Source organism: Mercenaria mercenaria, chromosome 2, assembly GCF_021730395.1.
Source record: "Mercenaria mercenaria strain notata chromosome 2, MADL_Memer_1, whole genome shotgun sequence".
Lineage (NCBI taxonomy): Eukaryota > Metazoa > Mollusca > Bivalvia > Venerida > Veneridae > Mercenaria > Mercenaria mercenaria.
In genome coordinates this window covers 32,705,905-32,775,441 of record NC_069362.1, presented here as the reverse complement: position 1 = coordinate 32,775,441, position 69,537 = coordinate 32,705,905, and the positions used below count along the sequence as shown (strand labels likewise).

Below are 69,537 nucleotides of genomic sequence, written 5' to 3'. Positions count from 1 at the left end.
TAATGTCATTTTTTTACGAACTACTGGTATACCGGTATTGTTGGAACGTGTCTTCATAAGAATGATCAGTGACAAGTTTAGGTGCACATATATTAGTATTTTCCGTCACAGAGTGATGGCTTTTTTTTTTAATATATAAAGTATACGTGGACATTATATGCGAGTGGCGCTTGCTGGATTCCTGTACAACTTTACAGGAATTAAATATAATAAGGCTAAGTTGTGAATATTTTGGGTTATATGTTTCGGATTCGTGCTTCTCTTAAATGAAATGTAATTTTGAAAAAAATATATTAAGCTCATAGGCATGATCAGTAGGTAAGCCGAGTTACGCACATGTAGATTGTTTTTTCATATGATATGAACGTTTTTTTACACTAAGTTATGACTTTTATCGTTACACTAAGTCCATGTATAGATTTTAACCATATGTCATCTCTAAAGCCGCTTGCCTGGTTTCAGTGGAACTTCAAAGGTATGATTGGTATTTTGCGTAGATGAGCATATTGTTGGGATGTATCTCTAAAATTATTTTTAGAACTTTGCTTGTCCGGAGCATAATATTGAAAGCCTTCGTCACCGTATTTATATATTCTAACTATTGCATAATTTCTTAATTTATGCTCTCGGACAGACAGATGGACAGATGAACGTTTTGGTCTTAAACCATTACACTACTGTAGGACTGTGCACGGAGAATCCACTGATAGTGTCAAACACAAGCGTATCGATAACCAGTTAAAAACGTCAAAAAAAGTCTTTCTGAACTAGCTTGGTTTATTGAGTTTTACAAATGCATGCGAATTCAGTATGTATAATATGGGCGAAATGTGTAACGTGTCGTATAATGCATTTATACATTTTACATAAACAGAGCGTTAAAACTGGTTATAAATCATAACGATTTAAACCTAAACGCATAGACCTACGTGTAAGAAAATATCATTATATCGATATAAAATCGCGTTCAAATTCAAGTAAGTTATCGAACAGTCTTCTACATTTCTTGTGAAATTAATGGAATAATCGAAATATAATATTACTAAATCACCGCGTCAACGCTACATTTAACTTTTGTATGTAATGGTGAAATTCTGATCGGATACATTTATAAATTCCCTTTTCTTGATGTTTTCAGATGTGTCGAATAAACAGTTCGGATAATGACGAAGAACATGGCGAGACTGAGACAACATTGTGTTCTAAACGATGGATGCTATTCTGTATGGGTGTCTGGTTTGGAGTGATGGCGTATATGTTAAACTCCAACATGAGTGTCGCAATAGTTTCTATGAACAGACAACAATCTATCCAAGTGGAAGACTATCAGCATCAAGCATCTACGTTAGCTAGTTTTACTATTCTATCTTCAAGGTCATTATCATATAGTAATGCCAGTACAGATGGATATCCGGCACCTAACCCGAACATTGAAAATGAGCCAGTACATTACAAATGGAACGGATCGACTCCGTCATATAAGGACCTTGACAAGAGGAATAGTGACAAATGCAGGAAGCATGTGCGAAACAATTTTCCATATAAGGTATATCTGATTTCGTGTTATTGTAAATTAGCCGTCCGTCTCCAGTTAGTTTACTACCCATGTGCCCGTGTATAAGCTAATGAGCGGACTGGCATCATCTGGGGTCCGTTTCACGAAACCTACTTATGACAAAGTTTGAACTTACTTAGGAGTAAACTGTGCTATCAGCTGTTTCCTGAAACTTGTTTTAACTAAGTTCAAACTTAATACAAGGTGATGTCCGACCATTACATAGGATGGAACTAAATGTGGTGTCCGACTATGTGCTATACTTGTATGAGTACGAGTAGAGAACCTCTGAATGTAATAATTATTGTAATATGCAAACAATTGTCCGAAAAGAACATCGAGTTATTTAATGAGAATTTGAAACTGTCAGTAAATATACCTTGATAACACAGTTTTGTAAAAACTGTTTGGTAATTTGTACCTATTGAAACATGAAACATCGCATTGGATAATTTTAGCTGTATATAATCATGTTTTGTAATACATAACAAATTTGTTACAATCTGATAGTTAAACCAGTATATCATAATTAATTTGAAAAAAAAAACAAACTGATAATTGAAATTATATACATCTGGATATGAATTATTTTATTTAACGTTTTTGTTGGCGTGGACTATGGGTTCGAGTAGGCGATTGTTTTGGAAAGGGATTTACGTTTGAAATTATTCGTCAACTACTCTGGTGGGGAATTTAACAAAATGTTAGTAGTGATACAGAATTGTTAGATAAACCATTAATCATTACTTTATAGAAAATACTGTTGAAAAACGGCGTTAAACTGGTTTAAGAGTGTGCTCTAGATGTGTGTGTGTGTGTGTGTGTGCGTGGGGGGTGGGGGGGGGGGGGGGGGGGGGCAAAGATACTGAAAGGCGATACGGTATCGGACGCAAGCGAATGATTTTGATTTTCAATACAAAAGCCTGAACTCTTGAATATCATATGTACAAAGGCCATTTCAAAATATTATGCATATTGAGTTCAAGGACGTAAATATAAAATAATTGATATCGCGTCTCAAGGACGAAAATATATAAGTTCAAAATTATAAACCACAGAGAGGAAATGTGATAAACCATGGTGAGACAGTATGTGCGGTATATATACGAAATCGTGGTTTAAAGTGCACTGTACATATTGCAAATCCAAGTTATATTTTATAACTGGAGTGTGCAGTAGTTATACATACACTTAAGTGAAAGTGAATCTATCATAAGTAACCCTAATAGCCACCAAAACATTTGGAAAATGTCCAGTCTCCTCAAGTTAGTATGAAAAATTCAAATAACTATGTACTGTTTTATTTTACCGTTTTTCTAAATAACAGGCTATACCATTTATATATACATGTACATCAAAAACCTAAATGCTGATGATAAGAGGATATCGAACCGTAAACAATATTTCCTTTTGAAAACGTTTAAGCTGTTTTTTGCTATAAAAGTAATCAAATGTTAAACTTGACTCCACCTTTTCCTTCAAAACACAATATTATGTTTCATGTACAAAATGTGTAAACCTTCAAAAAACAATATTTTTTGTGATTGACATAGAAATTACATTATGTTGATACAGCTAATAATATTGATATTTAACAATGTCCGAAACCTATAGAACGACTTAAAGATAACATTTTGGGAAGAATTCTATGGAAAACGTTTTTCTGGAATTAATTTACCGAACAGTAGGATCTGTTGTTTTGGTTCTACTTGTTATTAATGACACAAATTCTCTAATAAAAAAGGATAAAATCTGCAGTTCGTTTCAGTGATGTGTTCTTCCTGCGTACAAAGTATTGCATTACAATTTGCTGAAAATAAATTAGTAGATATTTTAGGATGTCACGTTCCTACAGACGCTCAAATTAAAGTAATGATATTTCATCGTATACTTTATATATATGAAACAGTGAAGGTTATAACTTGAGACACTCGTAATAAGCTCGAGTCTTACTCAACATTTACAGGTAACAGATCGCTAAAAGTCCTTAATGTACTTGTAAAGTGTTTTGAAACCTCCCCTTGGGTTATTTTTTAAACGTTAACGGCTTTTGTTTTCATAAAACTTATACCAAACTATTCAGAACAAGTAGAAGAGGCTTTCAAGACTGGTTTTACTGTTTGGAATTTGCCTAACGTATGCTTGGAAACAACTTTTAGATATTGTATATATTGATATTTTTTCGTCAACAGACTTATCTTGCACATATGCGGGTCTCATTTCTAACGCATCATTGGTTGCTGTAACCGATATGTTGATAATATTTCTAACTTGTCATAAGTTTACAGTTCCAGTGTTTTCACTACAACGGTAGCCCAGAGGAATATTGCAAATAGTTTTGATGTTGCTGTTGTTAATGTTCCAATGTGTCTTATAAGATTATTATGTATTGAAACCTGTATTCCTGCCTGTCTCGACGAGTCGGTATTGTCGTAGGGTTTTTGTTTAAGACAACGAAAAAGACCAAACCTTTCGAATCCGATGGAGGTTATCTTTCTTTCTGTGTGAGCAACTGCAAATGCATTATAAAGCTGAGCTGAGAACCAGATATTGCAATGTCTAAACCCAAAGAGACACTCTCTACATGAAAGCGGTTTCCGTTTTGCTTAATTTGGCGATTGTATACTAGTAGATCTATATGTAACATACATGTAATCATAGATCTTTCAGTCTCAGTTATGTTGAACTTTAGCATCATAAACGGGCTTCTGATTAACTTTTACAAAACGATAACATTTTTACAATTTCTTTTAACGGTAACATGTCTAGATATGATTATATTCTTCTCATATATTCTGATTATTTATTAATGTTCATTTCTTTAATTGTATTATTGTTATAATTATTTTACTGAAAATAAAGTAATTAATTAATCAATCAATCAATCAATAAAAAATAAATATCAAACTTCTTTTCTCAAAAAGAGATTTTGTTATTATGTCTATAATTAGTGTGCGCTTTGTAAAATGTATATTATAGCTGTTCTGAACAGTTTAGTAAAGATATAAGTGGTAATGGTATATGAGGTATAAATATCCAAATTAAAATTCAGCTGATTGGGATCTGAAAACATTCATACAATCCTTCACTAACAAACCAAAGAAACATTTGACCTTAATTATTATGGTTATGTATTTTTCCCCAAGCCTATTACAGAAATATACTGTTGATCTTTGTGAAGTATAAATCATACGGATTTTACTTATTTACCTGTTCTAATAGATAACACTCATTAAACAAATTATGTTACTCTATGTGTTTCATTCATTTGTTGGGACAGCCACGAAAGGCGAGTCGTGTTCTTGAGCCGTATCGTTCAGACATGCAGTTTCGAACTATCTATTTCAGCTTGGTGAATTCACATGGACCAAACGCACACAATCATTCGTGTTGTCCGGCTATTACTATGGTTACATGATGTCGCAGATTCCGGGTGGATGGTTGTCGGAAAGATTTGGCGGGAAACATGTGATTGGTACATGTATAGGCATCACATCAACTCTCACTCTGCTTATACCTGCGATGGCTAGAACAAGTGCGTACATGGTAGTTGTTGCGAGAGTACTAATGGGTTTATCAACGGTAAAATAGTACACATACATTTCAACTGCATCTTCACTTTCATGTTGCCGCTTTTATAAAAGTTCTTTTTTATGCCCCCGAAGGGAGGCATATAGTTTTTGAACCGTCTGTCGGTCTGTCAGTCTGTCTGTCGGTCTGTCAGTCTGTCGGTCTGTCAGTCTGTCCGCAATTTTCGTGTCCGGTCCATATCTTTGTCATCGATGGATGGATTTTCAAATACCTTGGCATGAATATGTACCACAGTAAGACGACGTGTCGCGCGCAAGACCCAGGTCCGTAGCTCAAAGGTCAAGGTCACACTTAGACGTTAAAGGTCATTTTTCATGATAGTGCATTCGTGTCCGGTCCATATCTTTGTCATCCATGGATGGATTTTCAAATAACTTGGCATGAATGTGTACCACAGTAAGACGACGTGTCGCGCGCAAGACCCAGGTCCGTAGCTCAAAGGTCAAGGTCACACTTAGATGTTAAAGGTCATTTTTCATGATAGTGCATTCGTGTCCGGTCCATATCTTTGTCATCCATGGATGGATTTTCAAATAACTTGGCATGAATGTGTACCACAGTAAGACGACGTGTCGCGCGCAAGAACCAGGTCCGTAGCTCAAAGGTCAAGGTCACACTTAGACGTTAAAGGTCATATTTCATGATAGTGCATTGATGGGCGTGTCCGGTCCATATCTTTGTCATTCATGCATGGATTTTAAAATTATTGGGCATGAATGTGTACCACAGTAAGACGACGTGTCGCGCGCAAGACCCAGGTCCGTAGGTCAAAGGTCCTAAACTCTAACATCGGCCATAACTATTCATTCAAAGTGCCATCGGGGACATGTGTCATCCTATGGAGACAGCTCTTGTTTCTGTTGAAATTTGAGTTTTATTATATTTCACGTGAGTAGAAATAAAATCAACACTCTTTCGATTTATATGAATGTACCAGAGTGTGTGTTTTGTCATTTTGTCCATGTGTTTTAATTTATAAAACATACAATTCCATTCTTTATAAGGGTGCAAGTACTCCAGGGTGGTATATGTTGACGGGTGTCTGGGCATTGCCCCATGAACGGAGTAGATTTTCTGGAGCTATCTGGTTTGGTAAGTGTTTACCTTAATCTAATGTTGCATCCTCAATATTGCAGGTCTGGTCCTGCAAAAGAATGATTAGCTACGGTTTAATTAAAGTGAAGAATATGTTATATGATAGCTAAAAGCGCCGTTTGTGAAGTTTATATAAAGCCGTGAAAAATATCACTTTCATGCTGAAGCAAATATTAGAATTTTGGTAAAAGCATTTCAAATACCTAATCACATATTGAATGTTTGTTTGGTTTTAAGAAGCACATACAGAACGGATAGGATTTTTCCAGCTTTAATTGTGCGGCACCTCGGTTAAAGCACACATCTTCATATCTTTCTCACAGGAAAGAATTCGACTTTCCGTAAGAAACTTCGAACACACTGCCATGACTGGCTGGACATTTGAAGTCCGCTTCCTTACACTGAATTAGCTCCATCTAGTTTTCACTATGTTACTATGTAGGAAGCAAAGGCTATGTTAAAATGTTTTTTCATTGTTCCAGGAAGCGTGTTTGGCATCGTACTCGGGTATTCCTCTGCGGGTTTCCTCTGTGCACATGGGTTTGACAATGGATGGGCATCAGTATTCTACGTACATGGTAATTGCGTTTTAATGATTACAGTATAGTCAACTACTGATCAAACACAAGGGAGTGGAGTGGGGTCCATTCAATGTTTAAAATACGGAATTTCGTTAGACATTTTGTTACCTTGAATGAACTTTTCCTTCTTCCAGTGGGTGTTCTTACAAATTTAATTCATCAAAATTCATTATGGAATATTTTTTTTATAAAAAATCATGACTTTTGTATAACAATTATATGAGAGCGGGGTAATTGTGGTGAAATGTATTTAATCACTGTTTTGGTTTCACTTCGTTTTATAAGTTTAGAATAATAGAAAACTTTTTTAAAACATACCACTTAGCTATATTAGTTACAGGTGCGGTTTTGAAAATCGGTATAAGTTTACTTACCCGTATTTTGAGTGACTAATCATGATACAGGTCTGATTGGATATTTGTTCGTGGCTTGCTGGTTATACATAGTTTACAGTTCGCCTAAGCAGCATCCGAGGATCTCAGAAGCTGAAAGAAAACTTCTAGAAGGGAATATCCATATACCGATTGAAAAGCAAGCTGTAAGTGATCAATGAAAGACAGTAGAATTTTTTACATACAATAAATGACATTGCTTTAGAGCAAACATACTGACACAGTACCAGAGAAATGTTTGAGTAAATGCAGTTGTACGTAATGCAGAAAAAATATGATAGATCGGTAAATATTTACTTTTTTCATATGGTTTTAATTCAGTTGTGAAGTTCAGTTGGAGTATGACTGCATTGGATATCTAGTTAGTATACAGTTTTGGAATAGCTAATATGCCAATCAATAATTAAACTACATACAAGCCATTCATTAAGTTATTAAAATGAATTCACTTTTCCCTCTCATTTCTTCAGTAGCCAGGCAAACCTGTTTTTAACTATAGACCAGTCAATAGCACAACGTATCGAGCGATGGTTTGTATATGGGATGAAGAGAGATCACAATTAGTATAACGCTCACCGGAGATTTTTATATATGGTGTCATATTATAATTTATTATATACCTACATAAATTCTGTAAAAAATCGGCTTGTATTTCACAATTAAATATGAACAGACAGAAAAAAATTCCGTATTGTACCTTTTAAATTCCGTATTGTACCTTCCGTATTGTATGCTGCTGGACTATTTTTAGCTCATCTGATTTTTTGAAAAAAAATGATGAGTTATTGTCATCACTTGAGCGGGCGTCGGCGTCGGCGTCTGCGTCGGCGTTGCCTGGTTAAGTTTTATGTTTAGGTCAGCTTTTCTCTTAAACTATCAAAGCTATTGCTTTGAAACTTGGAATACTTGTTCACCATCATAAGCTGACCCTGTATAGCAAGAAACATAACTCCATCTTGCTTTTTGCAAGATTTATGGCCCCTTTTGTACTTAGAAAATATCAGATTTCTTGGTTAAGTTTTATGTTTAGGTCAACTTTTCTCCTAAACTATCAAAGCTATTGCTTTGAAACTTGGAATACTTGTTCACCATCATAAGCAGACCCTGTACATCAAGAAACATAACTCCATCTTGCTTTTTGCAAGATTTATTGCCCCTTTTGGACTTAGAAAATCAGTTTTCTTGGTTAAGTTTTATGTTTAGGTCAGCTTTTATCCTAAACTATCAAAGCTATTGCTTTAAAACTTGCAACACTTGTTCAACATCATAAGTTGACCCTGCACAGCAAGAAACATAACTCCATCCTGCTTTTTGCAAGATTTATGGCCCCTTTTGGACTTAGAAAATATCAAATGTCTTGGTTAAGTTTTATGTTTAGGTCAATTTTTTCTCTTAAACTATCAAAGCTATTGCTTTGAAACTTGCAACACTTGTTGACCATCATAAGCTGACCCTGTACAGCAAGCAACATAACTCCATCTTGCTTTTTGCAATAATTATTGCCCCTTTTGGACTTAGAAAATCATTTTCTTGCTTGAGTATTATGTTTAAGTCAACTTTTCTCATAAACTATCAAAGCTATTGCTTTAAAACTTGCAACAGTTTTTCACCATTATAAGTGGACACTGAACATCAAGAAACATAACTCTATCCTGCTTTTTGCAAGAATGATGGCCCTTTTTAGACTTAGAAAATTATGGGTAGGACAATATTTCTATTACACAAAAAAAAATCAGATGAGCGTCAGCACCCGCAAGGCGGTGCTCTTGTTATAAATATGCATGACCCGACACATTTCTATAAATAGCGCAAATAAAAACTTCACTAAGTTCCATTTAATATCGATAAACATTGAAGATTTCGTTCAAGAACAAAACGAGAATCAAACTGGTAAAGGTATATAATAAAAGGGTCATTATAACAGTAGCTAGATCTGGGACTTTGTATTAGGCTCTCGTGGATTTTGCAAGCCGGTCGGATCACACTTGGCGCTTGCGCGCTTCGTGTGATCCGATCCTGCAAAATCCACTCGAGCCGAATACTGCATCCCAGATCAGTCTACTGTTATAATAACCCTATTATATTATACCGACAGAATCAAAGGCCATGCGTGTAATTGATTAATGTTTTAGTTTTATCGTTGCATTTCTGCAGTCGTAGGTTTTTTTTATAGCGGTACAAACTAAAATCAGATAAAATAATTTTTGCTTTTGTAGGTCAAGTCTAAGGTACCGTGGAAGAAAATTCTTACTTACGGACCAGTTTGGGTTATTTTTATCACACATGCCTCGGACAACTGGATATATTACTTGTGTATAACATGCTTACCTCTATATATGAAAGAAGTATTAAAATTCGACATCCAAAGCGTATGTTCAGTTTATACCTTATTTTCTTGTTAAGTTTTACTAAGTTATCCTACTCAAACGTGTTTTATTCCAAGCTGAAAAACATAAATGTCTCCATGTTCAGCTATCGATGTAGCATTAAACTGGAACTTTGTGTCGTTTATAGAAAGTTATTTATATGGCTGTTCTTATGAAGTTATAACTAATTTTTGATAGGAATCTACTATATTTTTGTTGTTTCTATGATACTTTTAAATTGTTTATATTTGTAGTAAATAGCTTGGGCGGGTACCTTTTGATTTTTACCAACCGTTCAAGCTGGAATGTCGCCTTTTGATCTATATTGTGTCGATTGTGTAACTGAAAACTAAATGTCGAGAAAGAAACGTGAATTAAACAAAAAGTTTTTTTTTCCATTTTATGATACGGATATTTTAAAACAAAGGAAAATCTGTTAATGATTACTTTCAAGTCATGACAAGTAGACAGAAACTAGAGTGGCTTCAAGGTCTACGTGATTTATTTCCTTACTTCTTCGAATTTAAGCGGTACTTTCTCATATTGAAATCCTGTTTACAGAGAAACGACGCATTTGTCTCGTTCATCATTTTTGATTGCGGGTTTATCCAGCTATCAAAGTTACAAGTGTATTTCTGACAATCATATAGCTTCTTTATTTGATTCCAATTCACATCCAAAGATGTCATGTGCTACACAAAGTAGTCCCATTCATGAATAATGCGGACGAATTATCAATGATCATGTAGTTCTTACTCAACCTGTATCCATTCACACTGACCATTTAGATTATACGCATTTGTATTTGTTTCTCATACATGTATATTTATAGATTGGCATGTAAACAGAAAATAGTTATATATATAAATCTAGCAAAACTCGCAACCACCAGACATCTCAAGGCTTTGATTACAGTATGTTAGTGCAGATGTTACAAGACATATGATCACTATACGATTAATACAATAACATTTACGAATAGACTGAATCACTAGTTATTTCAGCATCAGTGAACGGCCTTCTCGACTCTGTGTCCATTAAGAATTCCATTCGATATATTTGAACAACAAGACCGTTGTAACAGAATCGTCATGCCTTTTTTTATTTTCAGAATGGGATATATTCTTCCTTACCTTTTTTAACAATGATGGTTGCGATTACTTTAGCTGCAACATTAGCGGATTTGATACGATCAAAACAATTTTTAAAGGTCACAACGATACGAAAGTTGTTTCAAGTGACAGGTAAAGTTCTGTAACTGAATATTACATCATTATATATATTTTTATATAAAATGCATAAAACCTGTTCTTTTATAAAAGAATTTAATTAAGTGATCAATACTTTAGAAAGGTTTTGAAAGATAGTCTACCATACGGCCAGTCAATCCTTAAACTGTCTTCGAAAATTTGCAAGAGAAAAGAGAGGGCAATCGTAAGCTCAAATAGCTTTCTGTTTATTTCGCGAATTATTAATTTGTAAATGTTTCATGAATTGCTGGAATAAAATACGTTTAACCTAAACATATAATATTTTTTCAAAGATATAAAGATATTGCAGAACGAATCTACGTTGCTACGTGTATGGTTTGTAGTATTTTTTATCTCTTTGCCCGAAAGAGATACTAGGAGTTTACCATATTGCTGAAAATCTTTCTAGGCTTTCATCTACCTGCATACTACGAGGGCTGTTAAAAAATAACGTAGCCTTTTGACGTCAAATGTCGCATATTATGCAAATAGCAATGTGCAATATATCGTTGTAATTCGCAATCTTTCTGTAAATTGGTCATACTTTTTTTGTAACATTTTTGCTGATAGGCGAAGCGCGTCGAACGTTTTTATTACCATAGCTACGGATAACCGGCGCAGTCGCTTTTTCATCTGTCGTGATTTGAATTCGATCGCTAATGTTCGCACTAATAGTATACTTTTTTGCCCAAAAATACGTCAAAGTGCAGCAACACGTCAGGATGACATGCACCTAGAGTATGGCGTCATTCCGACGTGGGAGGCGGAAGAAAACAACGTTTAAACTATGTGAGAATTACTGTTTATAATGCATGTAATGTCGTCATCGACTCGCATAGATAATAAGACAGTTGCTTAGTTATGGAGAAATTTTGGCGAACAGCAACTGAAATTCATAAACTAATGAAGCAGACGCCACAACAATTTTCAGTCATCTGTGTCTTTATCTTCAAGTGATACAAACGATTCTCAAATGGTCCAGAATTGCTTAAAGATAGCGAAGATGGAGGGAGAAAACGGAAAATCTGCGAATGGACGTTAACGCCAATGTATGACGCCGTAGATAAAGACCAAGTACTCACGTTGAGTACCCTGTCCGAGATATGTGGCATAAATGTTCATAACTTTTTAGTATTCTAAACAAACAACTAAGTATTGCTCATGAAAATTTATAAAAGAAATTTACAAAATTTAATATGAATTAATGCAAACTTAATGAAAGCATCAAAATGAAGGCACGACGTAGTTAACGTCGTTGAAATATGATCGCTGTGCGCCGGGTCCGTGTAAGTGACTGTTTTTGAGGAGGCGTAACTCCTGACTGCATGGTCATAATCGCGTCAAATTTGCAGTGCAGTTAGTAGAAAGATTGAAATCATGACGGTATATTCTTGTTTTGCTTCATTAAAGTATATAAAAGCTAGAGAAAAAGTCTATGTTATTTTTGAAGAGCCCTCGTATTATGTATTTTACAAATTTGGATCTTTCAGATAATTTAGTATTTTGTTCTTTGTTTATACGACCTGCAAGAACTCATAGGACGTCACAATTTAAGGTAGTGGACCCGTATTGACAGTCGGTAATTTCCGTGTGATTACGTAACCATCGTATCTTATTTCGGTATTCATGTCGTTTAGATAAAACAGCCGGGAAGTTCCGAAATCGGTTACGAAAATAGTAACGAAACGGAAATATCAGATTGCCATTACAGGTTCAGTAACTTGAGGTAATATGTCATGGTAAATTAACTGCGCAGTATATTGTTCATTTGTAGGGTTGCTTGGTGTGGCCGCATTTGTGTTGATTCCTGGGTATCTGGATTGTAGTTTGCGAGAAATTGTGATAGTTTGTCTATGTCTTTGTACATTCTTTGAATCAGTTGGATGTGTAGGCGGACATACATGTGTAGCTGTTGATATATCACCTAGGTAATTTCTGTTTATTGAGAATATGATGATGAAAAAACCAAATGGTTTTAAGATGTGACAGTATTTAGCTATACTTCTGTTATTTCGAATGAAAAATGATGTTTACTGACATCTGGATAAGTCTCATATGTAATATTATGTGAACCTCTTCTGTATTTACAGGTGAAGAACCTGAAGTCTAGTAAAATTTGTATTTTACTGTCACTATACAATTTTAATTCTTAGAAGTGTGACCATATGTTTATGTTAATCAGGTTGAAATTAAATATTTTCAGGTATGCATCTATCATATTTGGGATATCTAATGCCATTGCTTCAATACCGGGAATTCTGGCACCTTTAATGGTAGCTGAACTCACCAAAAACGTAAGGAAGTATAACCTATAATATTATGTACTTTTTTGTTTTACATCACACCAGATTCTAACATTTTCATTGACTACAAATTGGTTAATATTATATTATTAATTATTAGGTCGGTTAGTGACCCTCCATGGGAATATGAGGACAGTGTGATAGATATAGGTGCTAGGCTAACGCCTTGCTCCCATTTTTCATACCGACGTTTATTTCCATGGAAGATTACTAAACAACCCAATAATTAATAATATACGTTATGCTGTGGCATATCATCTTAAACAATCAATATGTCTCGAGAATTTGTATTTACGTCTTTTACCCTGCAATTACTTATTTAGCGGTTATTATAACCAAACCAGTTTTGACAGGTTCTTCGCCAGCGTGCCGTGCCAATCGGAGGAGGTTGAAAAGAGTATAAAATGAAAATGACAAAAAATACTTGTTCATTATCGAGATTTATATTGTTCTCATGTTTAGTTTATATATGTTATGAAAAAATGTCAAAATCTGTAATTAAGCAAATTTTGTTCTGATTTTAGCAAACAAGCGCAGAGTGGAGAATTGTGTTTTACATTGCTGCAGCAGTTTCCGTCTTTGCCGCCGTGATATTTGGGGTGTTTGCTAGCAGTGAGCTCGCACCATGGGAAGAAAGGAAGAAAACTGACGTACAAATACCATTAAAAGAATCAAATGGTTAGAGGACGGCAAATATGGAAAATATAAATGTCCGCATATTCGACAAAAATACAATATGGCGATATGAAGGTCGCTTATGAATCGCGAAAAATGATGTTATTTTTTGTCCATAAGGGAGCCAAACATTGAAGAGTATAAAATGAATTCACTTGTTGTTTAAGAACACCTTTCAAGTGACGAAAATATAGCATGAAATTTAACTAGAGATAGTGAAGTATTAACACACCACCTGGAATGCCTATAGATTCGTGACAAGAACAAATGATGTAACGTAGCCAATTGACTAGCTAAAATATGTTAGCTTTGACAATACAAAACTGAACAGAATATAGAACGGATATATGTGACCATTCGGCAAGAAATTGTATTATAATGTTAGTAAGTCTTAGTTAAATCCAACTACTTAATTTCTAATGAACATGTGCTTCAGTTAATCGTATCTCGCTCGATACTGAAAGTAACTGAGTGATATTAGTGCGATCGCGTTTTAATTAGACTAAATATTTTTTCATGATAAACATGCATTGAAATGTATTTGCACAGAAAATTAAAAGTATTTTTAACTGAAATTTATCGTTACATTTACATAACACAAACTACACAGAAACCTTATGGCAAAATAGTGAATATATTATTTCAATTTTATATCGAGGATGCCCTATGGCTTAACCGAGCCTGCAACATTTTCGTTTATGTCGTGTTAGGCGACCTGTTGCTTTCAACTGTTTCTATTTTATTGTCACAGCAGCGTTGTTTGTGCCATGTGGCGGCCGTAAAAAGTCTCCCAATACATTCAATCAGAGCTGTTATATTTCGATCTCTTCAGATCGTTCAGGAGGAATTTTGATATAACTTGGCATAAATGTTCACCACCATGAGACGGAGTGTCATGCGCAGGAACCAGGTCCCTAGGTCTAAGGTCAAGAATGACTTTGTCCGGAGCATTTATTCTTCATGCATGGAGGGATTTTGATGTAACCTGGCAGAAGTGTTCACCATCATAAGACGGAGTGTCATGCGAAGAACCAGGTCCCTAGGTACATGTATAAGGTCTGGTCACAATTAGAGGTCAAAGGTCAGATACAAGAATGACAACCTCGGCGGGCTTTTTTTGTGACGATGACACCTTTGTTAATTTTGTCTTTTCGCAGTTTCTGTGATATGCAGGCTCCATAACCTCAGATCCTCTGTCTAAATTCCAGTTTGTTTAGTTCTGTTCATTGTTTTCTCGTTTAGGGCAACCCCATTATTTTAACTGGGGACCATACACCGCTTTTCAAGGAATTGCACGCTGTGAATCATTGAAGGTTCCATGTGCACCGCCGTATGGATGCATCTGCGGGTGTCTCTAATTATATTCTGGTACTTATCACATGTGTAAATGTTCAGTTCTGCTTAACCCGGGGCTAGGCTAGAAGGCGTGGACGGTAGAAAGCATTACCACTACTGTCTATGAACAGACTCAATTAAACCGAGCCTGCAACATTTTCGTTTATGTCGTGTTGGGCGACCTGTGGTTTTCCACTTTTTCTATTTTAACAAATTACATCAGACACAGTTCAAAGTATTCACGTGAATTTTTTATTTTATAATTTGCAATTAGCGATCCTGTCACCGTTTACATCAGTAGGACCACCTACCTGTGTTTTTGGTGGTGCTTGTAGTAATGAACTCGCTTTTTACTGCGAACTTCTCGTGTAGATGCAGAGTAGGCATTCAGTTGAGAAGACAATGATTGTAAAATATTGAGTTTCTAGGTAATTTCGATGATCTTTTCCTGTACAGTTTGTTTCACGGCCACTCTCACTCTCTCCATGTGCGTGTGGAGCTTTGCTTTGAATTCATAGTTACCCGATTTCATCTTATGTTGAACGATTTTGTTCATTTTTGCAATCATCCAGTCAAACATAGAGCTATTCATTTTCAAATATTTCTGACGTGTGTAGATCTACATGCATGTTGAAAGTCAGTATAGCGATTGCCAGCTGCTTGAAGAACATATTGTGCTGATACAAATAAAATGGACTGCTGCAGAAGATTCAGCGATTAATTATTTAACCCCCAACCCGTCTCCCCCCACCGCCCCACGGTTTTTGTTTGGGGCTGTATGGGAATCACTTTGTCCCGTCTCGTCCGTCCGTCCAACCCATGCCTTCCTGAGAACCAATATAGATATAAAGTTGAAACTTACACGATATTTGTAGGCTCATAAGGCAAGTTCTCATATCGGGTCCGATAACTCAAACTTTTGTTTTGACAAAATGATTTGCCCTTTTCACACGGAAAATTTCCCAAAATTGACATTTCTTTAAATATTTCTGAAAACGTTTCATGCATTTAAGGGGGAATGGTACTTTGTCAAAATTTTAGATTTGCTAATAGTCGTATATACCAAAATAAACTTGAAGATATTTCAAATTTGTATAATCATCTTTTAGAGCGATAAACATGCGTATGACGTTACCATGACGTCGCAAACATGACACGTCCGTTAATGGTAGCACTAAAATGGTATAAAACTCGATACTACAAACATATTTTTGGCGTCAATGCATTAGATTATATATCAAACGACAGAATAAAGCAATTTCTTAGTGATCATTAACATGAAAAGGTATTTTCTATCCGAATTTTCGAAGGAGGTGCGAAAACAGACATTTGGTTGTTTAAGAAAATTCAGGGAAAAAATCGCTTCTGGTCCATTTTGCAAAAAAATGGCCCGTGGAATTTTTGCCAAATTTTTGTATGTAAAAATTCATTATTTTGTTAATGGCTGTGCCAAAATAGGAAAAAGTGTCGTTCATCAAATAGTCACGGAGAACATACGCCCCGTCCGAGGATCGAACTAGCGACCCCGAGATCCGTAGACCAACGCTTTTACCTATTGAGCTAAGCGGGCGGGCTTCAGTAAAGTCTTTTTCCGCATATTTTGCAACCATTGTCAAATACATTACCAAAATATGCATAATCGACGATTCTTCTATTTTGCTTTTCTCCGTTTTATTATCACTCCCGACACTCCCTTTCTTCAAAAACTTAACATTTTTAGCCTTCTGAACTGTCCGTATTTATCGCGACTTATTTTAGAGAGCAGCTGAGTTTGAAAAAGGTGCATGCAGTGGCTATTGAAATGAAAATCAAGAACTTCTAGTAATTTAAAAGATACGCACTTTTCAATGAAAATATTTTGGAATACTGCATGTTATGAAATGTGTAATATTTTTACGATTAGATTGAAATATTTAATTCATGTCTCATAACTGCTTGTTTATAGGTTTCCAGGTAGAATTATGACAAGCCATTTAAGGATGTACGAGCGTTTTTTTCAGGATATCCGCCATTTTGAAAAATGTTTCTCCGAATAGTGCTTTCTAACAAATGTTTTGCCCAAAATTAATGATAGATAATTAAAATATGGCTAATAATGTACCATTTAAGCAAATAGATTCTATTTTTTTGAGAAAAAAAAATTTTCATTCTTATTTTTGGCTGGTATTTGCCTAAAATTGACGTAAGATTTACAATGGGGTAGGGGTAGGTAATGTCAAATATCTATTAAAGTAGATTAGGTTTGGTTTTGAAATTTTCCTGACTGATACATATAATAATGAGCTATAATTGAAATAAAAGTTTTCAAGATAGCACATTATATTATCTAGAAAACATATATTAAAACAAAAAGAACAAAAAATATCAAAATTCACCAATTTTTAACAGTTTTTTCTTAATAAATCTCTTAGATGCACGGTGACCCCAACTTTTTTTCTTTCCATTTTGAAGCATTTTTGTGGGTCATTAAAGCTGCAAAATATTTTGAAAATCTTAACGTCAGAATTTTTTTTGTAGATCTAAATACGTTTTTTCCATTGACAATAAAGTGGGTGGGGTAATTATGTCAATATGTGAAAATGAAAGAGAATTGTTAGTGACATTTATGCTTATATAATACTGGCATCACCTTGTATTTATATTAACCTGTAACACCCGAAATCCGTATAACATTAAGTGGGATATTATATGTTTTATAAAGTATCACCATTTTTCTATTTTTACAAAATTTCAGAAATGCTTAAGCAGTGGGTGAAGAAAATGCCCTATAAAATTAAAACGAGTTCGGTGACCTATGTTTTTTCTTCTCTTGTTTGTCTTGGAAACAAATGTTCTTCAAGCTCACTGAGTATGAAAAAATTCTTTACGTTAGAAAAAATTCGCTCCTACATCCTTAAAATAAACACATGTAACGTTACATAACGATTACATGTCTTTTAACGACGCTGCAGTAGTCAAGTTCAAACGGTTTTACTACAAAAACGCTTCGGTGAACTTTTTTCTATTTTGGCATAGATATTAACAATATAATGAATTTTCACATACAAAAATTTGGCAAAAATTCCACGGGCCAGTTTTTTGCAAAATGGATCAGAATCGATTTTCTTCCTGAATTTTCTTAAACAACCAAATGTCTGTTTTCGAACCTCCTTCGAAAATTCAGATAGAAAATACCTGTTCATGTTAATAATCACTAAGAAATTGCTTTATTCTGTCGTTTGATATATAATCTAATGCATTGACGCCAACAATACGCTTGTAGTATCGAGTTTTATACTATTTTAGTGCTACCATTAACGGACGTAAAAAGCGCGAAAACGGGTCATGTTTGCGACGTCATGGTAACGTCATACGCATGTTTATTGCTCTAAAAGATGATGATATCAATTGGAAATATCTTCAAGTTTATTTTGGTATATAAGACAATCAGCAAATCTTAAATTTTGACAAAGTACCATTCCCCCTTAACTGAACTTTCATACAAACATTTGAGGACGTAATGTCAGTTTACACACGTACGTTCTTTAACTTTGCCTTTAATTTTGACAAAATTGTTAACCCTTTTTGACATGGATAATTTGACAAAAATGATGTTTTCTTTGTACGTCTCTGAAACAAATTGGAGTATTCCATTAAAACTTCAGATCAGGTTGAAAGCATCATAATTCAAGTTCACATATCGGACACCATAACAGCGACCTCTGTTGACAGAATTATTTCCCTTTTTCCACATTGAAAATGGCTATAAATATTAACAGTTAATATTTCCAAAACCTGTTCATACATTTGATGAAAACTGTTAGTTTACATATCAATTCCATAACTCTCTTTTATTTTGACAAAATTATTCCCCAAATATAGCAAAATTGATGATGTCTTTAAAGATCCACTGAAGCTAATGCTGGTATTGCATTGAACTTCAAAACATATTATATTGTAATGATAATAAGGCAAGTTTATGTCCAAGGTAACACAAATCTTACTTTAATTTTGACAAAATAAGTTCCCTTTTTGCACTCTGAAAATGTCCTTAAAGCGATATTTCATTCATCTTCACACAATGTGCAATAGTGCATACTTCGGGACAGAACATTTATTGTCAAAGTTGATACAATACATTTTAGTAAAATTGTGCTCTTAAATGTGCACAGAAACAATACCTTAAGTTTATAAATAGTTCCCCTGTTTAGAACATCAGGAACAATTTGAGCGGACATGTTAAATGTTAAAGATCATTAACTGGTACATGTTTATAGTATCATAAAAAGTACAAAAAACGTGCGTTGTCCAAGAACCAGAATGTTATCATAAGCAAAAATTCTGAAGAATCCTCCAATATATGTATATAAAATCTATCATGATAAGCTTGTTTCTTGTCTGTAAGATGACCATAAGATGATTCTTGCCCTCTTGTTAGAAATGACTCAAACTTGTAAAACTTGCGAGTTTTGACGTGTATTTATTCGGTTGAAAGTTTGGTTTCTCCCATATTTTGATAATGACCTGTTAGTAAGATCGCTTAGAAGTCCATAATGAGTTTGTTCAAAATGCGGCTGCCACATATTCCGTCACGAATAGAAAATACATTAGTTTCTTGTGAAATTCTATTTCTGATTATTGTTTTCTCTGATATTTGTCAAAGGTTTGAATAATGATTAATACAGTAGGAAACTTTAATGAATTTATTGTTCTTAATTACCTCCCGTTATGACTCTTGCTGTAAAAGTTCATGTGCAGTATTAAAAGTAGCAGTTTTCTAACCATATAATTATGCATAACATCTATTTGGACAGTTGTATCAGGCGTAAAAAAATGTTTGTTTCCGGTATCCCGACCTACCCTAAACTTTTGGCCCGACCCTAAATGTTTTTATGTCCTTGGAGAATATTTTTTTCAACTTTTTAACAAAAAATTGCAAAACTACACTTTTTATGCTTTAAACATGCTAAGTGATGTTAAAAATCAACTTACTGATGCTCTAAAGGCATAACCCCCTTGTTTGTATTCACTTTCTGAAAAGTCTCCCTTGATAAAAAAAAATCCAAAAAAAAAAAAAAAATTCCGACCTACCTACCCTAACTTTTTTGAGCATGTTACCGGAAACAAAGAAACTTTTTTGGGCCTCATTTGTTTTTAACATAAAATTTAAGCCTTATGGAACTTTAAATGCAGGTGGAATTGATTCACACTTACATAGATGTGAAGTTGTATGTAATAGAAGTATTTCTGAATATGTCAGTATTTACCTAATTTTTGCGCTCTCGTTTTTCGTAATATTGCACTTGAACAATTCATGCACCTTTTCTTGATTTATTTGGCGCTCGGCACATGGATTTAAATGTCTTACTGCCCTGTTTTTGCAAAAGCCTGGCACCATACACTGGTATATCAATCCATGAACTAATCTGACATCGGTTAATTAGATAAACACATTTTCAATAGGACATATTTTTAATATGTTTTCATTCAGCATTAGATAAGTTACCAGCTCCAAGAAACACTCTTGTTCAATACTCATTGCTTTAACATTCGATTTCGATTACATGGGAAGGTGAATTACAACTTATGACACATATCTATTTAGCATCTGTCCCGATGTTCGACTTTTCTCTGTATTTAAACAAATATAAAATTACTTTACAACAGTCTAGGGATGTTAATCACACGAGGAAATGGTTTCTGACGAGCCTCAATAACGGGATCCTAATCAAAATGTCACGGAATTCGGGACGAATTTTGTATTATTTGCCGTCATCGAAAACGGATTTTACAGTTCAATATTTAACTTTTTCTTGTAATATAGTGTTATTTTGCCTCAGATAAGTGACTTCCATTGAACAAGGAATTTAAATAGCAAAATAAACCTAACGTCACTTTGTCACGGAATTCACGACGAGCCAATTGTCTATGTCAAGGATTTCTGTCTACCGTATGACCGATTTCTTATATCCAGGAGAAGGTTCAGAGAGTGAGGGAATAAAACAGTATTCTTATTCTGGTACATTCATTTATTTAAGCCGTATACCTAATCCGTTCTAGAGGATTGCTGTTCTATGAAAGAGGTGAAGAGTAGTCTCAAATTATGCATCACAATGATTAAAGAAGTGGAGTTTATAATTGAACAAACAACGACATTCTAAATGAGCCGTGCCGTGAGAAAACCAACATAGTGGGTTTGCGACCAGCATGGATCCAGACCAGCCTGCGCATCCGCGCAGTCTGGTCAGGATCTATGCTGTTCGCTGACAGTTTCTCTAATTCCAATAGGCTTTGAAAGCGAACAGCATGGATCCTGACCAGACTGCGCGGATGCGCAGGCTGGTCTGGATCCATGCTCGTCGCAAATCCACTATGTTGGTTTTCTCATGGCACGGCTCAAATATAATTTTACAGGAGTAACAATATAAATCAAATACAAAGATTTGTAAAGCATTGGTTTGCACAAGAGTTGTGTTACATGTACTTTATGCGCAGTGCTTAAACATTCTTGTTTCTCTTTATTGAAACATATTTACTTGAAGTGGTCCACACCTGCATGGAAATGTTATGTGAATTATTTCATGATAGAATAAATTTGAAAGCTCAAGTATAAATGTAAACAAATGTTTGTATTTGCAATCAGCAATGATTCCCCAAATGATTGTTTCAAATGACTTGAGTATCATATGTTTAAATATTTCATACTTCTAACACGCATCACGAAGTAAGTACACAAGCAATTACGGAGTTCATTATCTAGAGACTTCTACGTGTGTCATATCTCAATTTCATTAACACTTTTTATTTCGTTGAGATCTTGTATTCAGTTAGCAACTGAGCTCCCCAACACTCCCCTCCGCTCTCAACATACTTTCTTTCGGTCTGCTATCTTTAGATCTATAAGCTGTTTTAAGATTTAAAGCTGTACAAAATTTTACTCAGATATTGATTTAAATTTTAAAAAATCTCTCAATCGTATCGAACTTGGCTAAAATAAAAGGCATTTCTTTGAAATTACAGTTCTAAGGTGGTGACAATTAAACACAACAAGGAGAAATGGCAAAGAAGTGAGTTGCATACAGTTGGACGGTAGAAGGATTTTATAATAGCTAAAAGAATTCCTATATTTTTGATGATACTTGGTAAGAAAACCCTATATTTTCGGTTTAAAATTCCTACTTATACCTAACAAAACAGCTAAGCCGCAAATTGTTATATTGATATTGTCGTTAAAAATACTGAAAGGACATTTTTTGAAATTTACCGTACGCTCAGAGCAATAAGTTGCGGGTAACAGTTCAAAATATTTCACATAATATACTATCATATAAATTTATTCATTCTAAACTTCAATCTGTTTTTTGAAAATTTACAAACAATCGTAAAACGTGATGAGGGAAGAAAATGACAGCAAAAACTAAATAATGTCCTTGTCGTGCCATATAAAAACTATTCAATATTTATGCGATATTTAACCATTTTCTAGTACACAATCAAATCAAAACATACTAGACCTTGAGCTGACAATTGACCCTGCTCCCCCCCTAGGGGGAATTTTCAACACTATGATTTTCTTAAACCTTATGGTAGTTGGTATTCACAGACAAAAGTTTGCAAGTTTCCGTTGGGGTTTTAACGAGTTACGGAGATTTAAAATACGTTACAATGCAAATTTTCATTTAATTCACCATTTATGTTAATTTAATATTATAAACATGCCTGTTGTACAATTAATCGTAATAAACAAGACGCTTAGATATGTTTATGTATTTAAAATAGAAATTATCATATGTTCATATCATTTTAGGTGCATAGATGTTATGTATTATCCATAACTTACGTTACTTCTTTTGAAATTACTAGAACCTAGAAATATATCAACAATGATGATTTTTGAAGTTGTAAAATACTGATAATGGCAAATACACAATTCAGTAATTAAATTTATATATAATAAAACTGTCCCTAGAGTTAACTTATTCATTATGTCACATATGATACGTTACCTTTCCGAAATATGTGTTAAAGAAAAAATATGTAAAATATTGGTATTACCTATATGGTCAGGATTTAAAAAAAAATATACATTGGACTATAAATAAACATCACCAGACATGTACAACATTATCAAATAAATGTATATAGATTTTATAATTCATTAGAAATATTATTTAAATGTATATTAAGAAAATATAGCTCTTTGAATGTACCAGTATGACTGCATATCATAATTATCATTAGTATAATTAAATAACATAGACTCTGCAATGCGAAGCAATATTAGTCCTAAGGTATGACCTCTGACGACTAAGTGTGACATTGAGCTTGAAGTGAAAAATGGTATTCACTATACACACTTATTAGGGGTGGAAGAGGTTTCTAACGCTAAAAGGCGGATGGCCTTAGATTTCGGTTGTTGATGATAAATACAACTGCATTCAATAGAGTTTGGTCTAGAGGAGATACTCCTCGTAAACGATTGATCCTCCTAGCCATGTGATGTCGATCCTCCTCGCTGATTTGCTGTTTCTCCTGTGACCTCTGACAGTGACCTTGGTTACCATTAACATCATTCTCACTACACTCCCCCAGCCCTGTTCTATAAAGTGGGTCAAAAGGGCTTGGGAGGCCCCAAATGGATTCCTTGCAGAATCAGACATAACAGGGATACCCTGCAGGATAATTAACTTAGAGGTTTTGCCAATAACAATCATACATCTAATGCGAAGCAGACCACAAATACTTCCTTCTTAAAACAGACGAGATTCCCCAATGGATGGTTAATTACTATACTGAAGCAGTTATTCCATACATATCATATAATAACAAAACTTAAGATCATGGGATACCCTTACCCAAGTTCATAAACTTCCAGGATGCCTGGAAAAAATACCAAATTATCAAGGCCCTGGGATACCCAGAGCAAGGACCATAATACTGACACTAATGTATGCAAGGTGATACACATACTGCATTAGTTCATAAACTCTTGGGTTGCAAAGAGAAATGTACCAAATTATTACCGTGCTGGAATACCCATACTAATGTGTACTATGGGATACTCATTCTGACCTATATTTCTAAAACACAGTCAAGATACCTAGCAAAACATACAAATCTGAGAAACTTGGGTTTTCTTGAAAGTTTGGCAGACGGATGGACATAGCTTCTGCATCTTTCACAGGGATAAACCTGGGATACCCAGGGAGCTGGGAAGACTTCAAACAGATGGACACAGTTTCTGCGTCTATTGCTTACTGGGCTTTGCCTCTGCTGACACATATCTAAACGAGGGTCTCAAGTAAATGATCCATGACCCGAAGTCCCTTTCCTAGGCCTCCAGCCCAAGAATCTCTATTGCTTAAACCAGACAGGTCCCTCAAAAGGTCCCGAAATACCAATACCCATCTGGAAGGGACTCGTGTTTCAACCCAAGTACAAAGGATGTTGTGGTTAAATAAAGGCTGCACAGCCATATCTACCATCAGTTGTAGAGACTGCAGTCTCACACTGGAGATAAGTTGATCTTGCCGCCACTTAACCAAATCCACACGTCCACTTACTGAGTAAGGGTAAGCAAGCCAAAACCAGACCAATAAGTGAGACTCTGGCACAACGTGCCCCTACTGGTCTATCCATCAGAACAGGAGACATGAACACATCCCATAGACCCAGCCCCTCCAAGTCGATGTTTCCATAATTGTGTAAAGCCATAGTTTCAGGAGCAAGGTCCATACAGTAATTGTTGTCATAACCCAACCCTTTCCCCCGAAATGTGCACAGTAAGGGTAGTGTAAACTACCAACCTCGGAATGAAGGAATTAGTAAAATAGACATGAAGGACACTGATCCCCAAACAACGACACTGCAGTTTGCGACGCAGGACAAGTATTGCTCAACATATATTTGTTCCATAGTTGCTGTCATGGAGATGGACTTGATGTACATGCACTTGGGTTAAATGCAGGAAGATGGAACCCTGTTAGAGAAGGTGGTACCGAATACAATAAGGTTTCTAGTGGTGGCAACCACCAGGCCTGTATGCCCTCATGACCTAGACAAATGCCCTCATGACCTAGATAAAACAATGATAGATTGACTGTTGGTACACAACATTATTAAAAGGCAACTGCCCAGTGTGATTGAAGGGCAGTACTCTAGCGGGCTTTTGATGTTGATGTTGAATAGGGTTGCTAGTATGAGGTACACAAACCTTTGGAAGAAAGTGGCCTCCGAACTTCACACAAGTGGCTTGACTTTTAGTAACAATATTCCCCAATAGTGTTATTTGTCTCTGACCTTAGGTTCTCTAGAAACCAGTTGAGGTTCAAATGACTGGAAATCAAATAGGTCCTCTGTCTGGAATAAACTTGTCAATTGGTAACGGAATTCACCCATAAAAGTTTAAAGTCCCATATTTGCCATCAAAAGAGTTAGTTTTGTAAGAATTTGCCTTCAGAGTGGGCAATCAAATGCACTTTACTTTACCTACTAGAGTTACATTAATTTCACTTGCAGAATATCCTATTTTGAGGCAGTTCCTATAATTGTCTTATTGAACTACCATCAATATATACATACCGTATTAAAGAAAGTCACAGTATTCCAGTCATGACCATTACTGGATACCGGCTCCATAGAAGATACATGTACATCTACTTAAGGATACAGTTGAGATTGACAACATGTTGGATGAAGTCTATGTAAATGAATGAATCTACTGTACATTCAAAACAATCACAGTTACAAAATACAGCAGTTAACAAAATGTAAAATGTGTATGCATAAACATGCACAAGATTTCTAAATATCGTGATATGCCTGTTTTAAATTTAGCATCTTTATAGAGCACTGTGTTGGGCAATGTCTGTGTATATTATAAGTATGTCACTTCAATGTGCTTAAATAGCTGAATATATATATCAATTGTTTAAAAAATGTTTGGCTGCATAGTGTTCTCGTGAAGGTGTAATCATGGACCATGTAAATAAGGTTCTAGAATGTGTTTAGAATTGAAAGCAAAATATTTAAAACAAAAAAAAAATCATTGTAAGTTTGCTTTTTTTCCAAGATAAAGTATATGTTCACAATACAGAATACATGAAAATGTATAGCTTATATGTTAGGTAACGTACAACGTAAATTGTAACGTAGACTGTTTTTTAAATACATGGGTTTAAAGTTAAAATGCAAAGTAATGTTAAAAACATATTTTGATTTAAGAAATAATAAATATGTGCCTATATTTTATCAGTTAATAAAATATGGGCAGGAGTTCGGATGCGTAATAATTAAATCACGAGTGCGTAGCACGAGTGATTTAATATTCGCGTCCGAACGACTGCCCATATTTTATCAACTGATAAAATTATTGGAACATATTTATTATTTCGATTCTAACCACGCAAATTCTTCGCATTTTACAGCACTACATTTTAGCACGCTATGTCATTCGGTTGGCCATATGCTATTATAAAAACCTCCCCACGAATGGAAAGCGTTACATCAAACGGAATTTTCCGATATTCAATAAATTTTAATTAAATTATTAAGTAGTTATTGCCGTGAAAATGTTATTTTTAATAACATCTAAGGTCGGATATAGAAATCAGAGATAAATACTTAATGCAGAGTTTATATATGCAGTTTCTAAAAATAGTACACGTCACCTACATGATGGCACTGAAACATACACGCTAGGACATTGCGGCGGCATATAAACACGTAAACACTTGAGTCTGGAAGATTGGAACATGAATTATGATTTATTTACTGTCAAAGTAGAATCTAGTTGACATTTGTGGTGCCTAGCTACAACGCAGGAATTGTACACTACACACACGACCAGACATAGATGCACTGGTGTTGAAGTTGAAACTTACCGGGCTGAAACATTTTCTTACGGTAAAAATATCAACAAATAAATTCATCAGTTAGAAATTGTTTGTTTCAGAAAATTTGATGTACTTTTTATTACTACTAGCACTGAAAAATCGAATATTTAGTCGGTATTATACTGTATATAATGGAAGCAGAGTAGAATCTCACAGTCATGTTACAATCGTAGGGCGGAATGGAAGAGCTATATTTTATCGTAGATTCATGTATATGCGAATTCGCTATATGTTTATATAGCAGCTGCTGCGGATCGTGTTAGAATGAATTGTAGATATGCTTTTTCTAAGTGCTACAGTATATTTAAGGTAACAGAACACAAGAGATATAGTTAGTTTGTTCGGTAACGTAAACTGTAACTTAATTTGATATATTTATACGTGTTTTAAGTTAAACCTTCAGTTTGAAATGCAAAACTATACTGTTGAGAACAGAATTATATTGTTGTTGTTTTTTTCAACTGATAAAGTGTGTTTAAAAGAAAATGTAGACATACAATATAATTTGTATGTTTGGTAACGTAAAATGTAATGTAGAATTCAATGTAAGACATCTTACAAGTTAGAGGTTTGTTGATAAATAAGTATATAGTTGTATTACGTGTAACTAAAGAATGTCAATATAAAATTGATAGAACATTTTTATGAAAAACATGTTTGAAGTAGGTATGATTGAAAATTAGCATATTTTGGAAGAATGACGTTACATTTTAAGAATCGCTAAAAGTATGCTTTCCCTTAACTTATACTAGCAATCTATATATCATTATTTTTGCTGAACTTTGAACTTTTTAATAGTAACTTCAATTTCTAATTACCTGGTCATCTAAATTTGCAATAAAAACTTCATGCCAAAAATGTTGCTTTTTTTAGGGTAACATATCTTTTTCCGATATTTTTCTTCTTTAACATCACATTTTAGATATTGAAATTTTATCAAATTGCAGCATCTAGTATACACCTTGTAATAAAATATGCAAATTTGAAATGATTTACTAACATAATGGTACCATTCGTCTGTAAAAATTGATGAAAAAATTATTGGTTTTGAGGGTAACGTATTTTAAGGTGGTGTTACGGAGAAAAGCCCCACTCGCCAGTTGCAAACTTTATGCCAAAATGTTCACCACACATTGGAGTTTCAAAAAACTATGGTCCACAAAATTCCCCCTGGGGGGGGGGGGGGGGGGGGGGAGGGGAGCAAAACCCCTTCTGGCTCATAGTCTATACCATTTCGTTTTCTTGTCTATGGTACAGTCGGCGAACGATAATTAAAATGGCGCGAAAATGTCAGGCGAGTCTAAGAAAGATAATTTAGGTTGGTCAGTTATCACGGTAAATTAGATAGGCTTTCTTATGATACTTGTGGAATGAAAATTACAATTTACTTGAATGGTGAAATAGCTCAGGTGGCTAAGCTGTAGGTTATCTAATGCAGTGCGAAAAATAGCACGAGTTCGAGCTCTATTTTCTAAGGAAATGATTTATGTAGCCTTGCTTTATTACAGTTTGATTCTCAGTTTGTCTTCTCTTTTTTTTTCTTATTACGTGTATTACTTTTTTATTTTTCTAATTTCTTTTTCTTTCTTTTTTATATCAATGAAATTTTAATCAATGCAATTTACAATTCATTTCATTTCCGGCTCATCCACTGTATATGTTGCAGATCGTCAGCTGTGTCCGTTTCAGATTTCTCGCCTTCATAGGCTGTGAAATCACACGTCAGAAGCTTCTTCAATGTTCGCCATTCCGAGCTATGGAATGGTATGTTAGTGTAATAATAATATGTGTGTGTGTGTTGTGGGGGGGGGGGGGGGGGGGGGTACTGTACTTACATTCCATCGGTATAAATGGATGTTCACGAAAAACCCGTGCATGCTGTATTATCGTATTATTTTCAAAGGCAGTGGAAAAACCGGTATTGTATCTATGCTGAAAAAAATTTTTAATAAAAGGTTACTTCAACCAAGTATCGAACTCCGGACCTCGGATGTCATACCTAGCGGCCTAACGCGTTGCGCTAATACAGTACATTCAAAGTAACTTTGTTCATCGAGTCTCAGTTTGAGATACTAATCCGTATCGTCTATGCGTGATTTACCTAAACTGGTAAATAATACGGCCGACTGCGTTTGTTTACAAATATCAAATTATCGTTCGATTACTGTATTCACTCGTTCTCTAAAAAAAAAAAAAACACTTTTCATGCGTATTTCGTGACTTTTAAAAAATGGGACGTGGTAGCAAAATGAATTAAATTATATCTTTGTGTTTCAATACTTTTGAAACATTGATATGATATAGATAATGTGTTGATCTTACTGCATGCGTAACATCAAAAGAGTGTTTTATTAATTTTTAATATACATGTATTTGAAAAATGTATTTGACAGCCTGATGACGAAACCGAAAACCAGTGAAACGATCTAAAGAATTGATTGACATGCACTAACAAGAAATTAGTTCAAAATCTGTCTTATGAAAATGTGCTAGGAATATTGAAAGAAAAACTGGAGTTAGTACATACGAAAGATTGCTTCAAGGTGGATTCCTAAGCACCTAAATAGATACGATTATAAAAAGAGAAATCGCATTCGTTTTATTTATCAGTTCTTCATACGGAACGCAAATTCAATGTGCGCATTGTCTTGCAGTATTTTCCCAAGAACTATAGACATTTATTTGCTGGTTAAGTTAGCCAGTTCGATGATATCAGATGACGTTGAAACAACATGACGTTGCATAATGAACTTTGACTTACAAATATTGTATGCAAGAATGCATGCATTTACTGATTACTTCTTAATAAATATAACCTTTATTATAATCTCGCGAATATAAAACCTCACGTGCATACTCAATATTTCAAATTTGCTAACTATGATTTTGACCCGGCGAAAATATGTGCTTTTACAGTGATACTAGTACAAAACCATAACTGAAATACGGCACTAAACACGAAACAAACAAACAATTATGGGTTATTATTGCTGGGAACTAGTCCAAATGAATTCAGTTTTGTAATGAACACAGTTAAATTACCTCTTTAAAAAAAAAAAAAAATGAAAACGACTATTTACATATTATTACGATTTGAAACGTTACCAAATATTTTATAAGAAACATTATAAAGTCATGTTTTCCTCTGAAAAAACGAACCATAATGTCAAATGTTTGCAGGATTCTCACATGCAGTAAAAATATGTATTCCCTATAATTTCAAAATAAACCAGTCTGAACTACGATTTTCCAACGTTTTATTTTTCTTCCAGTACCAAATATTTCATAAACAATTTTTCATCACATGTTGAATCGAACCATGATCATCATAAAAGAATTGTCCTACCAAAAGAATTAAGCGCTTAGACTTATATCGTTAAGAAATAAGAAAGGCATTACTATTTTCTTCGAATTTTATTGCCATCTGCAGGCGAAAGGTTCAATATAAGTGCAGAAATTCGGAATGACACTTTGTAAGAAACTGTAAGAGCTGTACCGAAAAATATGTGAATAACTATGGTTAGCGACTCGGTAAAGAATAAAAAATAATACATTTGCGGGACTTAATGAGCCGAAGAGAATAGGACTTTTTTAAATGTATACATACCGACACATACTGAATTCTATTTGGTAGTCATGTATTAGAATTCAAAGAGATCCACTGGTTGCATATTTTCGGGTATGAAATAAATCACATGTTACAATTCAGTTAGGCATCTTCAACATTTGTACAACTCAGCTTACATCTGCCTTGTAATCAAAATGTGGTAAAATGAATGTTATGCATTCAGTTATTCCAGATAATCACGAAAAAAGCTAAATATAGATGGCAGTCTTGACGTAATTATCACTTTCATTTTACGGACCGTCACAGGGGGCGGGGGTGACTAGAGTCACGGAATGAAACTAGTTAGATGGATAATAGTCCGTGTGAGCGTGCGCGATTTGTTAAGCGAGAATATATTTTATAATCAGGCAAAAATATATGCATGGAGATGACTTTTGACATTAGGCTACGACCAAGCTTTTGACTTTTTTTTTATTTCCAAGACCATTAATATATAATAATACCATTAAGGAGAGATGTTTATCATTCAGTTCGAACATTGGAACTGATTAAGCAAATGTTCACTACTGGAACAGTACGATTCATTGATCAGAGGAAAAATGACAAATATGGAAATGTATGCGAAACAATTCTCCGAAATATTGCCTTTTTGCCTCGAAATAATTAAAATTTAATATTATATGATGTTTAGTCATCCTTGTATATAATGTATTTCCAGTACTGTCGCATTTGCCGTTAAATGTCAAATTCCTGTACGATTCTCTATTAAGTATAGATATTTTATTTCTCTGCATAAGGTAGTTTCTTTATTGATATCCATTTTAACATTGCATTACCTTTTGTTTGCTTCTTCTTTTTATTTTCTGCAGATATATATTGTATTCACTGCTGTCGAGGTTTGTTTGTTGGAGGCTGCGTGCTTCGGTCGTGACCGTTCCTGTTGAATCTCTGCCTCTGCTTTTCCTAACATGAGTAATTACTTCGTTTACAATATTTCTAGGCAACAAAATAAGTAAAAAAATAAGTAAAAAACAACTAAGCATGTGAGAATGTATCGTACTTGCTATGTACGTAGATGCACAGAGAAATTCCACGCAGAACTACCAATGTTCGATGCCAAAAACATGACCTAAATCATACAAACGGTTTAACCATAACGAACGCTGCTTGACTAGGAAAGCTCTCTAATACAGTCGTTGCAATTCAAATTTAATACGGTGGTTTCCGAAGCTGACAGGTCCGCTGACTTTCTCGCCGTTGTGGGTTCGAAATCACGAAAGAATGTAGAATATGTCATATGAAAAAGCTATCGATGTTCTACTCAGGTGCAAATCTGTGCCAAATAATGACCAAAGGGACACTTGCGGGTTTCAACCTACGGCTCACCATACGACAGTGTGTCGCAACGATACAATTCTATACGTTGTATATATGTAGAACTACTTAAATCGTTATTCAGAGCTTTCGTGGTGTAAGTATGCATTTCATTTGCATAATATGCAGACATTTTATAATGATACAAATTCAGACAGAAAAAATGAAATGAAGTCTTTAAGACCAAAATATTAATCTCAACTGTAACCAAATGGAAACAGACATTTAATTGGACTCGATTCAGATTTATTGGGTTCGATGCCCAAACACGCATCGTTTGCTAGCCTTGGGTGGCACCCAAACATAAGAAAATGAAATGTGTAGCATGTTGAAGAATGAGGGGCGACATCATAGGCACGTGTGAGGCTAAAAAACAAGTACAAAAGTCCAACACGAAAAGCTACATTCAAAGAACACAGCCGCCCATACAGCACTCCATATGGAAATATGAGTATGTGAAATTGTGTACAGGTATACAGTGGCTGAACACATGTACACGGTAACACAAATGAATGCAATAATAACAAAGAAGTAACAAACAGACACAAAACATATATGGAGAAGCAACACAGTAGGGTATCGCCTTGAAAGGTCAGTGGCAAAAACTCCACTCACGTTAAGGGATATCGGTTACACGATGAAATGGTTTCGGACGAGCCTTGGTAACGGATTTGTGAGCAAAGTGTCACGACTTTCATGACGATTTCTGATTGTCTTATTTGCCGTCAGGTAAAATGGAAGTAGGTTAGAATTTCTGATCATTATTTAACTAATATAGTGTTCTTCGGCTAGCACATAATAGATTATATACTTAGCAAAGTACACCTAATGCCATGTTTTGTCTTAAATGTACGAGATGAACATTTTTTAATGTTTACGATCTTTGACCTGGACTTCCTTTGAAGGTTGATCTTTGGAATACTAATCTATGCTTACGAACTTTGGCCTTCATTAAATGTTGATCTACGACCTGGACATTTTTAAATGTTGATGTACGATCTAGGCTTTTTACTGTTGATCTGAGATCTGGACATCTTCGGAAGTTTGTGTACGACTTGAATATTTAGAACGTTGATCTACTATGATACGCATGCATCGGGATTAGAATTGGGTATTATTTTACGCATTCGAAGAAAATTCTACGGCGTATTTTGCAAATTTGATTGGGTATTTACGCAAAAACGCAGCTTATCTGTTGCTCTGAATTATAAATAATTTTTACAGTTTAATTTATTTTTTACAAGAAAATAGTCGTAAGCTACGAAAGTCAAAACACCTCTAATCAGGAATACTCTAAACATGTCACTGTCAAAAAAAGTTCTAGATTATGTTATATCGTCGGATAGAGTATAAGGGTAGGGGGCTTCAGTACGTGGACGAGTGGGTAAGGTCACTGACTTCGAATCACTTGCCCCTCACTGATGTGGGTTCGAGCCTCACTCAGGTTTGAGCCTCACATGGGGCGTTGAATTATTTATGTGAGGAAGCCATCCAGCTGGCTTACGGAAGGTCGCTGGTTCTACCCAGGTGCCCGCTCGTGATGAAATAATGCACAAAGGGGCACCTATGGTCTTCCTCCACCATCAAAGCTGGTAAGTCCCCTTATGACCTATAATTGTGTTAAACCCAACAAAAACAAAACAAAAACAGTATAAGGGTGCCCTTATACTTCCTGTGTATAGAGCCTACTGTTAAGGCGATGTTGTAGATTGTTTGACTTAAGTGTCTGTCGGTTATAAACATTTATCAAGCTGTGTCTGTCGGTTATAAACATTTATCAAGCTGTGTCTGTCGGTTATAAACATTTACCAAGCTGTGTCTGTCGGTTATAAACATTTATCAAGCTGTGTCTTTCGGTTATAAACATTTATCAAGCTGTCGGTTATAAACATTTATCAAGCTGTGTCTGTCGGTTATAAACATTTATCAAGCTGTGTCTGTCGTTTATAAATACATATCAATGGTTGATAGGCATCAGTGATGCAGATGAGGTAGAATAAAGTAAAATAAGGCAATTGAATTAAATGCAATATCATTAACTAATGATTTGTTATAAGTTAGTATCCATCTCGGAACTAGGTATAGCAGTTTTTTTAAATTGACCCGCTAAGACAAACGATTCATATTTGCTCGTGATTTCAACTGTGCTTCAACGGATTTGGTATCAGTTAATGTAAGTCGTTCGATATGGTTTTAATTAGTTTTATTCTCCTGAGGAAAATGTGTTGGCATAGTAAAAACAACAACAACATATTTATCTAAATCTACTTTCATTGTTATCGTCTATCAAGTACTTAATGCCAGCTTATTCATTCAGACGGTCAGTAAAATTTACAACGGATTGAATCTGAGTGATGCAAGAGCAAAACCAACTGAGTTAACTAATTATTATACACCCGAATAAAATTAAAATTGTATACCTTAGCCATTTTCGAAGAGAGATAGAGAGCGAACTCAATTCCATGAAAATATAAATGTTAAAAACGAATTACTTTTACAAAACTGATTTAGTACATATACAAATGTATCTACCATAGTTTTATAATAAATCAGGAGTATCAATAATCTATTTAGGCCGCCAAAATGTATGTTATACATCAGTTAAACCCATAGAGCTGTTTAAGTTCACACTCTTGATCAGGATATAAAGTACTGTAAGAATGAAATAAGTCTGTTGTTGAATTCCATGACTCATATACAGAAATAATTAAAATCTGTAAGTATGTTCGGATTTTAAAATCCATCTATAAAGTCTTTGAAATAGTCTTAAGGGTTTGATATTTAACAACTAATGAAGTTTGTTGTAAAACAGAAAGATGTATAGCATTGAAATTGCTGTTAAAATATAAAAACGAACAAGGATAAATATCCAACATGGATCAAGCCTTATTACATCTTTAATTACATCTTTTCCGTGGATTGTCTTCTTGTTGGATCAATTGTGTTTGAAAAGTTTTTCATAGATGTTTTTTTTCTCGATTTTTTCATTCGTATTGTTTAGAGGTAATTATGCAGAATCCAAGCATGTAAGATTGTTCAGGCATAAAATGTCTTTCACGCAGAAGTGATGACATTTACAATTATCATCAATAATTTCAAAATATTTCTAGTCCAGTAGGAAGTAGCATTCATTTCTACTCATGAAGAAAACTCTAAACAATTTAAAAGCACATTATAATTTCTAGATAAATTATATCGAAGTACATTACCTATTAATTAAATTAAATTAAATTATATTAAAATATATCGAAGTATATTACCTACAAAACGCACCACTATATTTCAGTGGGAAAAGAAACTGTAATAAAATTTGATTTCATTTTCTGAACTGTATATACCGTCCCTGGCATATTTTGTATAATTGTTACCTATTGTTTTTTTTTCTTTATCAGTGCTGGATAAAGTAAATAAATTAGTCTTATTAGCAAACGTCAGATGAATGTCAAATTTAGCCAATAGATTCTACATTTTTCATTAGCCAATACTGTCAGAAATTAGCCTTAGTCTTGAGTTTTAGTATAAGGTAGATTCTATTGTTCAGGCTTCCAGAAAGAGGACATTACATTTTGGAACCAATAAAGTGTCAATTACAAAATGTGTGCTTTGTTCGTCATACGATTTCTTCTGGTTGGAATAAGTTTTTTTTTATATTTTGTCCGGTTACTTTGGAGCATTGTTGGGTTTAAGCGGGAGCTTCGGTGCTCATCATATCCACGTTTAATTCTCCCCGATGTGATTTTGCCAATGTTCTATCCAAGGTGGTGCCCCACCCTTTTTCGGTTCTATCGACATGGTCTTTATGTGTGTGTGCTTGCGTGTGTTTCAATTATGTACACATATATGCATTCGCTACTGTACGTTTTCAGTTTGCTGTGTGTTTCTTAGCGTGTGGAAGATGAGAATAAACTGTAACAATGATTACTTGTTGACGTCATAGTTTTCTATATACTTGACCCGAGACGTTGCACGTCGTGTTAAGGTTGTATCGTCTTTGTAAACGAATTAAAATGTCTATCATTTGCGTTGTTACATGTAAGGGAGTAATGTCGGACTATTTTACAATAAAGGCTAGCCATTAAACTGAAAATAATTTTACTTGTTAATGCAGCTTCAACGGAGTCATAAGTCAGCTGCGCTTGATATTCCGAAATGCCGTGGGAAAGGTAAATTTCAGGGTGCATATTTGCTCTGCCTTTGTCTTGTATAAGAAAAAGGTCTTAAAATCCACTGTTTCAGTAGTAATTGACATACTTCTCTCACAACTAGATGTAAAATAAATTATTTCCATGAGAATTCCACCAGGGGTTTACATCAATAATAAATCATGAGGCCAATCATTTATTTTATCAACAATAATACAATACATTTATTATAAAGAACCATTATATTTCCGACTATGTTAAAATCGAGGCTTCAGTTTTTACCCGGAATGAAATCTGCTTTGGTGTCACTGAAATATTGGCCGTCCTCGTTTCTTAGCGATACGTTCACCAACGCGAAGCAACCACATCTCAACAGTTATATCAGTTCCATACGCTGCTTTTACATTATTTTGTTATATCGCGATCGCGGGTTTAATTGGCCCGTGAAACCATGTTTTCGTCAATGAAGGTAACTTCGTTCTTTCGATAAGCATTGTCTCTTACGCAGTTCTGACATTTATTTGGTTCTTTGCCCGCAGTAACAATAACTATCTTTTCATTGCATTTTGAATATGTTAACACCCTGAAGGGCGAGATTTCAAAGAGGAGATGAACACATCATTCGTTTTCTGCAGATCCCTAAATTTATCTATAATAAGTCATAATAATTTTGAAACAATCCTCGCACACTGTCAACACGATCTAGTGAAATTGGAAAAACATTCCGTGGTACTATCAGTAAAACAGATCGCGTAACGATGGTTTTAAGAGATATATGTATTTGAACATTTCATTATTCACAATAACTTGTAACATTGCAACGGATACACATTATTTGTTTATGAAAGGAGACGTAAGTAATGTTATAAATAAATTTCAGTTTATGAAAAATATCTCAATGTTATCTTTTCTTACTATATAGTCATAAGTAGTCACATTAGTTCTAAAAATTCTGTTAAGATTGATATGTTTATTTTGGATGATTGTTTGATTTTTTGATATTTTTGAAAGCTTCAAACCACGATCATTTCATTTGGACGCTACTTTTTACCACTTTCTTTTTCAATTTTAATACCGAATGCAGATCTGTCTCAGTAGCGAATTGTACTAGTTGTACTGGTATATAACAAAATCGTAAGACGCTGATGTGTCATCGATGTGTATAGATGTATATAAAAATGCCTCATGAGATCCGAACTAGCAAAATTCACTCGAGCCAAATTGAGCTACTATTATAATAACCCTATTGTATTGTTTTTTACACAAATTTGTGTATTTATTTATCTGTTATTTGGCATTTAAAAGCTAATTTGAATTACCGATAGCATTGTAACAAAAGTTGTTTAGATTATGGATTTTTTTTTGTAAAATTCAAATCGGAATAGGACTGGTTTACACACCGCTGGAAATGAAACAACGAAACACACGCTGAAAAAAAATGGACCTGTGAAAATCTGAGCATTATGGAATGGCAAAAATCTGCAGACCGGCCACATAGTTATAAACAAATTTATTCATGATTTATTCGGTAGTTTACTAACATTATGTGTAAAATTATACTATCTGAAGCTGGCTGCTTTAAGTCAGATTCAAAACAGTTCTATAAATATTCGGATACTCAAAATCGTATATATTTTCATGTAATTCTTATTGACGCGACAATATTCTTTTTTACAGATTAAATAATGAGGTTACCATTGTGCTTGACATTGCTAGCTGTGGCGGTAAAGTGTCAAGTGATTGACGACGTCAATCGTCTCTACCAAGATAAACTGAGTAACTATGAGAAACGGATCCGGCCAGTGATACTGCAGTCACATGCTGTGCAAGTCTATATTACCTTTACATTTAGGGGCTTAAGGAGCTTTGATGATCTTTCTGGCAAAGCAAATTTTCTCTCTTCATTTACCTTTAGATGGAAAGAAGATAGATTAACCTGGAATGCATCCGAGTATGGTGGCGTTGAGCACATTGTACTCCCGCATTCTGATGTTTGGACTCCGGATGTGATTATGGTTGACTACCCGGATCTTAAAAACGCTCCCGGTACAAATAGTAAGAATGTGAAAATCGAATATAATGGTAACGCTGCAATGAACAGTTTAGATATGTTGGAAACTATCTGTACAGTTGATATAACAAAGTATCCATTTGATCGTCAAATATGCAAAATATTAATTACACCTTGGGGATATAGTTCAGACGAAATAGAACTGATAGAGGACACAAACCATACAATAACTGTGGCTGAACCAGACACAGAGTCTCATAGTGCATGGCTACTGACAGATGTATCCTTGTCTGTGACGTCAACAGTGACGTTTTCGCGACTCAGCATCACAATAAAATTCGAAAGGCGAAGTTTGTATGTGATTGCAAACTTAATAATTCCAATATTTACTCTTGGATTCCTTAATCCTTGGGTATTCTTGCTACCACAGGAGTCAGGAGAAAGAACGTCATTTTCAATAACAGTTTTGCTGTCATTTGCGGTCTACATGGGTATCCTTAGTGATAACATGCCGAAGGGATCTCAACCATTATCAGACATGAATTATCTTATGATATGTATGTTAATGTACAGTGTCATTTTACTATTTCTTACTGTCGTTTCATTGAGAATATACAATAACAATGGACAAAAAGATGTTCCGAAGTATTTGCGATATTGTATGAGGATAATACGTTGTAAACATTTCTATAATATAAAAACCACGTCAGATGTAACAACAATTGAGAATCGACAACAGACATGGGCCGATGCCATTGAACCAGATGATATCAACAAACAAAGTCTAGTTATGAATAACCCCCAACACGCTTCAAGTATAAGACTTCAAGATGAGACTACCGTAACAAAAGCGGAAATGGAAAGAGCAGACCACAAAGAAGATGATGTCTGTCCTGAACTTGAAGTCACTTGGATAGATATTGGAAAGGTTTTTGATAATTGCGCGTTAGTATTTGCACTAATACTCTGGGCAGTTCAGCTTATTATGGAGTATAAGATATCGATGAACTGATGAAACGTTTACACAATGACATGTGAACACCGTAGAGGTCTCCATACAATAAAATTATTTTGGGTTTGCGTATAAAATAGCACCGCCCTATCAATTCAAGCTACATGTTAATACAGGTTTACTCGTGTGCATTAGAAATGTTATAATTACATTTGTTCAATGATATTGATGCATATTTTGATACTTTTAGAATTAAGCACCCCTTTCTTGAAACTGTATTACTGTAAAATAGTTTACACAATGCACTCATGAGTGTAACTTAAAATGAATAAATGTGCCATTATTATAATACTACATTATTTCTTTAGTCTTACTACGTTGGCATGAAAGATCTTTTTTTATATAAGATGTATTTACAAGCTATATCCCCACTGAAATTAAGAAAATCAGAAATTCAAGTACCATTCTTTAAAAAATGTCAGATGCCCCAATGAATTTAATTTTGAGTCTTATAATTAAAAAGAATTCACCAAACAACAAAAGACTCCATGAAAAGTATGCATTCAGGAACATGTTAACAACGCATCCCTATGGGTTTTACCTTGTGAAGTTACAGGGGAAAGAGATGATACATTGAAATAAAAGTAAACTGATGTTTAAAAGGTAAGGGTAGATTTCCCGGAAGCACAGAGCACCCCAAACACAGCCATAGAGCCATGCTTTGCGAAGTAGGCCAACAACATAAAGAAGCTGTAACGGAAACATATTGTAGACGGATTGCTTTAAAAATCCACCAGCAAGCACATTGTAATTATATGCAAATTATAAAAAGGGGGTAAGGGGTCGCAGGGTCAGATACACAATTTGTTTTGTATCTATTGCATAATTTATGTGTTATCCATACTGTCTTTGTAAATAGTCCACCAACCCGTAATTCCTATATCCCTATACATTTCCAATATATTCATTCATCTGTAATTGCCATTTCCATTATGGTTAACCATGGTGACGGGCATCAAACGTATTAACATACCGGCACTCCAACGTCATGCATGCGCACTTGAGTAAGTAGAGAACATTTTTATTCTTGTTAACTTACGATAATTTCATAAACGTACTTCGCGTGCCTTTACATGTAAGTGTTCATTTCATTCATTATATTATTCATTTAGTCTTTCATTTCAGGCCATAAATGTATTGCTTTCGCTTCGAAATATGGAAATACGCACTAAGAGAATGTTTGAGGTTCATGCCATTTTCTTCTTGTTGTCTTACGACAATTTCATACTTTTCGTATTTTGAAGGGCATAAGAAACTAGTCTCTACGTGATATGCTCTCCGATGTATTCTGGACAGAGGTAGTGTACAGTACGTGAAGTGATAACCAACAAACAATGAAAGGTGATGTCATGTGGTGAGAAATGCTGAGAAGTTATGGATAAATGTATTTATACATCTATCATTGTATCAAGTTTTTCTCCTTTATTTATTTTTATTAACTATCCCAACAGGGGTCTTTGAGTGCCGTGTGGCGGCTATAAAAAGTATCCCCATACTGGGACTCGCTTTTGTTATAATTTCCTTTAGGGTCATGGAGAACATTTTGTACTATAATAGAATTCGGAATACGCCGGTGCTAGGGGGCGTGAGTGCTGTTGTACATTTCATTTCCTTTGATGAACAGACTCAATTCAGCCGAGGCTATTATATTGCTTGATTGCATTCGATGCTTCCAAAGGTTCATTTCACATATTTTATTAATTGACTTCCAGTTTTGGCAGGATATTTTCAAAATAAACTGTAGAAAAGGGCAGATAAGCTAATGAGAATTCAAGAATGGGGAAATATCTTGCATGTTAATCTTAGCTTACCAAATTCTTTTTTGTTGTATTAAAAATGTTTGTAAATGTAAAAATAAGTATAAAAAGATTCTCCTATGTGAAGCGATTTTAAGACCGACAATCGTACACCAACATAAATGTTCAAAAATGTTCATGTCGTAGATCGACATTCTATATAGACACAGGTAACAATCGTAGACCTACATTAAAATACTTGTTTAAATCGTAGGCCGAAATTCAATGTGAACACAGATCTGCAATGGTAGATCCACATTCAAATCTGGTCATGTTGTAGATGAAAATTCAATATCTGTCTAAGACTCATGTCACATGGCATTCTTATAATAATATGTTGTTTATTATGTATGCCGATGTACCATATACAAGTCTGTAATGCAATTCTGTCCAAAAGTATGCGCATTTCCTTGGTTCATTTTGTGGGGTCTTAATATCTATTGACTCTTTTCGTAGATTTTATTATATCTTTGTACATTGGAATGCCATTTTGACGAAGTCGGCACACTTTTAAAGTGAAGGTCAATATTCCTGGTTTATAAAACTCTGGACTTTGTTCATGATTGACAGTCACTGAAGGCGCTCGTCAACAGTAGGTTCTCAAAAGTGAAAGTCAAGTGTCTCAGTGCTCACTGATGTGTACTTGTGACGTTTTGTGACTCAATTCGAGCCCTTACTGATGCAATAGGGAACATCCCACAAAGATGCTTAGTGAATATCTCGAAAGGTTTCTTTGCTGTAGTGGTATGTCCGAGGAAGAAGAGATGCCTATATTACTTATATATATGTGATCGAGCCCTTAAAAAGAGATCGTCAATGCTATTTATGTATATTCATCTTAAAATTATCGCATTACCTTGTCAGCCGTTAGAACATAGCAAAATGTAGTAGCGAAAATCAACATGCCTTGCTTATAAAAAAATTGGCCGTTCTTTAGATTAATCAAAACGCGGCATGTCATATGGAGCTGCCGTTGATATGCTTGGATACTAAATTTTTATGTTACTATCTATTACATGGATACATTAATACATCTTGTGTATCTGTCAGTCATGTAAAACATTTGTACTGATTTCAAACGTATATGAGCTGAATGAGGTCAATGTTAGAGGCCATGTGACCAGGTGTGTGAAAAATCGATTTTTTTTTGTACATTTCCGACAACATTTTACAAACTTTCGGGTGCAAAAAAAAACATCCTAATTTATACTTGAGGATAAGTGTCTAGAGACTTCTTGTATCTTGGAAGACCTCAATGTGATTACGCAATTCATATGAAGGAAACTTATTCCGATTAAAATTTGCGAGGTTCTGGTTGCACAATGAAAACATAGGTTTATTGCTCATAGTTATGTGTTCATCGTCCTCAAGCTTTATCACTTTAAGTTTTGTGTAAAGCAACTAGTGTGAAAAGTGTCAAATACGTTTGTTTTTCCACTTACTATTCGTTAAAGTGTTTCGTAGCATATTCTCATGCTGTTCAGGTCTATATACAAGTTTACAGACAAAATTATTTAATGGACAAACGCGGAACTGGTGCCAATATTGTCTTAAAATCCTTTTTGACTGATTGATCCGTAAACAACATTTGGTCAAAAATGTGATGTAGTATTCGTTATATTATGCAAAACAAGATGTAGATCTAAACGTATTTCTAGAAATAGATTTGCAGCCTAAAACGACGTAAGGACTTTTTACACATGACGGATTATGTTGAGACATGCCTTTGATGTGCACAACATGTTTAAGTCCCCTTAATGCATCAAATAGATTTATTTGTACCGCTAAATGAAAATAATGATTTCTCTATATTGCAGTGTCTTATATAGACTAGCCACTAGGCTAATAATAAAGATGGGGCCTCCGTGGCCGAGTGTTTAAGGTCGCTGACTTCAAATCACTTGCCCCTCATCGATGTGGGTTCGAACCTCACTTGGGGCGTTGAATTCTTCATGTGAGGAAGCCATCCAGCTGACTTACGGAAGGTCGGTGGTTCTACCCAGATGCCCGCTTCTGGTGAAATAATGCACGGAAGGGCACCTGGGGTCTTCTTCCACCATCAAAGCTGGAAAGTCGCCATATGACCTATAATTGTGTCGGTGCGACGTTAAACCCAATAAAATAAAATAAATGAAAATAAGATATTTCTTTTTCCCCTTTTGTGTTATTCAATTTCGTACAGTCAAAAACCAGTCTATTTTAGAGACTTTCTTAGAGGAACAATGTCAAATGTATCAGACTAGCTACTACGCTGATAATAATAATATTTCTACAGCTTTTCCTTGTTTGTTTATTTCAATTTTGAAGAGTCAAACGCCAGTCTATCCTAGAGATTTTTTTAGAGGAACAATCGGTTAAAAGTATCAGACTAGCTACTGCACTGATAATAAAGATATTACTACAGCTTTTCCTTGTTTGTTTATTTCAATTTCGAAGAGTCAAAATCCAGTCTATTCTAGAGATTTTTTTCAGAGAAACGATGTTAAATTTATCAGACTATGAATATTAAACATAGGATATAGACTGTAACTGTAAAAAAGATATATCACATTCTAGGATCTAGTCTATGTCTGATACAAAATTTCACTGTACTTCCTTGATTACCAATAAACACAAAAAATACATTTCAAAAATGGTTAAATCAAGATTTATATCAAAAATGACCAAATGTAAATCAGATCATTAAATAAAACATCTGAATTTATTTTAATTGTTTCACGAAATTAGTTTGGTCAGTCTTTACATCACATGATTTAATTCAATATTAATATAGTTGATTCCTATTTTGCCATCGCAGCAGATTGTTGTTTTTTTAGTACTTTAGGTGTATTTTTTTCTCCTTATTTGATCATCGAATGAGTAACCAAACTTGTGTCAAAGCCTGTCATGTAAGTGTTAAATTCTCTTTTCGATTTTCAATTTTTACAGACAGTTTATTCTACAATAAACTAAATTAAAATAGTATATATTTTGCTATAACGATTAATTTTATACAATATTCATAATTTACATAAATATGATGAAAGTATTCTGTGTCCAAGAAAACATTTAAGAAAACACGTATGTGCTGAAACACACATTTGGACTTCATTTGTCTTCGGATCTATAAGAAATTTCTAAAATATTTAAGCATACATAGACATATCTCTTACGTATCGTTTTTTAATACAGTCGACATTGTATTAAGAGACCACCCAAGGGACTGCTAAGAAGTGGTCTCTTAATGGAAAGGTCTCTTAATGAATTTCAGTCAGATGAAAAGGAAAGTTATTTGTAAAAACTGTTAATGTAACTGTATTTATTATGAACATACATGTATGGTTTTAAAATCTGTTTTAACTGTGATCGTGAACACTTTTTCAAGTCCACACACCATGAAAATTATAGCTAGATTGTTTGTTAGTTTGACTGATACAAAGGTTAATTGCATTCAGTCACGTGCAAAACGTACTCGCTAATAACACAGATGAAGAAATGCCCAGTAGAATTTTGGTACCCGGTCGCTTAATAGATATTTTTGTCGAATATTTTACCTGTTGGGACTACATTAATGTGGTCGCTAGTCGTTTAATAAAAGAGTCGTTTAATGGAATGAATATATATACTGAAAACGTTCGGGAGGGCTTTTGGCTGGTCGTTTAATACAAAGATCGCTTAATAGAGGTGGTCGCAAGTACGATGTCGACTGTATCAATTTTTAAAAAAAATAAACCGAATCAAAATGACATCAAAACTAAGACGTTTCTACTTCAATGCCCGAGACCTCTAGAATAAAAAACCTGTTTCGGACTTGCTGGTTAAAACAATAAGTGATCATTAATCAAGTTCACAAATATCGGATCATAATATTAAAGTACAACAAAGACAATAACACTGCAGGGGTACAACTGGAAAGTTTAGCTGCAGCAGAAACGTTTGTCAAAGAAACCTGAATAGGTCTGCTCGTAACCCCAGACGTTCTTGATCTGAAAATAAAAGTTATATGAGCCGCGCCATCCAACAAAGTGGCTTTGCGATCAGCATGGATCCAGACTGTTCGCTAACGGTTTTTCTAATTGCAATAGACTTTGAAAGCGAACAGCATGGATCCATGCTGGTCACAAAGCCACTATGTTGATTTTCTCATGGCGCGGCTCATATCATTTTTGCAATACGCTTGAAAGGTTTACAAAGATAGCGTGGTAAATACATCGATACAATAGAAGAGGAAAAGCAACAATATTTTCCATAGATCAGCAGTAAAATACAAATGTACTTAATTTATCATTTTGTTTATAATACTGATTGTACAGTAAATGTCCAACTATTTTAGAGTTATATATTTCTTAGACAGAAAACAGTACATTGTACCAGAGTGTGTGTTATAATACACTTACTTTGTTCTTAATAGGATTTTGTTAGATCCGAGATTTATTTTTGTTGCCTTGTAAACATTCCACGTTTTTCCACTGTCCCTGCTTACTTCAACTAGAAGATTGGCGTATTTAGTGTTCACTTTCAGAACTTCATCTTCAACTCTAAACCAACAGAATCAAGGACTATATACACAAAAACACATTTCTTTTCTGTAATGATTTTTACATTAACAACTTACACCAAAACAACAAGTTCTGTTTATTACAGTCGCAAATACTATTTGGTTATATGGAAGTGCAAAATGTTATCGATTTGCTTTTAGCTTGAACTAAACTTAGATATAACGACTACTTCTTATATAACTATGACAAATAAGGAACTTACAAATAAAGTTCGTCACTTTGAAAAAAAAAAATAATTATTAGAGTCACCTATCGAAAAAAGTAATCAACTTTTAATGATATAAAAAATAGTAATAGATAAAATCAAATGATATCAAACAGTCCGCATAGTCTGAAACATAAATTCATCACTTGTATATGATAAGATATCTGATTTAAATGTTTATATTACCAGGGTTTCCGATGTATTTCTGACTAATAGCTATATTAACTTCGGCATATAACTTGAATAGGGGAAATATTGTATATTTCAGAAATCAACTATTATTTAACTAGCTTTTCTCATTTTTTTAAAATTATAATTAAAGTTATCATTATTCTTGATCAACCAATGCCAATATCACAGATATTCATACACATGAGTTAAATTATAAACGAGTGTTTATGAGTGCGCTTCCGTCAAAAATTGATATAAAGATCAAATGATTTACCAATCAAAATAAGTCAAGTCGAAGTGTAACGGAAGAAATAAAACGTAAAACTTCAAATCACTTGGAATGTGGCTAGGTTTAACTTCATGTTTGGTATACATAAAAATATTTAAAAAAACGTACAAAAACGTAAACGTACAAAAATTGATAAGTACATACTTTGCACCAGGCGGCGGTATTCTGTAATAGCAACCATATTTCTCAAGTCTTGATAGTTCCTTGTATCCAAGATTATTCGAAAATTCTTCCCAATCCCTGTCACGCTCAGCATTTCTTTTGTAAACATCTGAATTGTCTTCCCATGGTGCTTTATGCCAGGCACGTTCCGCAAGAGCGAGCAGTCTTGGAAAAGCCATGTAATGAAACTGGTCTCGAGTTCGCATTGTTTCTGAGAACATGCAGGCCTCAATACCTTTTAAATAATCATTTACATAATCAAATAATAGAGCAATTCCTAGTAAAAAGCAGATTTTTAATCTATTTGACAACGCCTTTAATCTGAAAATTACTTGTGGGAAAAGCAATTGTTTCTTTACCAGAGAGTAATAAAATTACGTTCAATGTACATATAAAACATCCTAAAATCTGTATTGTCCTTAGAAATTGCTTTGCATGTATCAAGAATACATAACACTTGGAAGTGTATAATGATGAATGTTTGCTGTGCATATATTGCCTAAAACAAGGTTAATCCCGGATAACAAAGGTACATACAAACTTAAAACTCTCTTGTACAATTTATAAAGACTGATCATGCACACACATTATTAATGTAGCAAATCGACTTCAACTTAAATATTCCTTTGCAAAAGGATTTTACTTACCAACAATATTATCCGTTTTATTAACTGTTGGACATGGTTTGTTTAGAGACTGATCATGCACTGTCACACATTATTAATGTAGCAAATCGACTTCAACTTAAATATCCCTTTGCAAAAGGATTTTACTTACCAACAATATTATCCGTTTTATTAACTGTTGGACATGGTTTGTTTCCACATATACTTTTCATATCAATTTTTCGTCCATAACGGTCAACGTCGATGTTGGCGTACAGATCATCGGGCATTAAACCAAATACTTTGTGTGTGTCTATAAAGCGTGTTGCCCAATAAAGACCCCTCTCCTCAGGGTCAGGACCTTGAGCATGGTCAAAGTATAAATGCGTGGCTAACGGAAGAACTACCTGTTATAGAAGAATGTAACAGTAAAGAAGTAGTTCATTGATTATTTCGTGGTATACCACTGTGTAAAGCATCGTAACTTTTAACTTATTTTAGTTGTTTTGATCACGAGTAGTCGCTGTATAACAAAATGTTAAAGGAGTCTGGTTTTTATTGTATATTTTACACTAAGTGATTGTTAAATGAGAGCAAGAAATCACTCGCAAAAACACTACTAGGATGGTGAGAAAAGAATGGAAGAAGCCACATTAAAACACTACTAGGATGGTGAGAAAAGAATGGAAGAAGCCACATTAAAACACTACTAGGATGGCGAGGAAAGAATGGAAGAAGCCACATTAAAACACTACTAGGATGGTGAGAAAAGAATGGAAGAAGCCACATTAAAACACTACTAGGATGGTGAGAAAAGAATGGAACGGAAGCCACATTTAAAAAAAAAGCAGCCATCATTACAGCATTCCACGTTAAAAAAAGGATTAAAGGAGGTCTATCGGTTGGGATGAGCATGATGAAAATGATGCAATAAAACAATATTGATTGGAATACAACGAGATACTACACGGGCGCCAAAAGCAATGATATTGTAACAAGCACTAACCTTATACCCTGCGTCTGCAAATTCTGACGGACGCTTTGTATTTATACCACGATTATCCCACGGATAGACGTAAACTTCACTGAAATAAAATTATATTGATATAAACTTTTTAACAATTAATATAAACAAATAACTTTCATATAATTACTCAGATATTATGATCACATGATGACTCTCAAAATATGCGTTATGAAATCCGAGAAGAACAAACATGTTTAGACAACATCGATGCCGATGGGACATAAAAGGGGATTTTTTTATCAAATGAAATAACTTCTTTTTTGACCACTTTAGTGTCATAGGGATATTATGTTTATTAGATCATCAAAGCCTTTACGTAGCTTATTGTCTGATATATACCTCAGTTCAGGGTTCAGATGTGCAGGAACTTTAAACGAACTTGTAAACATTCAAGCATCTGTTCGATACACCGCGGGCGCGGATTATCGGATGATACACCAAAGAAAGCCGTTATAAATTTCATTCTAACATGCCCAACAATCGAAACCATGCTGAACTACAGTCAAATTGGTCGTTTTGAACCGTACATCATGCAACAATTTGATGGCATAATGTTTACTCAAAATATACTTCGAATAAATTACCAGTGTTAGGCATTGCGCGTCTAACGTTTTTAAGGTTTTATAGCGTACACAGCGTATTCAGAGACGTCAACCGTTGAAGGTGGTCGATTATATTTAAACGTTTTCCACTTTTCCTGTATTCTCTAAGAGATTATTCAAGAAACAAACAGGCCAATTACATAGAGTTAGATATTGGAAATATATGTTACAGCATTTTTTATTTTTTTTTGAAAAATTGCAATTACCCCGACAACCACATCACCCCCTCCCCCTCCCGATACCTCCTCATTAGACAGATATAAGAATATTTTAACACTCTAAACCAAAATGTAACTTTTAAAATTGCGTGTACCTTTTGAATACATTTATTTCCAGTATGTCTTGGTTATTCAACTATGATAGGCAAGAGGAGGTTTAAATAAATTTACAAACTAATATTTCTAATGACATGATGAATAATGAATATTTTTCAAAGGAAAACTCTGGCAAATGTGATACATTTGTTCTTATATTCATGTGGTTCCTTAGAAAAAGAATATTTATCAAATTTTACTAATTAAAAAAATGGACGTAAATGGTCAGACGTTAATATTTAGAAAAAAAATCCTATTACATTACCAAAGTCGATTAACCACACTTAATAAATGATAACGTCATTGGTATATGAAGTCGCTGTAGAACTCATTAACCAGTAGGGAAATCGTATCCTAGATTTGAGATACGTCCAAAACTCGAGGTTCTTACGTGTTTCTGAACACATTTAAAACCGGAAATAGGAATTCCCTATCAACAATTCAGGGGCATTTAGACAATATATCGCGAGAAGACCTTGACGATTTTCATTCTAACATATTCCCTGAAATGTGATGGTCAAATTTATGCTGAACGACATCCATTCGTGTTGTAATGAATGGTCATCAAGTGGCAAATCTCATTTTTTGCGTCTTGGTATTCTCTTACCAATCCGCGCGCCAAAACCATCATTCATCACATAATATATATTTCCTTCCTTGTTCAACTCAAAAGCAATTTAAGCCAAAATCAGTAAGGCCCTTGTGCTTTTTATCACCCGAATTTCTACAGCTAATTGTTCGGAATCACAGGAATTTAACCACGAGGATGTTAGCGAAGTGTCTTATGGGCGAGCCGTTGTATATTCATATTAGACGATTAACCTGACGGAAATGGGCAGAATATGACGTCTTGGTGGACTTGCAACGGTTCGCGCGTAGTACCCAAGTTAATCGCACTTTTTTTCTTCTTTGTTTAACTGACAAACGAACCAAGCCTTCTTATAACACTATTTAAAGACCTGTCAAATAGTTTCCATTGACTACCGATATCTTTGTGCCAAACAGAGTCTTTCTTGTTATTGTACTTAGCAGTAACTTGCAAAAGGGAGATAATAAGGTCCACAGGTAATGCAAATATTTGCACCGCAAATTGTGATTATTTTCTCTAGTTTGATAGATCTTGTTAATTACTAACAAAACGGACACAATCTATTAGAACTTTCTCTATTTAACATCAAAATGTGACACAGCAAGTTAACCCACTGATTTAACAGAGATTTATTGTACATTCCTTGCTTTGATGGAACTCCGTTATCAGCTATCACAAAACATTGCACCACCACCTATTGTTTTAATTGTTGATATTTTACGTTTCAATGTAGTTTTATTTTGCTTGGTTGCATTCTATACTTCCCAGGGATCTTCTTACAGATTTCATTAGTATTCAGAAAGGTTATCAGAAAATCTCTCTATTAGAAAGAGACCAGCAGACGCGCCGACAACAAAATCGAGTCATGCTTGGATGGAAATTCAAAAGTCAATATTATAGATTAACAACCAAATCGAGTCATGCTTTATTGGAAATTCAAAAGTCAATTTATAGATCGACAACCAAATCGTGTCATGCTTGGTTGGAAATTCAAAAGTCAATTTTATAGATCTTGAAAAACATACAATTCAATGTTTCAATCTAATGAAGTGGTATGAAATTCATATTAAACAGCTATTGTCAAAAGAGTCGTTGGGTTTATGTGAAAAATATACACATGTATAATCCTTATATTTAAACTGATAACTCGCGAAAGGTAATTATGAAAACAGACACAATTATGTTGGCAAAAAACATGCATATTTCCAAAAGTATACCAAATTTACCTACGATTTATAGTCTGTAATGGGATTCGGTTTGTCATCGCCATATATACCATCATCCCACGAGGCAAGTTTTAAACCCTTGTCAGCAACAATGCTCGCAACACGCTTCAGAAACATTCGCTTCAGTTGATTTGTACTACAATTTAAAAGTAAATCAACTCTTCCATGTTCATAATGCTAACCAAAATAGAATAATCGGATACCCACAGGCCGCTAAACATGACATTAATGAGAATGTTGCAAGCTCGGTTTTACTGAGCTTGTTTACGGACGGTAGTGGAAATGCAAGCTAACGTCTACCGCCTCTGGCTCTGGATTGGAAAAACTCAACATTTAAACATGTTACGTGTACAAAAATCTGGAATTTAATACATATGTCAGTAAATTAAGCATCGTTTTGTAGAGTAATATATATGTTTTATATGCTGTTCCATTTACATGTACATTCTTTTCTATGGTTTGGTGTTGTATCCAAATCTATTACAGCGGGAGAATTTGAACCAACCCAGCCGAAATGGACAAGCTGAAAAATGAAACGGTACACTTATATGACATTAATCTCGTGCTGAACGACCTGCAGTGATCAAATATAACAGAGACAATGACAGGGGCGTTTAATACAAACCATGTAATGTAAAAAGAAGAAAATCTCTCAATTGGTCAAAAGAAAATTAGAAATATATAACAATGATGGTTTCAACTGACCCTGTATTCGATTTGTTTACGGTGATTCACTTCTGAGTACAACTTTTCTACGAGTGCAAAAACGGTGAAAATGTGAGAAAACATTTTAATGATTGATAAGCCGCTCCAATGCCAAGTGTCTTCACTAGAAATTGCAAACATCTTGTTTAAAACCTATGTCGATGCTTTTACAGCTAACTTGTTTTCTTTTTATTTAAACATTCTGCATTAAAAAGAAACTCACTTAATTTGTTGCCCTGGTGCAAGCGTATCTACGCAAGCTTTGGAGGTATCCCACACACCGGAAGGAACTTCATCACCTCCAAGATGAACTATTGAAAGAGGCTGGACTGGTTGATGAAGGTCTATCAGCCCATCAATTACAGTCTCTACAAATCTATATGTGGTGTTCAAGCATGGATCAATCGCGTGCATGGACCATTTCTGTGAGCTGTATATTATATTCTTGTCAATATATTTACTGAGCAGATATGATTCTGGTATATGTGGGCTTTTATGTTGTTCTCTTCTCATTATTTCAAAATCTCTATATTCCATCGCAGATATCGCGGATGCCGCGTGTCCAGGAGTCTCAATTTCCGGTATAACTTCAATATGTCTATCATTTGCATATTTAAGTATTTCTCTGTAGTCTTCTGCGCTGTAAAATCCGGAACCGGACGTAGTTGTATCTGGTCCAGATCCAAGCTGTGGAATTGTGCAGATACCCTTGTAATCGCTGTGGCATCTCTTGCTACCAATCTAAGTATAAAATATACAATAGGTCGACAAAATACTTTCTCCCTGCTTATAAAACATCTACGTTTACGTACTAGGTAACTATTTAATCAACGATTGCAGGCAATTCGATCGCTACAGTAAAGACTGTAAAGAAGTAAGACGAAAATATTGTGTTATCTTAAACGATTTGAAGCATTTTGTTCTATTATATCTGTCTGTCTGTTTGTCCGTCCGTCTGCCTGCCTGTCGGCCTGTTTGTCTGTCTGTCTGTCTGTCTAAAATTAATAAAAAAGTTTGATGCATTATTTACAGATATACAGATCAAATTAGTATCCAAACAAGAAAGCATCCAATGCGTGTTTTCTAACTGAGCCTATACCTGTATTAATTCTGGTATAGCTGGTATTTCTAACCTCCATCCTTCGTTATCTGTGAGATGGAAATGAAGTTTATTCAGTTTGTACATTGCCATGATATCCAGGAAGTGTAATATCCATTCTTTTGGCTTAAAATTTCGGGCGGTATCGAGCATAACACCCCTATAGCTGTATCTGTAAGATAGAGGAGAGACATGGGTACATTATGCCAGTGTTCACAGACTGCCGTGCACAAAGATAGATAAGAACAATAACAACATCGTCGTTATCCGCAAGTTTCTGTAGCAAAGTCAATATTTCTACGAGTTTCGACCGGCAAATAAAACATTCTGTGGAGTCAAGTACTAGTCACATGCAATCCTGACACGAATTTAATGCTTGCCATCTACTGGTATTAATCGGAAGAGTTTAAGTAATATCATTATTTCTGCTTTGTAATTTATGGGATTCATCAACAAATCACACATAATATTGATTGATGTATGATGGTCGTAAATTGGTACTCAAAAGCATCTTACAATGGCAATTCCATAAATTTCACTGGGGACCATAATGCACTTATCATGAACGGCACTCTGTTTATCAATAAAGGTTCTATATACATAGGTCTATAATCACACCTGTGAATGTCACTAAAATATATTTTGGTACTTTAACTAGTGCAAATATTGATTTCCTCTCGGCCCGGGCTAGAAGGCGCGGACGTTAACTTGTTTTTCCGCTGCAGTCCAGGAACATGCTCAATTAAACCGAGCCTGTAAAATTTCTTCTTTTTTAGTGAAGTTGAGCAACCTGTAGAACTTCCTTTTATTGTACAAAATTTGCAAAAATATTACTTACAGCTTGACTGAGTGTGATATCGAGTTTTTTTTTCTAAATAGGACATAGCGTCACCTTAATTCTAGAAGCGTATAAATTCAGTTTTGACAAAATGGAGTGTTTGGTACCGTTGGATTCGTCTCCAAACGCTGTACAACATGCTCTAACTTATATGCGTTTAGCATAAGAGGGTAAATTGCTGTGGCACAAACGTCTAACTCACCCATTTTATGTTCAAGTCAGATCTTTATACGCGTTTTTCTCAAAAAGAAAACAATGAAGTTATACGCTTGTGGAATTAACGTGACGATAGGTTTAACGTTAACTTTCCTATTTATCGGTAACAGCGAAAGGAAAGACTTTATATATCACATTTTACGCACATTATACGCATTTCGATCAAATAATGCTTACCTTGGTTTGTCTTTAATGCTTAATACTTCCAACGTTCCACCGTCACCTTCAACCAGACTGATCAAAGACTGAGCCCCATAGAAAGCTCCAGCTGAGCTTTGAGCAGTAATTGTAATTGTATGTGTCTTTCCGTTGATGTCTAAATTGTATGCTTCTAGATGTTTTTCGCTAGAATCTTCTTTTACGAATTTAACGAGTTTGTTAATTTGCCCCGTTTTTATAATGGATGTATTAAGCTTGACTGAAACGAACAAAAAGTTTATAAAATATCAATTATATCACGGGTTCATTTCAAAACAAAACCTGCTAAATTATATATGTTTTATAGCTTTAAATGTAGACGAATATCTGATAATGACTTTGAAATACTGTATTTATTAACATTTTTTAATGATCTGTCTTTACAATAGCCATTGCATTACACATTGACTTATAAGGTATTAATATTCGCACAAAGCTGATTCTGGTGTATGTATCTAAAAGCACTGTTTAACCTTTAGCATGCTAGATAAATTGTCGTCTGCTGGAAATGTCGTCTGCTAAAATTGTAAAGTTCATTCAGTTTGCTCCAAAATTGGAAGAAATATTGTCAGAGTAGCAAACAGCTTAGAACCTGATCAGACGCCGATTTAATCGGCGTCTGATCTGGATCCAAGCTGTTTGCAAAGGCTGTTAAATTCGCCTGCAGCAGGCTAAGGGTTAAAAATACAAACGATTGACTGATATAACTACCTGCTAAGTATTCTGCTTCAAAACGAAAATCACTAGATTCAACGATCTTCCACTCCGTTGAGCTAAATGTTATTCTTGAGCCTTCATTTTTCGTGATGTTTACGGGCGTTGGTACAACTATGTGCGGCCTTTCTTTGGTGTCTGTAGTTTCATAAAGATCATATCTTGTTTCGGGAGAATAAGGATCATACAAGTCCTCCTTTGCTCTTTTCCATTTAGCAGGAGTATCAAATTTTCCAACATAGTCCAAGCTTTGACTTTCCGTGCTTTTCAGTACTTTTGCTTTCATTCCCAGCGACGTTACATACCAGTTTGGCATCATGTCTGAACGTGCTGACAGAAAGTATTTGTTGTGATACAAACAAGATAATATTTTTCCAGGTGCTATACCCGGAAAATTAATCAAATCAGGTGTGAAATAATACAGTACCCCGTTTTCGTGTCCAACCTTTAAACCACATGATAATGATTCGCTCTTGGATCCATAAAGACTGTTGCGAAAAGATAAATTATTAATTATGTAGGGGTATGATAAGTCATTTATTTTTAGATAGATATTTACAAAAATATTCTCCACTGATGGGCCGATCGTTTAATATTTTTTAAAGCTTTTTGCTTACTAAGTTTAAACATATCTGCGCCATTATTACATTGTATTACAATTACAACAATACATCATTATTTTAATGCTTGTTTTGCTGCATATCATCTTCTTGAAAATGAAACCCAATTTACAAAAATGTAAATTTTGTTGCTGTCCTTTAACAAAAAAGCTGTATTCTACCTTATTTCCATTTCACTTTACATTGTTTTGTGCAAAATATATCATTTTGGTATACTTGTATAATTGCCTTTTAAGTGCATAATTTCACAATTCTATTGTGTAAACACCCCCGGAATTTTTAACACAATTTCGTAAAATATATCTGTTAATAACTAGTACTCGATTCAGTCAGCATTTGTATAACAAGGGTGATAAAATATGTCCAATTGATTTTTAGGCATTTGACAACATGGACATTTAGATCTTAAATGGTCGAAAGTTGATGAGGAAACTAACGTATATTATGCTTTAATATTCTGCATTTAAATTAAATGAAACCTGTAGAAATAAATCCTCCATGTCCCTCCAGGGACATTTATACTTCCATCATTTCGAAGCTGCAGCTTTACTGGTAAAAATTTATCTTCTTTCTCCAGATTATCTATAACTTCAACGTGTACATTAATGTTGTCCGCAATATAATCTATTAATGACTGGTCCGACCATTGAGGTGGTTCATCTAATGAAGTGCAAAATAACGAGGTAAAGATACATAAAGTGATATTTAATGTAGCACTGAAATACAAACATACTCATTAAAACAATGATGTAATCAAGTTTAAAAACAACTGTCGAATACTGTATAAAAGCTGTGCGTTAATTCATCAATTTCAATATTCAGAACAATATTTACACTGCAGAGGCATTTCCTATAATTAACATTAATATATAATACAGATATTATGCTGTTTTATATTTCGATCTTCTCAGATCGTTCAGCACGACTTTCATGTCGTGTTACTGGTACTGTTTAGTTTCTCAGCATGAACATTTCGGCCTGGGTGGTTCCAATACTCCCGCTTTCATAGCTTTGGGTATTGCTTAATCACCCCTTGGATATGGTGCCTGCTTTTTAATTTTGTCTTTTGGCAGGTCCTGTGATATGCAGGCTCCATAACCTCAGATCCCCTTTCTAAATTCCCGTTTGTTTAGTTCTGCTCATTGTTTTCTCGTTTAGGGCAAACCAATTATTTTAACTGGGGACCATACGCCGCTTTTCATGGAATTACACACTAGTGTAGCATTGAAGGTTCCATGTGTACTGCCGTATGAACACATCTGCGGATGTCTCTAAAATTGTTTTTTGTACTTTTAGCATATGTAAATGTTGAGTTCTGCTCAACCCGGGGCTAGAGGGCGTGGACGGTAGCAAGCATTTCCGCTACCGTCCATGAACAGTCTCAATCAAACCGAGTCTGCAACATTTTCGTTTTTGTTGTGTTGAACGACCTGTGACCTTCTATTTTACTACCGCTTCATAATTGTGATATAATTCAAGGCTTGAAGTCGTTTTATATTTCATAGTGAGTGAAATCCCTTAGAGTCATTTTGTATCTCATTTTACAACATCACTGCAGAGTATGTACCTTTATTAATTATATTTATAATTTGTCCGATGTAATAATATTTCCATTATATACTTTAAATAGAGCATTCCCCTTGCTTGGAAATACGACTAAATAAGGCATGACATGTCTCTCTAAAGTACATAATGGCGAGGAAGATAGAAATAAACATTTAATTTCTATTAGTGCTTAATCTTTAATAATATAATTAAAATCTATTTACATACCCTTTAACACCTGAACCACTCTGCTAAATCTCTCTGTGTTGGCTGACCTATAACAATGAGGATTGTGGCATTATAATAAAAAAGGATGCACATACATAAACAGAGCGTCAAATGACGACTTTTATTTTATACTAACTAATGAAATACTGTATTCTATCAGATAAATATTTTTATATCTCATCAGTCACACTGAAAATATGAAATCTATATTTTCACACTGTGAGAGATACAGCTGCCGATCTACTTGTACATTGTGTATAAATTTTAAATTATTTGCTTAAAACAGGATGAAACGTGTAGTCGCACTTTGTTCTTTATAGTATAAATTGTTCGATTCAAATTATTTTACTTAATGAGAATTTCATAACGTTATGCAGCAAAAATGAAATAAAATGGAACTTTATGTTGTGTGCGTCTTTATAACGTAACAACACGTCTGACGTCATGTCTGTTTACGCGCGTCTGTTTCCCGCACTGAGATTACAATTTGTTGCAAAATGCACATCTGAACGTAATTAAGCATAAAATAAAAAGAAAATTTGTTTGTTTTGAGTGAATATGGAATATATCTCACCTCGAAATAAGAAAATTTTCACATTTTCACTCGCGCTACGCGTTCTTAAAAATATTTGAAATTTTCTCTCTTCTCAGTGAGATATATTCCATATTCACTCAAAACAAACAAATATCCTCTATATGCAAGACAAAGTGTAAAGTAATATAAACGCTTCCTCTAGAATTCCTTAGATTTAAGCAGATATAATGTATATGGAGAACATGAAAACATAGGCCACGTACACTGTCCTTAGATAGAGACTTGAATTATCCTGCCAGTGTATATTATGTTCTACGGTAACATTTAACCACGTCATTCCATTGTCATAACTATACTGTACACAAAGTCCAGGAAATGTTGTCGCTATCTCAATTTCTCCATTCCTGTCTACTCTGAAAACAAACAAAAAAAAAAAGATATAAATTACCTCGAGATACCATCGACATACTTTGTTTACAGTTCTATTGACCAAACTTTCATCATAAAATGCACGACCTTTTCTTTAAAACATGATTGCAATGCTTGTATTAATATGTATAAAATAATGTATGTTCAACCTTGCACCGGGTGGTGGAACCCTGTACTGCACGCCTATATCATCTAATCTTTTCAACTCTTTATATCCAAGGGTGTTAGCGAAAGCCTCCCATTCTTGACTTAATTTATTTTCTCTCTCTTCTTCCGAAAAGGAATCGTCTTCAAAGACGGCTTTATGCCATGCTCTTTCAGCAAGCGCGATAAGTCGAGGATAAATCATGTAGTCAATATTTTTGCTAGTACGTATCGTCTCACTAAACATCTGCCCTTGTATACCTATGTTAAAATAAAAAAAAGACATTATTTTACATGTTAACTGAGAAATTTAAAACTTCGAATGGCCGCTGTTTATTTGTTACTGTTACAGTACTTCTTTAGTATTTCGATGGTAAGCTGAAACTATATTTTGAGTGCATTTCTTGCAGAAATAACATCTAAATGACCCATTCCTTATGATTTTAAAAAGAAATAAACCTTCACCGAGGATGCTGGTATTAACATAATTTAAATCCTGTAGGTTGCCGCTGATGAATACCTTGTCTCGCTCTGTAGAGTGGAGATGTTGATGCAGTGGCAAAACAGTTATTTCAGACTTGAAAATTCAACCGCGAAATAGAGAATAAAGACAATTTCAACTTTTTTTCATCTCTCTCTCTCTCTCTCTCTCTCTCTCTCTCTCTCTCTCTGCGACTGTAGAATATAATGCCAATTTCTTGCAAAATTGATTTTTTCGTTGTATAAAATTATGTCCCAAATAAAGATATTTATGATTAGATATCTTAAACGTTGTATAAGAACCCTTCAGCAAATAAAGCCAAATATTTTCAAACGTTTTGGTGTATAAGTTGATGAAATGCGCAATGACAAATACCCTATCAGATAAGTTAAAGATCGATTCAAAATTAAACAAAGTATTTTGAATATGAAAACTTACCATGCTGGACACGATTGGTTTTGCCTTTGTAATCAGTGTAGATCATGATCAGCCTGCACATCCGTGCAGTCTGATCATAATCTGCACTGTTTGCTATTCAACCAGGATCTTTTTGGTAAGCACCCCATTTAACAGTTAATGGTTCTCTCCAAATTGGAAGATGGACAAGTTCTTTATAGAAATTTAGCAGGATAAGGGTTAAATGTTGTTAAACAAGATACTGAAGAATGATGTATACTATGAATGGTGCTTTATAGGAACAGCAAAACAAATGAAATGGATTCTTACAGAAAAGATTGGTCAAAAAGTAAATAAATATTAATTGTTCAAAATGCATGTCATGCGTTTTAAGTTTCTTTATTAGTTTGTATCATATTCTTTCTGGCCTTTTTCAAAAGTCTTTCTAAACTGAAATAACTCAAATTCTACCAATTATATTTTCCTTCTTTTGTAGAGTTTCACACTTCTCAAAATTTCGACCACAGATGTCGATCTTTGTAATTGGCTTTCCACTTCTTTCTTCAAATATATTATCATACAAAGAGTCTGGCATGAACTTTAAAACTTCAAGAGTATCAGTAAATCGTGTAGCCCAGTACAAGCCGCGTTCTTCTGGATCTGGTTCTTGTGGGTGGTCAAAGTATAAAACTGTAGCTGGTCCTAAAATTACCTGTTCAAAACATACTTCTTTAAAGGTGGTATTTAATATTGAAACAACATTATACTACATTCGTTGATTTTGTTAGAGAAGTATATAAAGAAACATATCAATTATATAGAACTACATCCCTGTTTTATTAACTTTTATAAAATTTTGTATTACCAATCACCACCTCAATACATGTATTTTTTTTTCAGTAAAGTATCAAATTTATACTCACACTGAAATAACTCTGTCTTAGACAACTAAGATAGGAAAATCAAGTTTTGAAAAATTACCCTTATAAAAATCTGAGTTTGTGTTAAACACTGATAAACAAATAAGTGTATATTATTAGTTTATATATTCAATTAGTGTTTCATCATTAAGTGTGTCTTCACATATACCATATACTTTGTGCTCATATACCTTATACCCGGCATTTGCTAGTTTATAAGCCTGTGAGCCTCCTCCCAGTTCCCAAATTGTATTCGCCTGAATTGCAATGTTATTCCTCGTTTTAAGGTCGTGCGACTGTATTGGGATATGTTGACCATCTGCAAACCCATCTTCCCATCCAACAAGGCTTAAATTTCTTTCTGCAGCCAACGTGGCTACCCTTTCAGCAAAATACAACTTGATGTCTGAAAAAGATTATTGAGCTCGTACTTCACTTTGTTTACAAAAGCAAAATTACTTGGGCAGAATAAATAAAAATATACATATGCAAAATGTATTTTTGCTTAACAATACGGATAATATTAATATAGCGTGAAAAAAGATTGAATTTCAAGTTGTAATGTTACTTTATAAACTATGTAATTTCAAAAAAGGCATTCCCTTCAATCTTTATATATATAAATATTTTGGAATATATATACAATTAATATTAATCAATTAAACTATGAAATTCCAAAAAAAAAAAAAGATTTTTTTTCTTTCCTTCAATCTTTATATTTTTATATATGTGTATACTTTCATTTGAGAAAGCAATCTGTTTCTTTTTCAAAACCTCTTTGTATAGATCAGGAGTATAACCCTCCGCCCTGCTCTAGCTGTAAGCCTTAGTATTACTAAGCAGTTGATGACGGGTAGGACATTTTGTCCTATGACTAACCTTTAATATTTGGATTTCAATAAGTGTTATATATTAAGAGATTAATAAGACCTGTCTAAGATATACATATTATAAGTATATATATAAGTAACAAGCCTTTGATTAGTAGAGAATTGATCTAATCTTTTTTCCTAATAACATTTTTGTTCTACCGACACCTTTTTGAAAATGTGTACAGTATTTGTATACTTTTTCTTCCTATTAAAAAGTAAGAGCATACATATGCATATAAAAGTAAGTTAGATACATAAATCATTCTTCTTTTAAATACTAATAAAATAGAAAATTGGAAACTCTGTGGTCGCTAAAGACGACAAAAGTAAAATGTTGCAGGCTCGGTTTTATTGAGCTTACTTAGCTATATCGTAAACATCAAGTACCTTTCTTGATATATGTTTGACATACTCATATTCAGTAGCCTTTATACTCTTATTCATCTACTATACACTATATCTTAATATCTTGTATTACCATTCCGCCTATGTAAATATATCGTTGTTATATAGGCTTAAGAACATTGTAAAAGATTAAAGGTAAGCGTAGATTTCCTGGAAGCACTGAGCACCACAAACGCAGCTATAGAACCACGCATTTGCACAGTAGGCCGACAACAGAAAAAATATTATAGAAGGGTTGCTTCAAATATCCAACAAGTACATTTTGCTTTTATACAAAATACAGAAAAAGGGTTAGAAAAAGGGATAGGGGTGGAAAAAGATTAGGTAATTCATTTCATTCTTATCCCTTTCGTGCATATGTTATGTATTCGTATATGTGAAAAGTTTCTGCATATAGTTTTCAAAAAGTTTGCGCATACAATTTTATAAAGCTATATATGTTATTTCTGTAATCATTATGATTATATGAATATTGATACAAACCTTTCGTATCTTTATACTGTGGATGGTTATTGATCAATTCTGTACATTTTGGTGATTTTTCCCAGGCATGGTTTGCAACCTCATCTCCCCCAAAATTGTAAATTTCGAGTGGTTGAATTTCTTTGTGTAGCTCAATTACTTCATCCATCACCTTTCCTATGAACGTATAAACCGAATCGACGCACGGATTAATAGCATTATCAAGCCATTGCTGGACTGAAAAATATTCTGATTTATCATAAGGGTCAACGAGTCTGTATTTAGAAGCCTCGTTTTCATTTCCCGCCACGTGATATCTTCGGTAGCGTTCCTCCATCGATGCAATGGCAGCATGAGCATGGCCTGGCATGTCAAATTCTGGAATGATTTGTATATGATGAGTTTCAGCAAATCGAAGTAACTCTTTGTACTCTGTTGTTGAAAAGAAGCCTGACCCAGGGGTTGAATTTGATGGTCCGGATCCAAACTGAGGTATGATGCATGTTCTTTCAGTGATATCATGACATCTTCGGCCTCCAATCTAAAACATAGATTAAATATGGATTACACACTGACATGTTTCACTTATGATTTACTGTTTCACTGACCTAAATCATAATCGATTGAAATTGTTGAAATCGAGATCGGTAATATGCACATGATAGTGATTAATTACTTGTTTATTTAAGTATAGTTTTGTATTTGCGATAAATGTAAAAATCATTCGACATCGCCTGTCCTAGACACATTAGATTTAATTGTTCAATAAACATTACCCAACCTAAATCAACTAATGGTGTCTGCATATATCATAATATGTATGTAAATGTGGCTGTGCTTTATACTATTATTCTGAAAAATATTAGAATAGTTCCATGTTGAACTGATACGTGTATATGAAGTATTTTCACGTTTCTGTTATTAACTGTTTTTTCTTTAGACTCTACTTCTATCTTTGATTAGTTCATATTGTTTGTTTAAATTAAGATATGCGCGAGTGTCTATATTTCTTTAGTTACAACAAATGTCGCAAACCTGAAGTAAATTTAAAACGTTTGATTAGACTGTCAGTGTGAGCTTATGTACGTATAATGAGCAGTTAATAACAAGGAATACTTTTACTACGGACCATCATGCTACAATAACAATTCATCACTGTTCTTAATTCCATCACTTTCCCATGCCCTCTTTCCGGAAACACTCACCCTTTCATTTTTCCTGATCATAAAATATTACATATTTTTCTTTCAAATTTAATACTTTACCTCTGTGAGCTCAGGTAGACCGGGTATTTCCAGTCTCCATCCCTCGTCGTCGGATAAATGAAGATGTAGCTTGTTCATTTTATACATTGCCATTGACCTGATAAGCCTCTTAATATCACTTACAGGATGGAAATTTCTGGCTACATCAATATGCATGCCCCTATAGTGAAATCTTGGCTCATCATATATCATAATTTCTGGTATATCTCTTCTATTATAACCATCTAGTATACTCCTCAGTGACTGGGCTGCATAGAAAACCCCATCCAAATCCTTGCCATTAAGATAAATGATACTATTCTTTGCGTCTACACGCAATGTGTAGGATTCTGGAGTTGGTGACACGTCTGTGGTATTTAGGATTATAACATTCTTGGTTTGTTGTGCAGTAGCAATGCCAATCTTTAGTACGTCTGAAAACAAGGATGTAGCATATGTGCTCATGTTAAAGGTCGTTACTCTTGTTGTCACCTGTGTCGGACTGGCCTCAATTTCACAATAATACTTCTGTAATTTGTTAAATGACGTAAGTACCTTAATTTGCTTAGTTTTTTTTTTTAACTTTTCCTAAGCAAATTAACGTACTTAAGTCAATTAACAAGCTTAAGTTTTTTCGTGAAATCGGGGCATTTTTAAATCATGCTGTTGCTTAAGTTATTGTTATTTATTGTTGATTTTTTCTATAGCAATGTATTTATATCTACGTTATACTAGTTAGATATTAGTAGTATTTGTCTGCAGTACTTATTTCAGGCACGCAAATATTATATTTCTGTTTAAGCACGACATAACAAACTTGAGTATTTGCTTTAGTATATTGAATTTTTTATATACTGTAAAAGAAGAAATTTTCGCGAGGATTTAATTTTCGCTATATTCGCGAGGCCCTACATTTCGCGAAAATTGATCCTGGCGTAAATAATCACAATTAGTATAATTCAAATTCAAGTAGGATGCATTTATTACAATCGCGAATATTAAACCTCGCGAACATACTCAAACTTTATAATTCACAAAATTTTGACCCAGCGAAAATATGTGCTTTTACAGAAATTCGTTTTCTGTAAAATTCAGAATTGTTGTGTTTTGATCTATGAAATAGTCATATACGGTTCTTATATAGATGAAAAAAATTAAAATTGAAGACGTATAAATGGCAAAAACAAGCGTTGAAAAGTAGACTTAGCTAAGCAATCATTTAAGTTTTTTTCGTGACACTGGGGCTAGATGTAGTTTGGTCCCTTATAGTCAAGACGCCTGTTCAATCATTACAGATATTTTTGTTTTATATACAATTTCATTTGTAAAATCAAAGGCGGAAAATCACGAGAATTAATCGTCACTATTCTCATTCATATACGCAAGTCTGGTAGACATTCACCAGGAATACGAATGATATGTTTTTAACTAATTACATATATTTATTAGCAGCATACATAACAAACATGTTTTCATTTAAGTACATTTTCAAAACGATATTTTACAATTTCTTTCTTTGAAGTAGAATAATAAAATTATAAATTATTGTATACCTCTCAAATAAACGGCAACAGGTGTGTATTCGATAATTGCCGAGAATATTGTCCAGGAATTGTTAACATTGTCTATAGTTCCTTTGTCTTTTATCTCGATATTTAAAGGTGTTGGTATGACTAGCTTTTCTACCTGACGGAAAGTAACAGCTTCAGAATGTACAAACATTTGTCTGTGTGCTGACTAAAATTTTAATAACCGATTGTATTTTGATAAAATAGAATATACTTTACACTTTAAAGTGAAATGCTTGCGAATTATGTATCATATATGAAGTACAATTTCTTAATTCAAGAGTACATTAAATATTATATATACTTTAATCTCCACTAAATGTTGAATTGCTGAATGACTCCTCCACGGTATGTGGTTAAGGTTCTTGACCTTGAATCACTTACCACCGCCGTGGATTCGAAACCTTGCATAAGTTGTAAAAATTGACGTGAGGAAGCCATCAAGCGGAAGGCCGATGCTTCAACCCAGATGCCCACCTATGATGCAATAATGCCCGGAGGGGCACATTGGGGTTTCCTCCACCACCAAAAGCTGGAAAGTCGCCATATGATCTATAATTATGCCGGTGTGCCGTTAAATCCAACTACATGTAAAATCTAATAGTCAAATACTATTTCAATTAGATATACAGTGTAACGTTATTATATACTAGATTAGATGCAGATAACGTATATATTTGGTAAAAGTAAAAAAAAAATAGACAGCAAACCAATAACACAGTTTAAATTCTAAGAAACTTGAACTCACCCTTTTCTTGTCTTTAACCAAGATTCTTTTCAATCTTTCTTGGGCTGAAAATGGATTATACCTATCTGCAGCGAACCTCTTCCACTGTCGGACATCATGAAAGGGTTCTACAAATTTCAACTCTAAATCTTTGGTTGAACTCACTATCCGCGGTTTGATGGAGGAATCCTTAGACACTATATACCAGTTAGGCATGAAGTCAGTTCTAGAGATCGACCACCATGCGGCAGTGATGTCATATTCCCGTTCTTCATTAGGTAGTATCTTCACAAACCCTCTACAGGGTTCAAGATAATATAAATCCCCCTGAATCATGCCAATATTAACATTTTCGATTTCTAATTGAACTGACTTGTTCTTTGGAAAAATATCTGGATACAAAAGATACATGCTGTGAAAATACAGACGCCATCCTGAAGCCGGGATATATTCGTTGCCGACATTCTTTACGTATATTCTTAAAGTGTGTGGTATTTCATTATCTCGTAGATTATTCAGCATTTTCACTGTAATGTTCATGGTGTTGGCAAGTGTGTCTAATTGTTCTTGTGTAAGTGGAGAGGCATTTACAGCAACCCTTGCTGAAAAACGAGAACTGCAAATGTATATAAATCCATGAATCTTCCTACCTTGATAGCACGTACTAGTATATGACTCTATATATTATTATGTTGTTTAGTTTTGATACGCCATTATAATGCTAATGTCTTTGTTAGCATGCACTGGCTGATGTTAATAACCAACTATTGACTTTTGATACTTGTGAAGGAAACAGGAATTTTCAAGTACGCAAAATTACAATTGGCCATCTAAAATACACATGATATTTTTGAAGTCGTTATATAAGAATTTTGTGTAACCAATACATATCTGTCAGGTGTTTGTTTCGAAGAAAGCTTTTACGTTATTATGCATCACCAGTTTCTAATATTTTACTTTCTCGTGTTATAAAATCTGCAGAATCCAGAGTAAGTTTAGTTTAGTTTAGTAATATCTTATTGTAATTATAACACAAGACATAATAGTAAATGTACATGAAGACATGAGTATAAAGATACACATATATATACAACAGCGAACCAACAGTCCATCAAGACATTTAATACTACGGTACATCAAAATACATTCGGTAACTCTGCAATAGTGTGATAATACAAAAGGGTTGCACAAGTTTAACAAACATTAGAAATTGGTCCGTCGATGAAATATATAATCCGGTGTAATTGGTTGGTGCCCGGACCCGGTAGCGATATTAATGTATCACGGTGGATTCTGGAGATCTTATAACACTAAATGAACGTGCACTAGCGCTGTTCTGGCATACAACGTGTAAAAACTGAAAAATAAATATATTGTCTATCTATGTCATTAAATGTCTAGGTAATGCGCCCGAATGTCAGCTTTGTTTTTGTCACATTGACGTCATTTCCTTTTGAATAATCCGTTATGGGGTCATAATACATTTACGCTTTGGCATGGAACGCGCATGTGTAAAAGTGTGAACAGAACTGAGAGAAAGAATCTCTGTGTTAACACACATTTCCTCTTATGTCAAAACACCCCCTTAAAACAACACTACAGAATTAAACTTCACGTGTACTCTTTAACTTACAGACGAATTAGGTTGTATTGTCATTTGAGTCATTATCTGGTAATTCGGGAGATACGTCCTTTCCTTTAGCCTGTAAATATTGAAGTAAACTTCTGCAAAAAAGTTATCTGGGATATAAGTTTTCTCCCGAGTCAGAAGGTACCGCGCATTCAAATTCAATATGAGAACATATTATTATGCTTATACATGTAAGAAGAAAACTAAAATGACTCAAGACCACCGTCCAAACGTATATACATAAAGAAGAATATGCATACACAAGAGTATGGTAAATGATTCGTTCGTAGCAAAATGGGTGGATATATAAAGATATAATATACCCAGAATTATATACATACTTGTATATCAGCAAAATTTAGTGTCTAATTGCAAATATCACGTCTTTCAGAAAGTCAACGTATTGTACTGATAAAAATAACGGAATTTCTTTGCGATCCTTATCAAAACTGGCAGTTTTTTCGGATTAACATTATTAATGTAGTATAATAAAGTCTGTTTACTTATTCTAAACAATATGCCTCAAGCAGATTATCGACAGCGGTCAGATTTTCTGTATAGAAATAAGAAAGTGTGTGAAGTTGGTTAGAAGTTCGACATTCGATATAACGCATTGGAATAGAGTACACAATTAAACATTTAAAACGTGAAGTTGGCGAGAAGTTAAACATTCGACATTAGACATTCTAAATAAAAACGACATTGAACATTCAACCCAAAATAATAATTTCATATAATTTTATGTAAAAACAGTGACCCCTGTGACCTATATATCTATAATTAAAACTGACCATAGCCATTCACAATAGCTAATATTCAAGCCAGCAATAGCAAAATGAGAAGATTTAACTATTATCAAATTCCCAAGTCAAGGACTTCCTTTATGACTTTGGGAATGCCACCAAAACAGGTGGATTCGGGGAAAACAGCATTGTTAATTGTCTGAAATGAGGAAAAAAGGAGTTTAGCATAAATCAGGTAATTGCAGTTAACTGCTATCACTGCCTGGAATTAATACAGCCGTTATATCTCGTAATTGCAGTTAACTGCTACCACTGCCTGGAATTAATACAGCCGTTGTATCACGTAATTGCAGTTAACTGCTACCACTGCCTGGAATTAATACAGCCGTTATATGAGGTAATTGCAGTTAACTGCAACCACTGCCTGGAATTAATGTAGAACACAAAATTTGCCCAAACTGGAGACATTCTTAGTATTTGTTACAAGAATAACATTAAGTCACACACTGTTACATCACATAACATAAATATAGAGCTATATTCTTTTGTTAATACACTTCTTATCATAAACAGTCTTATGGCCAATTTCCAGGTAATGAAGTGTAACATGGCAGGCCCGGAACCAGGGCCGGGCCCTACTGTATCCCAAAAGTGCACCAACGCCGCCATTTAAATATTTTCAAGGGGAAGACCCCCTAACACAAAGGGACGTCACCTCCCTTGGTGCTATGTGCCTCACCGATAAAGCTTTCGTTCTAAACTGGTGCCCCCAAACAATTTTTTTCTGGTTCCGGGCTGGCATGCGTAATTAGACACTTCATTACAGACACTCGTTATCCAAGTAACATCCATGTAACACTTATAGAACACTGCTGGTGACGGTTTTTGATCGATTTTAAGAAATTGGAGGTAACAGGTGTAACATTTTATTAGAACTAAACCTACATTTTCAAACACTCGTAGCATTATAATTAACATTCTTGTAACATCCATGTAACATCCATGTAACATACTTGTAACTTGAATAGATCTCTATTGCATTACTGATGCCGTAGTTTTGTCAATTTTAAGTAATGGTGTAAAACAGTTTTACTACAAATAGAAACTCGTAACATAAGTAACATCATTGAAACACTTGTAACACTAACCTTTAGCCTGCTGGCGGCAAGTGAGTATGCCTTCGCCGTACAGTGCAGACAAATATCAGCCTGCACGTCCGTACGGGATGATTATGGTCTGCACTGTTCGCTATTCAGTTAGTAAATGTTCAGTGAAAACCCCTTCGAATAATAAGTGGTACATCGTCTTACGTTTTCCCGCTCAAAAACGTATAAATTTCCGAATTTTAGCATATTAAAGTTTAAGTATATCAACAAACTTTCGGCGCGGGCTGGATCGACGTCTCTTTGAGTTTCGTTTTATATATTTTCTACACATAATCTCAATATAAAAACCTCGCGTGTATAAAATTTCAGCACAATGTACTTGAACGAATGCTGCAGATGTCTACAAGCTCTCATATTATATACTTACCCGTAAAGACGAGAAAAATGTAGAATATCCGCATTGTGATCCAATAAGTATCCGACATGTGTCTAAGCGATCCTACAATGGCCTAATAACTTGCCTGTAAAAATAAGAAAATGTCATTGTAACCCTTTAAAATATAGTTACATAGGAATGTCCTGTTTATTGTTATCTCTTGTCCCTGTTAGCATTTAAAGTTTTGATTCATGATGTAAATATGCCATGCAAAAGATAAATACTTATACCTGATTATCAAAACAACATTACCGGTTACAACTTAACTACAATTTCGCTGTGAGTTGTTTCATTAGGGACAGACGCAAATGACGTAATCCAAATAAATGTCAAATAAAAATTGGCGTCAGGATGATTTTTCAACACACAGTAGTAATATTGGGAAATATTCAATAAATTCCTTGATAAAAATCAATATTTTGTGTGACCCCTCATTTTCTTGTGTTTTTTTTTCTTTTAAATACTCTCAGCTGCCTTGATTTTGAGTTGTAAATGTGGGCTTGAGTTTCAGGTTTTGCGGTGGTTATACTCCTTTAATTGTTTCCAGTATATAAAATATAACTTGCCTTACCATCTGGATTGGGTACTATGTATGCCGGTTTTGATGTCCTTTATATGAAGAGTTATGT

General features: G+C 34.4%; 3 protein-coding genes across 7 annotated transcripts; 2 read left to right on the top strand and 1 right to left on the bottom strand.

Moving 5' to 3' along the window:
- The first annotated feature begins 820 nt into the window (after nt 1-820).
- Nucleotides 821-14,383, top strand: LOC123562096 (vesicular glutamate transporter 1-like). Of its 5 annotated transcripts, none has more exons than XM_053534396.1 (11): nt 821-977; nt 1,139-1,546; nt 4,904-5,137; nt 6,151-6,238; nt 6,724-6,819; nt 7,227-7,360; nt 9,431-9,583; nt 10,692-10,824; nt 12,605-12,758; nt 13,034-13,124; nt 13,658-14,383. In XM_053534396.1, the coding sequence occupies exons 2-11, from the start codon at nt 1,139-1,141 to the stop codon at nt 13,814-13,816; spliced, it is 1,650 nt and encodes a 549-aa protein (XP_053390371.1). In that variant the 5' UTR covers nt 821-977; the 3' UTR covers nt 13,817-14,383. The 5 variants fall into 5 exon arrangements, with proteins under 5 accessions (XP_053390371.1, XP_053390383.1, XP_053390380.1 ...); XM_053534405.1 differs by having other exon boundaries at nt 829-931; XM_053534408.1 differs by lacking the exon at nt 9,431-9,583.
- Nucleotides 14,384-37,461: 23,078 nt separating this feature from the next.
- LOC123562654 (acetylcholine receptor subunit alpha-like) lies at nt 37,462-39,172 on the top strand. The gene has a single exon (XM_045355272.2). It carries the CDS (start codon nt 37,786-37,788, stop codon nt 39,121-39,123), a length of 1,338 nt encoding a protein of 445 aa, XP_045211207.1. The 5' UTR covers nt 37,462-37,785; the 3' UTR covers nt 39,124-39,172.
- Nucleotides 39,173-43,081: 3,909 nt separating this feature from the next.
- LOC123563659 (uncharacterized) lies at nt 43,082-68,993 on the bottom strand. The gene is made up of 21 exons (XM_045356579.2): nt 68,900-68,993; nt 65,015-65,595; nt 64,252-64,384; nt 62,720-63,132; nt 61,476-61,995; nt 59,907-60,121; nt 59,267-59,507; nt 57,924-58,179; nt 57,609-57,758; nt 56,811-56,857; nt 55,517-55,697; nt 54,415-54,905; nt 53,683-53,923; nt 52,452-52,623; nt 51,576-52,093; nt 50,652-50,783; nt 47,896-47,974; nt 47,062-47,296; nt 46,267-46,519; nt 45,296-45,436; nt 43,082-44,884 (listed from the first exon to the last, which is right to left on the bottom strand). Exons 1-21 carry the CDS (start codon nt 68,955-68,957, stop codon nt 44,746-44,748), a joined length of 5,196 nt encoding a protein of 1,731 aa, XP_045212514.2. The 5' UTR covers nt 68,958-68,993; the 3' UTR covers nt 43,082-44,745.
- Between the last annotated feature and the right edge of the window lie 544 nt (nt 68,994-69,537).

Excerpts from the sequence above, each read along its gene's own strand:
- LOC123562096 (XM_053534396.1), top strand. The coding sequence starts at position 1,139 with ATGTGTCGAATAAACAGTTCGGATAATGACGAAGAACATGGCGAGACT. Across the intron at positions 6,820-7,226 it reads ATCAGTATTCTACGTACATG|GTCTGATTGGATATTTGTTC; the intron begins GTAATTGCGTTT and ends ATCATGATACAG. Across the intron at positions 13,125-13,657 it reads TAGCTGAACTCACCAAAAAC|CAAACAAGCGCAGAGTGGAG; the intron begins GTAAGGAAGTAT and ends TTCTGATTTTAG.
- LOC123563659 (XM_045356579.2), bottom strand. The coding sequence starts at position 68,957 with ATGTCGGATACTTATTGGATCACAATGCGGATATTCTACATTTTTCTC. Across the intron at positions 64,385-65,014 it reads TGGTTAAAGACAAGAAAAGG|GTAGAAAAGCTAGTCATACC; the intron begins GTGAGTTCAAGT and ends ACTTTCCGTCAG. Across the intron at positions 63,133-64,251 it reads TGTTGCCGTTTATTTGAGAG|ACGTACTAAAGATTGGCATT; the intron begins GTATACAATAAT and ends CCTTGTTTTCAG.
- LOC123562654 (XM_045355272.2), top strand. The coding sequence starts at position 37,786 with ATGAGGTTACCATTGTGCTTGACATTGCTAGCTGTGGCGGTAAAGTGT.